Here is a 72,089-nt window from a genome sequence, read left to right as displayed (position 1 = left end):
TGAAGACAAGACAGCCTTGTGGGTAGTGTTTAATCAGGGAAATTTTAGACTAAAAGGAGAATATGAAAACTTATTATCATTTTAATATCATCTTTGGAATATGAGCTCTCATTCCAAGGATGAGTTTTTATTTCAAGTCGTGAAGTGTTGTAATTTTGTTCTTTCGAACTGTCAAGGGTGACCACATCTGAAGAGATAGTTTTCATTTGCCTGTTGAACCTGTGGTAGGGTCTGAGCAACAGCAAACTGTTCACTTAAAAAGGAAAAAAAATTCCACAGTCAAGTCCTTCCATTTGTTGAAACAGTTAGAAATTGAAGAGCAAGTTCCAGTTAAAAGAGCCTGAGAATCGAATATGTTTTTCTGCTTTAGATGGTGAAGGGGGCCAGAAACCACAAGATTGCACATCAAATGAGCAAACAAAACAAATCAGGGAAGTCTTGGACAGCAGGAGTAGCTCTTCCACAAGAATTCTTTGGAAATGGTGTCTGTTGTCAGTATCAATTAGAGTGACCGAGATGAGCTCTGCTTTTTTTTTTTTCCATTCCTTAGCCATCTACAAACTGGATTACCAAGCAGTTTTTAAAATCTACTTCTGCCCATATTCTGAAATGCTGGAAGAATATAATTTTTTTTTAAATATCATTTTGAAAACAGTGTAAAAGTGAGTTTTCTCACTTGATGGTAAAGCTGGAAATTATAACACCTTACCTAAGACATAACCTAAGGCCAAATATCAAGTCAGATATTAGTAATATAAAATAGTGAGATTCCCTGATAGCTAAACTGGATAATACTGATTTATAAAGGGAAGGCAACTCCAAAAATTACAAAAAAAAAAAATCTCTACTATTTTTAACATTTACAAGCTATGTGGGAATTACTTTGATTCACCTAAATTCCATGAGAACCAGCTTACCTTCCTGTGTTGACATTTTGGATGTGAACTTCTTCCTTCTGACTTTGAGAAATATCATGGCCCCATTATACAAATGACAAGATCATTCCTCAATTGATTCTGTGTCTACTATGCCCAGGAGAATTTGCCTGGCTGGCGTTTTAACTTCAATTGCTTAAAAAAATTAAACCAGGATCCCTTTTTGTATTTCACTTTTTATGTTGAAAAAAAAAACAAAACACCATATTTTCAACTCCTAAACTGTGGAAGAATTGACACCTCAGTAGAGGGGGAATTTATCAGGACTATGAAACACCAGTCTGAGTCATTGTTTCTTTTCTTTTCTTTTTTAATTTCATTTTATTGTGGTAAGAACAATGAATGAGATCTACTCTCCTAACAAAATGTTAAGTATACAATACTGTACTATAACTATAGGCGCAATGTTACACAGCAGATCTCTAGAACTTATTCACCTTGCAGTAAGGAAACTTTATGCCCATTAAACGAGCATGATTTCTTACACCAGCATTGTCAATGAAGTCAGTGAAACTGCTAGAAGCTCAAGTCACACAGCCCCCTGTGATTGAAGCCTGGCTCCACTGGCTGTGTGACTTGTGGGCAAGTTACTTAACCTCTCTGTGCCTCATTTACCTCTTCTATAAAAAGAATTACATAAGTCATATATTTTGTATGTTTGTGCATGTATATGTGTGTATATATGTGTGTATATATGTATTTTATATATGCATGTGTGCTTACATATATATATGGCAAATAGAACCAATGCCAAGGAGATAAATGATATAAAAGTATTTGCTATCATTATTGCTGACTAACAGCAAAGCTGAAGCAATGGCACTCTTGAAGAACATTAAAAAAGGAAAATGTGGAGTGCCTGGATGGCTCAGTTGGTTAAGCATCCAACTCTTGATTTCAGTTCTGGTCATGATCTCAAGGTCGTAAGATTGAGCCTCAGGTCCAGCTACATGGAGCTTGCTTGAATAAAGATACAAGAGGGCTGAGATTCTTACAACTTGAGATTCTCTAACTTTCTCTCTCTCTCTTTCTCTCTGCCTAAGAGAAATAAAAATAGAAAAAAGAAAGGAAAATGTATATACAATTCTATTTGTCAATTATTCCTCAATAAGCTAGGAGACAAAAAGAAAAGAAAATGCAACACCTCATCTTTGTTTCCCAGCTCTTCACCTAAACCCTGTCACAGAGTCCAAGGCCAGATGGCATTGTCCAATCTCTTATGATTTAGATATATATAATATGAAGAAAATAAAATTCACCCATCCTTAATCTCCACAAACTTTATTCTGAAGAATCTAGAACTCTAAATAACACATTAGGTAAAATAATACCTAATAAAATACCCAACACATATACGTATACTCTCCTGTATAACACACACTTACACACACACACACACACACATACACACACACACACACACGGATTCTTTATACTGAGATTACTATTTTTGGTTACTTTACTCTTTAACTTCAGGTTTATTTATTTGCAAATAAATTCTGCCTTATATTTGTGACCAGAAATAAGTTTCGTGGTTTTTAAAATAAGGATAAGTTTAGTACTTTTCTTATAACTGAACATTACCGAGCCCCCTTTGAGTGGGGAAGGCAGTATTAACCAACAATGTAAAATACTGTCCAGAAAAATGATAGTCTGGGATGAACCAAATCTGAAAAAGACTAGTTATGGGGAATAAAACATTTGAGCAAGCAATCTTGCTCTTTCAACCCAGAGGGGAGATACTCAACTCAAACCTGCAGAGGGACGGCTTTGAAAGGCTTAGGGACTGGAGACACTTATTGAGTGCTGATGACAGATGACGCCACAAGCATTGTATCTCCCTTAATCTCACCTCCACCTTGCAGGTAGCTGCAAGATTAGACCACCATCTTCCAAATAAAGAAACCAGGGTTCAAGGTCACACGGCCAGTCAGCAGCTGTGGTAGAAGGCCAACCACATTTCCTGGTTCTAAGTTAAATATTCTTTCACCATGCCACAGAAGCCCTCCCCTGTCTCTTGCCTTTCCTCAGCCCTCTTGTATTTTTATTCATTGCCTCTCCCAGGCACCCCCTGCCAGCCCCCCCTTGCATGCTTTTTGGATGATGCCCCGTTTGCAATGAAAAGTAAGTGGGGGTACAAAAGCCTCATATAGCTCCCACACAGAAGGCCTGACGAAGGTAGGGCCAGCGATGCCCGAACACGCCAGTATTGTCACAGACACGCAGCTGCAGACATGCACACCGCCTCTGCAGGGCTCATAAAGCAGCTCTCAGTGCCACTCAGCACCCTGTGTCGGCGGGCACCTGCGGTCAGCCACCGCACAGGAAGTCATTCTCTGCGGAGGCCAGGCAGGCCTGCCATGTGAGTGGAGAAGTGGCCACAGGAGCCCAGAGGAGGACGTCTGTCCTCTGTGGCTCTGGAGGGCATATTGTCATGTCCTGAAAGACAGGAAGGGAAGAAAGAGCTGCAGAAGTGGCTAAGGAAGAACCTCCAAGCCTGACTGGGTCCAGTCACCCAACCTAGGCCCTCCGTGTCTACTCCCGCACACGAATACAGAACGAACGCACGATTCACAAGGCCTTTTGTGGCTTTAATTGGCCTCCACATTTTTCTCTTTAAACGCTTCAGCCCTTTCTTTTCTTTTTTTTTTTTTTTTTTCATGTAACGTCTTCTGCTAACTATTTAAACAAGGATATAAGTGCAGTGCTCCCAGTCAATACTGTACAGCCTGGTACGTGCACATCCCATTCATAAAAGACATTTCCTAGTCCTGTGCAAATACTAATCAGCTCTTCCGTTTGGCGAGGCAAGTAGCTACGGAGCCCTAGTTCACTGTTGCTTAAATAGAGATTAAGACGAGAGCAGTTGAGTTGTGGAGCCTTCCCTAGACTGAAAGCTCCCAGGTTCCAGAGAATGGGGGAGCCCATATTCTCTGAGGGATAAATAAATAAATCCTATCACAGGGATAAAGACAGTCCAGTGCATCGCAGGAGCCAATCAATAACAAAACACCTCAGCCAATCACCGCCTATTCTTAAAACATCCTTCTAGCCATTGTCAGATTCTGATTAGCTTAAGAAAGGCCCCCTCCTCCTTTTTCTCCTTGATTTTCAGGAGGTTCCTGCATTCACTCTCTCCAGAGCACTGCAATCAGCATGCAGTGCTCCCGCCTGGTAAAGGAAGTTAGATTTTCATCTTTGCACAAAGCCTGGAAGCAATACCCTTTAAGTGGACCGGCAGTCTGATCTTGACTTCATCCCGTAGGCGCTCTGGAGTGTGCTCGCAGCTTCTCCCTATGGCATCCACTGCCTTATTCTGGGTATATCTGGAGCTACTCAATTGCAAGTTTTCTGCTCCCAAAATTCATTGCTTTAACCCACATTTGACTTCTGCTCATGGTAAAGAGTGCCCCTCAGTCACTCAATGGATTAATTCCTTGAAGCTACTATTTGGGAAATCTGCTCATTCCACTTTAGCCAACAGCGAGATTTTGAATGGGTCAAAAGTGTTTCCTTAATTTCTGATTTAACAAAACGGGTGCACTTTATATATATTTTTTTTTCTCATTACCTCTACTACTTTAAGTATTATAGCACAGTACAAAAATCGTATAAATTAAAATTAATTTATCTTACAGAAACAAATTTTCTGGAAGTATTTATTTTTGGGAATGTTAGGAGAGGCAATCTCACTGTCAGGATTGGATCCCCCTACCTCCCTCCCATAATTTTCAGCATCTTACAGAGATTATTTCTCAATGAGTTTCTGCATACAAGTCTTAGAGCCCTAACCCTTCACAAGGACAATCTCACTCCTCACACAGGAATTTTCTCTAGGTTCTTTCCTCTCAGATGGCTTTCTAATTTTCGATAAGTGCAGGGGGCGGGGTGGGCAGGAAGCTTAGCTTTAACCCACAACGTTGTTCGGTGAAACAATGAGCAATTTTTATTCTGAAAAAAATTATACAGAATATAGGAATACAGTAGAAATATACAACAAAAATTAATGTACGTCTAACATATACGGAACCCTATGAAATGATGTCCTTTTCCACAGTCACTACTTAACATCTCTCAACATTAGGTGCTTTCATCCTGAGTTGGTAATAAAAACGGCTAGACATACTGAGCACTTTCTTAGAGGACAAATCCGTGCACGAGTATCTCCTGTAATCCACACAACGACTGCATATGATCGAACTATTATCCCCTTTGTACACATCATGGTAAGTAGCTATGTTGTATCTATTGGGTGCCTAACTATGTGCCAGACATCTTATTCCAGATGTCTTCATTTAATCCGTACAGTAGCCTTATGAAGTCGGTTCTCTAGTTACTCCGATTATACCAATGAAGAAACTGAGCCCACAGCGGGTAAGTAACTTACCGAAGAGGAACACCAATAAATGTCAGAACCGCGACCCAGACTGGCCTGATTCTACACTTCGTAGCCACTTGGCTCTACTGTCTCAAAAAAACAAAACAAAACAAAACAAACAAACAAACAAACAAACAAAAACCCTAAGTACGAAAATCAATGAGTGGGGCTGAAAATGATCTCCCAGAGTAACTGGACAAATAATTTCTACTTCTTTCTTAGTTTCCCCAACTCAAGCTTTCTATCACTTTCATAGAGGCTCCTGAATTCAAACAAACCATGATTACCAACCCGCTCCCCCGCCCTCCACACACACATCACGTAATTGTAAGAATAGATTACATCAAACTAATGCTCATCTGGCTGCTGAACAGAATCATATCAAAACTCCATTCATTTTGCCTTACCACCAGCCTGCATATATAATAGGACCGGAGCATATCTTGCGCCTGGTATATCATACAGGGTATGGGGTGACAGCTGTTAGTAAGTAAATATCTTCCACTGTTAGAGGTACTGCTCACTATAAATATCCTCTCATTTAAACTTCCTAAGAACGTTCCAGAAAGACTTCTTATGTACAGCTTTTAGAGACATGAAAACAGAGACTCAGAAAAAATTAATAGTCAAGTAAATATTTAAAATTAGCTCTTCCTCCAAAGCCTTTAATTTTTCCACTGACAAACTGCACTGATGATGCTCTCCATTTGCGAACCTCCAACAAAAGAACAGCCAGGGTAAAGTAGGAATACCACAAAAAGAGAACCGTGCCCCTCACTGTAGGGAAACGCATAAATTAATGCCAGATTGCATCCACGTTTGCAGGTACAGCTGTCATCCACAGCCCGGGCTTCATCCCTTCAAAGGCTATGACCCAAGCTGAAATGCGATGACAGAATCATTGTTGTCACACGTCCTAATTGTGGATAGAATAATATTCAGAAATAACACTGCAAAATAACCCCAAATATTAGATCTCTTTTTCATTCCGGTGAAATATGGCAAAGCAACTTTGGGCACTATCTTCATAGCCCTGATAAATACACACACTTTTTTCCTGAATAAAAATAAATAACTTTATTATTAAAATCTATTTCTATAAATTTAAAAATAATTGATACCATATAGCAAACTTTATGACTATTGCACAGGGAGAATTTAACCTCTTATTCCAGAAGAAAATGGAAATCGTCCAGTGCTAACGTGCTGCACTCATCACTATAGACGTCCATGAGGACTGGGGCTTTGAACCAAAAGAAGGGAACAACCATCAATTTGTTCCGAGAAGTGGAGACGTGGTAGAATTTTCTAAACTGTTTAAATTAGGGCTGAATGGTACAGTCAAACTATTGTTTTCCTTTCTTTGACCACTAAATATAGAGGCCAGTCTTCTCTGGGGTAGGTGGCATCCTGTAATGAGCCACGTGAAGCCTCGGGCTTGTCATTCAGAGCACTGCTTGCTCTGTTCTAGAATCCTGGAATACTCCATGACTGCCACAGCAGCCTCCGGACCGTCTCCAAACAAATGGGAAGCTCATTTGCATAAACCTCATTTCCATTTTATTCATCCTCTGCCCAAATCTAGATCAGGATATTTAATATCATCGCGCCGTGGGAGGTCACAGGAATTTAAAGGGCATCGTGGCCAACGATTAGAAAGCATACATTCCAGAGTCGAGTGTCTATCTGAAATCCAAAGCTGAAACAAGAAGAAGCCTGATGCCAGACACAGAGTAAGAAAAAAGGACCAACTAAAACATCAACAGGGAAGAAACTAGAACCATCTCTGTGTTCTTCTCTCTCTACAGATGAGCTAGAAAGCCACCGCTGAGGAAGTAGCTATGAGGCACACCAACCGCTTCACTTGCATTTCCATATTTAGTCTTTTTCTACTCCCTGATACCTAAGTAAAGTCCCAGAGGAAAAGAAAGTGAAAAGGCAGGTGGTGTTTTCAATGTTAAACATCCTCTAAAGAGCAGAAGATTGGAACACAGTAGTCCCTGGCTTGTGACTCCATTCCCTCCCCCCAGGGGATCTCCCTTCCGCTGACCTGTTGTTTTCTGACATTGTTCTTCATACAACAGGAATGTGTCCTAGGACGTGTAAACCAAAACCTCAGCGATTTACTCAGCGTTTGCGTGTTTTCTTCTCCTTGACCACTAAAAAGACCGAGACAAACGGTTACCTTCAACTCAACTCTCCTGAGGTTTATGAGCCAGATTTTGAGGTCTGTGTGTCAAGGTTATTTTCCAAGAATGAGTCGGCTCGATGTCACGGTAAACGTATGCGCACACACCACACGCGCACAAGGGCGCGTACGTGAACCCGAATTTCTTCAGCACGCGTGATCGCATTAGGAGGAGAAAACAAAATGACTTCTGGAAACTCTGCAGAAATCCTGCAACACCAACAGCACCTTCTCTGGCTCATTAATTCTGGCCTAAATGTGCTACTGTCAGGCAAATCAGGCACGCTGACCGGCAGACACCCACCTGCTATTAAGCTGAATGTGCCTGGCATCTTGACATTCTATTGACTCCATTCCAAGGCTTATGTAAAAAAGGCAGCTCAGAGTCCAAAAGGAATTTTAGCCACAAATACTTTGGGAGAAATCCAAACAACTAAAAACAGAAAGAAAGACAAGATGCACATCTGAGTGACACAATTGAGACAACCAAAGCAGACTACTGAGTGTTCAAGGACAAATCTACAAATGACCCAAGCACCCCCTTTTGAGAACTACTCATGTTAAGAAATTCCAATAGCCTAGGCATCGAATGACCACCCCCCCTCATCTGGATTATTGGCATATATCCTCCCAAGAGTATTCGTTATTATTCCAAAGGTGTTGCTTTTAAGGAGACCCTGTCAGTTCTTGCCCTCTAGATCTCTATACAGATTCAGTAAAAACTCGTTGCACTGTAAACATGGTCCTGATAATGACAAGGGATTCAGGTTCTTAAGTAGTTATGATAAACCAGAAACTATCCAAAGGGCTTTAAAAGACTGTGTCCTTTAATCTTCCAAACAGCCCTATGAGCCAAGAGTTTGATTTCCATTTTACAGATACGGAATATTGAGGTTCTGAGAGGTAAAGTAGTTTTCTCCAGGTAGCTGGAAAATGAGATACTAGGGAAGAGAGAGCATCAGAACGCAGTTATAAATTTCCTGAAACGTCCCAACCCTTAGCCACCCCCTACCCCCAATAATTCAAGCATAAATAAAATGAGTATACACCCAATTTCCTAATCCTGGCACTGATGGCTTTGGTGGCAGCTGCTTGTCACCATCAACTATGCATAAACAGGATGGCCCTGGGGGTGTTCTTTAAAACCAGACCAACTCTCTCTTACTTTCGTCCAGAGAAGGCAAACATTTCAAAATCAAACTCATATATACATTAGAAAAGAGAGAGGGAAGGAGAAACCTGTAAGCCCACCAGGCAGCATGAATTTCAGCTGGCTCCCACTCCTCCCCTCTGGCTTCTCACTCCCACCAACCACTGCACTTCAAAGAAGGCTCTGAGAGGAAGGGGGACATGAGACCCATTGGGGCCATCTGGAAGAAGGCTCTTCTGCTAAGGGGAGACTAGAATATGAGTGGAGATTCACTGCAGATGCCAGTCAACTCAAATAAAGAATTCAAAATGCTTTCCAAAAGCTGATTCCTATCAGAGCTGCTGGGAGGACCAGAAGATGGAAGGTTTTTCAACCGGAAGCGATGTGTTTCTGCTGCACAGATATTTCCCAGGTTTATAAGATGGTTCCAGGTTTTGAAGTGCCCGTGTGGGTTGAAGGAGCATAGACAGCCATCTAGATTTCAGTTAGACTCAGCTTACCCCTTTTACCACCTGACAGGGGTGTTTCACCCTCCAACAGAGCTATCTGTGACTTTGTATGAGTCTACAATTGGAAGGAATACTCTTCTTATAAAAGTGCTCCTACATTGAGCTACATAAAGCCAATACATGAAATAACCAAAAACCAAGGTTTGTTAGCATTCCCCACCCTCAACTTCTCTACTCTGCTGTGGCCTCTATTTTCTTGGCCAGCGTCAGCCCTACGTAGGAGGCCAATGCATCCTTCCCACCACTTGGCCTCTGATTTGCAAGGTGACTTCTTAGAGACAGCCACTTGGCCATGGATTCTTGGTTTATCATCCATCAGTTAGCATTGCTACTGCTGCCATTATTATTCAAAATGGTTATATAAAGATGTTCTCATCTGATAATGATGTTTGCAATATGCTTTGACACCACCTAGTCAACAAAGTGCCCCTGTGATTTTTGTGTTGGCACGAGTCAGCAAAAGGGCCGCCCTGGAATGTTTAGCAACTTTCTTAATGGTTATACGTAGAAATAGAGAAAAAAAGGGGGGGTCTATGTATTAAAAACAACAACAGACTGGATGTCCTTTTGTGCATGGTTGACAATAAAAAGGGCAGCACCCAGGCAATATTAAAAATATCTGGCTCTTTCCTCCTCAACTCAGAGCTTGACAAACTCTGTAAAGGCAGTGATTGTTGTTTGCTGAATAAAGTCCCAAGTCTGTCCTTGACCTTCTGGCTCAAGTCCTATCGACAGTAGAGGAAGCAGAACACACATATCGAAGGCAGGGCATGGTCCTCGGAGGCTAAGAAGATGACTAACAATGAGCATAGTGCCTAGAAAGCAGAATATCCAAGGGGGTCACGGATGCAGGGAATTAATAAAAATCCATGCACCTCCTTTTAATGATAGCAGCACTAGACTAGTTAGTTAGTAGAATTCTCCTCCTCATGATGCACTCAACTCTCCTTAATGTCAACAGGAGTTCTGTAACAACACTGAAGGAGAAAATGGATTCATACGTCATTTAAAATGAATCATTTCCCTTCCTATCCTCCATTTTTATACATACTGACAAAATACAAAAATAAATTTTAAAAAATCGATTCAGCTTTGTAGTTTTCTAGTCCAACAGCAAACGCAAGCATCAGAATGATACGATTTGAAAGCCTTTGAATAATTATTTAAATGGGGTCACCCACAATGGAATCCCACGAGCCTCAGATTTGCCAACCCAAAATGAAAAATACAAGTGGCAATCCATTACAAGGTGAGTCAATTTGGAGGCTCCCATCTTCTCTTCCTTGTTTATTGTGAGATTTGAATTTCCATTTTGTTTTTAACAAGGGTGGCAGAGTTCGCTGACCAATGGCCGGAGCTATAGTTAGAGGAGTAATCATATTTAAGATCATGGGCAGAACTGGCTTTTCACTTTTTCTAAACAGAAATACAAACCATGTGCTCATCATGACTTTCATGTCAAGGACTTGGGCTGGCCATCAGAATGTTTGCTCCCTTCTTAGCACAGTAGATGAATGCTCTTGGGGATCTGGAATGCCTCCAAGGTGTATCTATAATGCCCTTTCTCCAATGTAATGGAATATATCTACCATCAAGCAAGTAATTGGTTTTAATATGAAGAGCTGTAAATCTGAATGAGTTTGTTAACAAAAAAAGACAACGTATTGTCAAGTTACCCCCAAAAGGTACAAGCGGTTTGTACTGCCATTGCTATAAAAATTATATGCTCAAAAATCAGAAAACACAATCTTTGGCTTTCCTCGAAAGAATGCTAGAGGCAATATGTTGATTATTTTTCAAAGGAGGGAAAGAAGGTGTTGAAAGCTCTTCCCAACATGTAAAGTTCTGAGTTTGCAAGCACCAAACACAAAATAATGATAATGTTTTAGCACTTTATAAATTTAAGTTACTCTGTCTACTCTTTGGAGACAGTAAATACTTTTAGACAAAGTACAACGTCCCTGCCTCTATGCCCAAATAGAGGAAAACAGGCAAATACTTTAAAGCATCAGAAGATAACCATGGTGATGAAAATACGTAGCTCTTGTCCTGAAAGGAAAATAGGAAAACACATGTAATTAAAAAAAACAGCAGTGAATCTGAAGGAAACCCAAATAACTGCGGGTTTGGTCATGAGTTTCTGAGACTGCTTCTGATGACCTGAATTTCAAATACGACACAAATTGTGAGGAGAGAAAGATCATTTTATCTCCGTTGGTCACTGGTGAACTCAATAGTAGGTTATTAATCAGAGAGAGTGCAGACAATAAATAAGCAAGGTTGTGAATAATCTCTTAAAGAGTTAACGCAATAAGTATCCTAGAATATACCCTCCCAAATGGAGTTTTACAGGCAGGAGGGAATTAAGGTTTACTGAACTCCTTAAAAGCCGTGTCTCTCCCAGACATTGTGCTAAGCACTTAACATATATTACTTGCTTTAATCTTCTGGATAGCCCAGCCAAGAAGGTAGTATTATCACTTCTTTACAGATCAACAATTTGACACTCAGAAGCCAGGGCACTGAATGGGGGATCTACGACTGGAAGGGGGCTGAGGTAGAACAAAGGCAGGCCCCCATTCTGTCTCCCCTCGTGCACACACTCACTGTCTGCACCTCCCAGAGGGGCTGGACATTGCTGCCTGTGGCCTCTTCGTTAATGCTTTGCCCCACAGGGAGAAGGACAGTCGGAGGCATGGTTTTCAACACTTGCTGTAAGCAATGTTGGTTGGGGGACTTGGGAATCCAAACTGCTCCTCTCTCGTTACTACCGTTAGCTGCCCTTTGCATGAGAGTGCCACTGGGGAGGCTGATGTGCCTGTCCCAAAGCAGAGAACTATCTCATTTCTCTAGTTCCAACCTAACTTAAAAAAAAAAAAAAGTGAGTCAATTTGGAGGCATTCATCTTCTCTTCCTTGAGCTGCAGGACCCCTTAATCCATTCTAAAACAATGTTTTGAGGGGGAGAGAGGGGCACTGATAGGTATTTTTTGAGTTTGAAGAAATATTTATGTAAGACCTAATCAAATTATCAACAGCCCCAGAAAATGAGAAATAGGGTTGCAGGTCACAAAGTCCCGTGCCCCACCCACCTACACTCCATTCAAAGGCATCCGGAAGTATCAGATATACACATTCAACATTTACCTGCAATATAACATCAGGCCCTTTTCACACACAAGGACTTGGTGGGGGTGGTGATTTGGGTTCAGGTTTCGAGATCTCAGTGACATGGGAAAAGCTCAGGAGCAACGCTTGGGAATAAACAACCTTCAGGGTGATAATAGGTTGGGTCCGAGCAGCTGAACCATTTCCTTGGTAATGACAACCACCTAGTACAGACTCTGTGCGAGTATCTGTCATCTTCACAAGACAAGTGTGTCCATTAAGTGCATGGAAAACCACGCCCGATAATTTATTAAATAAAAACCAAAATGAAAATATTTGCTTACCCAATGACTACAGGCCTTTCCCGCTGAGTCAGTCTATAATAAGGGTGGGCGGTACCCAGAGATCAATTTCAACCTAAATGAATCCTAGTGGTGTTGGCAACAACCCGGTCTCCTCTCGAATGATGGCCGATGCCTTTGTTGCCTATCGTAAACAGCATGTCCTGGGTAAATTTTTTTCCAAAAGAGACTAAAGAGATGCAACTCAGTGACAGAGGAAAATATTCCATTTGGAAGAATAACTATTTGGGAAGACAACAAATTAGTCAACAGGGAACTCTTAGGTTCCTCATAAGCCTCACATCAAAATAGAGCTCCGTGATTTAGGGAGAAGGTGGTTGGTACCCACATGAGAAGCACTGGAACAAATTTCCACATGAAGTGATGGCTTAATAGGAGCCATGTGGCTAAATTCCCCTGCACTCTAAAAAAAAAAACCCTCCAATTTATTTAAGAAATAAAAGTGAATTCAACAATGGCAAAATGCAGCATAAAGGCAAAGAAAGGAATAAAAGATAAAAAAGGCATCTTCAAATTTCTTTCTAATATAATGGTCTCAAAAGGATCAAGATACAAGTTAACAGACAATACCAAAGTCTCCACATAGCCTTTTTGTGTCAGGATCCTTTCTGACTTCCTAGTATTAACACTGTGAAACACCCAAGTGTTAGGTTTCTGTCACATGAAAGGCTGCCAGGTAAAATAAAATAAGATACAAACAGAGCATAGGACACATGTATGCAATTATATATATGCATATATTTATACATATACCTTCACTGTTTATCAAAACTTTGAATTTAATTGGGCAGGCTGTATTTTTATGTATCGAATCTATTAGGCTTATGATCAGTCATGAGCTAATTTTGAATGAACTATTTTTGAACCGGTGAATGGTGCAAATCATTACCATGCTTTGTGATTTCCTAAGAAGGCCTTCGAAAATGCTGACTCCTGAGACTCCCTTACAGATTATTTCCCCTATGGGACAAACAGCACTGTGTTTACCTGCTTGTGGGAGAGTCTGGATACACACATATTTGAGAAAGACTGTTTTAACCCAGACTAATAAAAGGAAATGAGGAAGACACAATAAGTTTGATTTCTCTGATGGCTCAAATCACTCCATTAAGCCATTAGAGGGGGGTCAGATGTCTGAAATCTTAAGTGTTAATGTGAGAATGTCCAAAGGAGATCATGTATACCCAAATACTAGTTAATGAAATATTATCATGGACCACTTCTTCACTACTCAGAGGAAGATGCTGAGGGAAAAATCAGTCACTCAAAATTCGCAATCCAGAATCACGACCGAGAATAGCATCTCTGACACCTAATGCCAGAACTCACCCCATGCTGTCATTTCTAAACAATTCTTCCTTACATCCTGGCTTGAACAGCTGAAGGAGTTGGCACACCCAACAGAAGGAGCTGAGACATTTTTCTATCCTTAGCTAATGTGTAAACTCCTTAGCTACAAAGTAAGTGTCCAATCACAATATAGCATAAAGAAATCCACATTTGAATCAGGAATTATCTCAACAGATGTAAGCTGTTTCTTCATTGTATCGGTAAATGTTAACATAGCATTAAAAGTGAGTAAAGAAAAATCTAATTGCACTTTACTGAATATAAAACTCAATTACTTTTTGCTTCCAAGGATATGGGGTGTGTGTGTGTGCGTGCATGCATGCGTGCATGCGTGTATATTGCATCTGTGGTAGAAATGATGGAGGAGAAAGTGTTTCCTTCTCTTGCTATCAGCAGACTTTCTTCTCTGTGATATTCTAACCATTTAATATAACTCCTCCATTTACAATTTAGCCCTCCATTTAAAATCGATGAGAATTTGCCTCCCATGGACTATATCTGACAATTCTAGGTTGCTAACTATGAACTTCAAATATCCAAAGGCACGGCTCAGCCATGAAAAGATTTTAACATAGAAAGTATGTCTAATCAGTTGTAAGAGTGGCCAAGAACTGGAGAGTTAAAACTGAAGCATGGTCTATAGTTAATAGAACTTCAGTAGAGTGGAAAGTAGCGATAAAGACTCTCTTGAGAGTTGCTTAGACCTCTTTTTAAATCCAAGTTCTACCTTGACTGTCCATGAGATCTGGGGCAGGTTATTCAAACACTCTGAGCCCCTTAGTCATTGGCAAAATGTAAATACCAGCATGTAATTACAAAAACTACCATGAGGATGAAATAAATCAGTATGTGTGAAGTACCTACCACATGGAAGGCCACACGGCTCACTAAACGGTAAGAATGAGAAGCAAGAGAGTGTGTTCCTCTGGACCCATTGGGTTGCCATGTATTTGCTAGTACAGTAAAAGCTTTGCAAGCATAATTCATTCTGGAAACACACTTGTAATCCAAAGCACTTGTATATCAAAGCGAATTTCCCCAAAAGAAATAATGGAAACTCAGATGATTCGTTCCACAACCCAAAAATATTCATATAAAAATAATTACAATACTGCAGTATAGTACAAAATAATAAAGAAAATACAAAATATAAAGAAAAATCAACAAATTAATCTGCATTTATCTTTGAAAGCCTTCATGGCTGGTGTGAGGGTGACAAGAGAGGAGTGTTATTGTGTAGGACGACTTTCACTATCACTAGTGGAATCATTGCTATCTATTGGCTCAATGGAATCTTTTTCTGCATGGGGGTCATTTTATACACTGGCATGGATGTTGACTACAGTACAGTATTAATAAACTTGTCAAGTACTGTATTTAATGTAACTGGCAATAAGGCAGCAGAGGAGAGGGTCTATATCTGCAGGTAGCCTGACCTAGAATGAAGCTAAGCATTCCTAAGCTTACTCTTGAATGGAAAAGCAAAGGACTGTCCATAGGTACTTTGAAGTGACATAAAGTACACTAGTGCCAGTTGGGGGCACCTTCCCATGTTCTGAAAAGTCACTGGTTTCTGCCAAACACTGTGGCCTGAGACCGAGCATCCAAGTATGGGAGACAATCAACCACAATCCCGCAGTGAGAGAGAGAGGAAAAACATTGGCTCAGTTGTGATCATGTGATGTTCGGCATCATGTACTACTCATATTGCAAGACATTGCTCATTTATCAAGTTAAAATTTATTAGAAATGTTTGCTCGCCTTGCAGAATATTCCCAGAACAAGTTACTCACAATCCAAGGTTTTACTGTTCTTAGTTTTGAACTAACTCTGTACCTAGCTAAGTGGAGGACAAATGAGCAGGAAAAGAATATCAAGGCCTACTTACTGTCTGCATAAAATTGTCTTATAATCAATTAGCCAATAAATGCTTGATAACCCCTGCCATGAATATTGGACCTGATTAATTAATGATAATACAAAAAATTCTAAGACATATTGCCCTGCTCTTGATGTCTTGGTTAAGGAGATAACTGTACCTGCTTGAGAAGTTAATGAAAATAACAGCAAAATAACTACGACAAAAGAACAACATAAAAGTAAAAATGGCAGTTGATGGATAGCTGATGAATTATGACAGAAGTTGTATAACTGATAACACCGATGAGCTCCAAGGAAAAGGGAACCACCATGAGTTGAAGAAACTCCAGGAATTCATCATGAAGATAAGCCACTTGAGATTCACTCTGAAGCGACGTGGGACTTAGATAAGCAGAGAAGAGAAAATCCTAGGTTTCTGATACAAGTAAAGCTGCAAAAATGAGAAAACACAGGGCCCAGTGATGACTTCTAGAAAGACAGTACATTACCCATGTCATTATAGCACTGAATGCTTGGCACAAAAGACGAACCATTGCTATTGCTATTTATTTTTGAAAGAGACACAGTGCAAGCAGGGGAGGGGCAGGGAGAGGGAGAGAGAGAATCCCAAGCAGACCCCACACTGTCAGTGCAAAGCTCCATGCTGGGCTCGAATTCAAGAACCATTAGATCATGACCTGAGCCAAAACCAAGGTCAGCCGCTTAATCGACTGAGCCACCCAGGCACCCTATGACCATGGTTATTTAGGCCCATGGTTCTCAAGATTTTATTGTTTGGCTCACTACCATACCACTGTCAGATAATAACAGAGATCATTTTCAAGATGCCACCCAAAAATGTCTGGGGTTGCTTAGACAAGATTGATTGTAGAGTATATATAATCTTAGTAAGTTGGCACTAATGCCTCCCTCCCCAACACACACACACACACACACACACACACACACACACACACATTTTCATTTCACTGACTATAAAACAAGGGTGTCTCTTGAGAAATGGTTTATACCATGGGAAACAGGGGCCATTAACAGCTTTGGCAAGCCCAATCAAGACACATTTGATAAAGAAAGAAGGTGCTAACTGTATTCTTCAGACGTGAAATGCAGAGTCAGAGAAGGAGAGTCCCACTATAGTTCTGTCTCAGTGGACTTGCCTCAGCCCACCTTGCTACTCCACTATCTTATTACTCATGTCCCATTCCACCATGGTAAGAAAGTTACGGAAGTACCAGACAAATAATGGTTATCTTTGATTCCCTTCTTTGGAATCAATCTTTAGACAGGCTTTGGACATGTCAGTGGAAGGGAAGAGCTCAGAGTTTAGACAAACTATTTTCCTTTGTTATACTCGCATTAACCAGCCCACCCATTGGATTATACTCTTAAACTGCCAGTTAGGCACCATTAAATGAAAATGTCACAATATGCACTCTCTGCTCACCTAATAATGTAATATTCTCCCTATCCCATAACATTCTTTATGTTTCTAGTTTGCTAACGTTTCTGAAACTGATACACAAGAGTGTGATAATTTCCATTTAAAGAGATTTTAGAATATTAAAAAATATTACAGCAGATCCAAATATAAAAACGTTATGGCCAACCCTAAGCCAACACCATGGTAGACTCTTAAAATGATGTACTCTTTTGGAGAAAAACATTAGCAGATAGCGTCCCATACTGAAATAAAGTATATCCTTTTAAACCACTCAAGCTTGAGCAAAACAGATGAAGAAAATCTCTGGGTTCCAAATCCTTAGGAATGTCACCAGGCCCCATTACTGCCTCACAACCACACAAAGACAATACCACTGAGAAACCTAAACGGACACTTTCTCTAGAGACAGGCCTTACACACTTGAGGAAACAATGCTTTAAAATCTAAACTCTTAATTCAATATAGAGTGTACTGAAGAAAAAAAAGTAAAACGGGATATATTAAGTTACCAGAGTTGTTCTCAAAGAAATAACGAGAATTTAAGGGAAAACACAAACAGAAAGAATTCATTAAAACCATACACTCCACTCTTTGGTCCTTCATTAAGTGTACAAGTTAAGGCCCATCTATGCAGTGTTTTAAAAAATAATTGACCTCTAAATGTGAATTCATTTAGCTGCCTCCAATACTGTGGTCAGGTTGAGGTAAGAAAGTACAACTGTGAATCCTAATGCCTAAAACAAAAAAAAGGAGTTGAATTATTGTATGTTCAATGTTCATATCTACTGAGTTATTTAGAATATCCTCACATAGATTCTAATCTAGAGTTGAAACTTGAAACCCATGAAAACCAAGGGCTTTCACCTTTAATGGTCAATGCAAACTTGGCAAAAGAACATCTTTAAAGGAGCCAAGGTCTAATTTACGTGTCCAAGTGGCAACTTCCCCCTCTTGGGTGATGGCTGTCAATACCAGAAGCCAGAGAAGGGGGATGGTAGAGACAAAGAGTGCTATTTTGTGTAAAGGCAGCTTGTCAGTTTCTGTTCTTGGATGTTTTTCTTACGTTGAAATATGATAAGCCCATTCGGAGAAAGCCTGTTTAGAGAATACTGTGGCAGATGAAATGGACATACCAACATCTTATAAAAGCCGCTAAGATTCACTGTCACATTTAATGAGCATGATCCCAAAATTGAACCGACCAAAACTTTTAGGAGAAAACATCTTGGTAATGGCAGCATTTGTGATCATTTTTATTGCTAATGTAAAATCCCTCCAAAAGCACCGAAAGAGAATGCTTTAATACCATTACTTCAGGATTGGTATTCTGCCATTGGCTCATCAGTGTTTAGCAAGCTAAATGTATTTTTCAGTAGCTCTGATAAAAAAACAAAACAAGCCATGGTAACCAGAGGGCTTGGGGACAAAATAAGCCTCGTCTGAAATCCTTAAAATACATTTCTTACTGTGAGTGTCTGCAGACTTTTATTAGAACTCTAAAGGACTCACAGGGTCCTGGCTCCCAATGTTCCCTTGTCTCTAATGTTCATCCCTACGGGCCAAGTTGACTGCATCCCAGTGTGGTGTTTGGTGCAAGAAATGATCTCTTGCCCAAACCGTCCTTGCCCTGCCCTGGTTCCATGGTCCCAGCCCAGAGAACTCCACACTGGGTTCCACACTCCCACTTGGAGAAAGTATCCTGCTATCATGTTCTGGTCAGCCCAGGGAACCAGAGGAGCTCAACTTTCCCCTTTATTCCATCCCAGACTGGAAGAAGGAAACCTGTATCGACACTGGTAGCCTTAACAATACATGGTCAGCTGCCAAGAATCTGTGGCAATGACAGAGCTGCTTTGAGCAGACAGGGTTCTTTTCTTTCTAGAAATCCTAAGAAAGTGCTCAAAAGCAAAATGGTAATCACCAGTAGAGGCTAAAGTGCCCTCTTTTTGCCCCAAAGAGTCTTCGCTACTTTGCTACAGTGCCCCAAAAGTCCATCATCATGCAGTCCTTCTTTTTCAGGGAAGGAGTGTAGTTGCCAGGAAATTACTGTTAAAATGTTAACTATTGGGGCGCCTGGGTGGCTCAGTCAATTAAGTGTCCGATTTCAGCTCGGGTCATGATCTCTCGCTTTCCATGTGTTCAAGCCCCGCATCAGGCTCTGTGCTGACAGCTCGTAGCCTGGAACCTGCTTCAGATTCTGTGTCTCCCTCTCTCTCTGGCCCTCCCTTTCTCACACTCTGTCTCTCTCTCTCTCAAAAATGAATAAATGCTAAAAAATATTTAAATGTTAACTATTTATCATGAAAGGGTTAACTGATCAGTTAGTATGATAGTTGGAATTTCTGAGATAAAAGATAGACTGACCTACAAATCTTTTTTTTTTTAATTTTTTTTTAACGTTTATTTATTTTTGAGACAGAGAGAGAGACAGAGCATGAACGGGGGAGGAGCAGAGAGAGAGAGAGACACAGAATCGGAAGCAGGCTCCAGGCTCTGAGCCATCAGCGCAGAGCCAGACGCGGGGCTCGAACTCACGGACCGCGAGATCGTGCCCTGAGCTGAAGTCGGACGCTTAACCGACTGAGCCACCCAGGCGCCCCCAAATCTTTAAGAGAATGAGAGGCAGAGAGAAGTGGTTAATATATGCCAGGCATATACATACCATGTCCATTAACCTCCGAAGTCAGTAAAGCCTGCACCATTTTACAGATCAGGAAACTGAGTTTCAAAAGATTCGTTAACTGACAAGAGAAAGGTAAAGATCGCAAGAAAAGGAGGAGAGAGTAGGCAAGGTGGGGTTCCACAGTGAGGTGTCCTCATTATGGCGAGGTGCGGGAGGCAGGATTGGGACACCTGGTTCCCAGATGAGGTTCATGGAAATAAAGAAAAGACAAAAACCAAAACAAAACAAAAAAACCCAAAAAACAAACAAGAACAAAACAAAACAAAACAAAATCAACAGCTGGTTAACCGACTGTGATGCTCAATCACCATTTTTGTACCCCTCTGGTTCAGACATGCTCCAAGCTTCCCAAATATGAGCACATTTCTTAAGGAAAATCCCCCTTTACATTATATAACACAAAGTTAAATTCGTTTGGAGATATACCTAGCAATGACCATTATCTTGGTGTATTAGTGCCTCACACATGGTCATTAAGGTTTTCCAATCATCTTTTAATTTCAGTGTCCATTCTTACAATAATTCTTTTGATTGCCCAAGCAGGGCAGAGACACTCCTACTGAGTGAGAAACTGAGTGACTGGCCTACGACAGAACTAGAACAAAGCCACATGTCTTACTTCAAAGGTCCGTGTTCTTACCCTGGCACTTCCTTCCCCCAACTCATCATGGTTCTGCTTTTACTATCTCCTCTTCATTTGTCCCATTATGAAACAAGAAAGAGGCCAAATTCTCAAGAGATCAACCACAAGGAGAACAGGGGTAATTTCTAAATAAGTCGTAAGACTCCTCACTTAGTGGCTCTGTACAAGCCTTCTGTGACTCACCTGCTGGGAGAAGGGTAACCCATGCTCTTCATAGAAGTTAAGCAAGATAAACATTCCTCTGATCTCTACAGGAAAGTAAAATTCACTTATCAAGTTATTTACTCTGTTCTAGGCTCCATTCTAGGCCCTGTGCAGATATTAACTCATTCAATCCTTACAACCTCACAACAGGAGTACATATGTAATTATGTGCGTTGTACCCGAGAGACTGAGGCAGAGTGGTAAAGGAACTTGTCCAGTCTCCTACATAAGAAAATGGCAGAGTTGAGGTCTGAGTCCAGACTATCTGGCTCCAGAATTCACGCTCTTAATCCATACAATATAGCAATAGGGCAAGCACACACAATGTATAAAGACAGTCCCCATTTTCCTAGAAAGCACCATTTGGACTAATGGGAAAAGTCTGGAAGGAAGCTTAGAGGTTCTAAATACTTTTGGAGTTTCTATTATGTGCAGACACCAAGCTAGTATTGGGAATACTGTGTTCACAACAGTGCCCGGGTGCCTACAGAGTTCTGCGTGGACATGTCAATGTGGCAGCTGAACCGGATGGTTATAACCACTTCTGTAAAGCTCAAATCCACAGTCCTGCTCCCAATTTAGGGCTGTGTTAGCACACACACCTTTCCTGGCCCAGCTGCCTTGGGGGAAGAAAGAAAAAAGACTCCTGAGCACAGGTCTCCTCACATTTTTCATTTAAATATGTTCCAATCGATGTATCCTTCCTCCAACTCTCAATGACACTGGTTGAATCACAAGAAATTCTGTGTAACCAGAGGAAACTATTTTCATTACTTTTTAGTCACAACACAAATATTATACTGTTTGAAAGTTTTCCACTTATTACCCTTCATCTGGCAGAAACAGACTGTTTTCTTCATCATGACTAATTCACAAATGACCAAACTGAAAAGTAGTTATGCTGGCTTCATTCCTTAGAAGCTGATACCAGGGAGGAATATGTTTCTTTTTATTCATGCCAAATATTTGATAGGACCCAACACTGAGATTATTTTTCAGCCACCAGATGACATTTTCTTTCCCTTCAACTAGGCCAGGAATATAAATCCTGTGTATTCTACCAAAAGTATTTGGATCAACTACTGAGTAATACCAAACACTGCATTTTCCAAAATGCTGTCACCTAAATAGAAGCCGAGATTCCCATCCTTCTTAAGCACGTGCACACACTCACACACACACACACACACATACTCTTTGAATGGTAAGAATGGCTCCTTTAGGATTAGCCTTGAAAATTTACCAAGTGTTATCTTACAGGTTGAAAAAATCAAGATGATCCCCTGGATTCCTTGACAAAGCCATCTTATTCTTAGAGGGCAAAGTCTGATTCCAGTCTTGAATGCAATAATAATCTGTTACTTTGATCTCTCAATGAAAGTTTCCCTTGTAAATTTCTACAATTAGACCCAGCCATCATCCAGTGAATACCATCTGCCCTGACCCATGAACGCGTGGCTCACCATGGTACTTCAGTCCACAACACTGACCTTTCCCCCACGTTAACACATCTAGAAACTATTGTTGGCTCATGTGCTCTCTTTAAGGCCTTCAACCAGAAAGAATTAGGCAAGTGCCAATATGAAAGAGAATCTATCCAGTTAGACCATACCTTGTCCTCCAGTCCCCATTGTATGAATAATCAGGATAATTCATCAGAAAACTACTGGCATAGTAGCATTTGTAAATGTCTCTCCTTTTGTGGTTTTCCTACACTAGGTCACCTGTCAGCGTGGCCTAGATTTGCCAGAGGGCCAAGACCCATTTTTCTTATTCTAATGGTTGGAGGTTGGGGACAATCTTATAAAAATTGGTGCATTTTGCTTATTCTCATCCTCTATTAAAAGCACTCCACAAGCAGTGACTTTTTCCCCCCTAAGATCTGGCCTGTTGCTTGACATTTTGTAATAAATTCCATTACAGGTTCTAAACCTTCCCAAGGACCCATGAATTCAATAGGTACGCATACATCAGTGTGATGTCAAGCACATTTTCCCTCATGACTTGCAACAGTTCTTTCAATGCAGGAGTCTTTTTTATGCCATTTCCAAGGGTCTTTTAAGCATGACAACCTAAAATAGCAACTCTTTTTAAAAGCTAACAACCTGTATTTTGAAACCAAAAACCTGACCACAGGAACTCTCAAGCATATACCTCTTAATAAATCCCCATGGATTTGGTTCCTCAAATATTTGAACATTTAGAAAAATAAATAAACTTGGTCATTAGTCATGCAGGTACTGGAGAGCTGGTAATATTCCTACTAATAAGATTAAGAAACTAGTGGGGTTCCAGATGCTACAAAATACTCTGGATATCTTCATAAACGTCATCATTTTTACACCCAGCCCATTAAAACAACTACAGTATCTAGTTGTTTCATATCCACATCGTAACTTAAAATGAATGTGACAGATTTCTTATGAGAAAAGTAACAGCACACAAGAGATATCATGACAAAAGCTATTTTTATGACTCCATACATACCGAAGATATTAATATCACTCTTTCTATGCAAAAACAATATATGACACCCCAGACTGCATGTCATTTGGACAAGGAAGATTGTCATTATCCTTATCCTGCCTACCCCCCCAAAAAATAAAACCCAGAAACAAACCAAAAAGGAAATTCTTAATGTAAGATATTTAATTCACATTTTCCTAAGATCCTTTAAAGGAATAGAAATGACAGACACGTAAGACTCATTTAAAATAAAACTCTAAGCCTGCTTTGGATTCTGTGTCTCCCTCTCTCTCTCTGCCCCTCCCCCACTCACATTCTCTCTCTCTCTCTCTCTCTCTCTCTCTCTCTCTCTCTCAAAAAAAAATAAACATAAACAAATTAAAAAAAAACAATAAAATTCTAAAGTGACACCTGTCTGGCTCAGTCAGTAGATCGTGCAATTTTTTATCGGGATAGTGAGTTTGAGCCCCATGTTGGGGGTAGAGTTTTTAAAAACAAACAAACAAACAAACAAACAAAAAACTCTAGGATTTCTATGGCTTTGTACCTTGACTTTTGTATATAGTATCCTATCAATTCTGTTTCTACAATCGGTATAGTTCGTAACTCTACTACTCTTTTCTTGCTGTCATAGAAACAGGAGGGCAGACACAAGATAAAACCAGTGATCGCATGATGAATTTCCTATCTCTTTCTTACTATGAAATGACCAGTACAGATTCAACAGCTTTCCTTTTAATATTATATAAATTAGGTGGAACTCCATCAATTCAGGAGTTTGAAAATTCTCCTTAATATTGAGGAAGCAATACTTGAAAATCTTCAAGGCTTGATTGAATTATAAAATTAATTGTTTGCTTTTTGGCAAGGCCAGGATTACATATGCGAAATAACTCACAGTTATACAGGAAATATGAGACAGTAAATTAGTGAACCAAAGGAAATAGGTTTAAATCGGGTATTACTATACAAACCTCTTATGACAAGACAGGCCACATGAAACATGGCTTAATGCATGAACTATCCAGTAGAATCAGAATAATAATCACCACTAGGACTCGCACATGAATAGTACTCTTCAACTTACAAATCACTTTTAGATACAGTCTCACATCTGATCACTACAAAAAAACAAGTCCTTTGAAATCAGCACTATTATAATCCTCACCATACAGATGAAGAAGCGGGTCTGCAGGATGATGCAGAGCTGAAGGGTTTAAGAGCCATTATATTAAATTACATATCTTTTGTTTCAATCATGATAGGTAGAGTCATATTTTTCTGTAATAATGTTACCTATGTCTACAAAAGACATAGAAAATGGTTTTCTACGGTCTACAAAATACATACAAAAGTGACAGAACCTTACTTCCAAATACTTTATTTCTGTATTATCTGTGAGTCCAATGGCACACTCAGAAAATCAGCTCTTTTTGCCAAAGACAAAATATCTTCACATAGATCCTCCATGAATGCATTCGGAGTGGTCTTGGTTGACCCAGTGGAGATGTGACGATTTAGGCTTTTCATTACCTAAATATGTTTATAGTTCAGGTTGTTAGTGATGGATATTGTTGGTTCCATTTTTGATTATCTTCTTTTTTTCTAAGATAACCCATTTGTATTAAATGAGGGAAACCAGTGTTACTTTTAACATTTCCAAATTGCTACTCACTATAAGACTGTAAAAAATTCAATGAAGTTTCTAAACCTATCCATCCAACTCAAGTTATGCATAGTCATTGGCCAAATCTATTCAATGAGTGAGACATGGGGGAAAAAATGCCAGTTGGCTACAATATTCTCCATGTATGGGCAGAGAAGAGTAGGTGTAGCCATGTGTCACTTTGGTTTTCTGCCATGTAAATATTGAAAACAGATCCACTGAACAGCAGACCCTCCCGCCAATCCTTTACTTGCTTTGATAAAGATCCTCTTCTGGAAGAAGCCCTGACTTCTGGATGTCTATTCAAGTACCACGTGTTGCACTACTTTGTTTTGAGGGCTGTTTTATGCTAAGATTCTTACATGTGTCAACCCATCTCCTTTTCAACTCCAGTATCTTCACTGAGATTTAGAGTCAAGAGTCATCTAGTAAGTAAGTTACTTACAAATACCAGACACATCCATACTCTCCACCTAGGATGTTTGACATTTCATGTTGTTTTGCAAGAGAAGTCCTGTTTTTGTGTTTCTTTTCTAAAGTCATGTTAAGTACTGAGGTCTGGATATTACAGAAGATCTGAACCAAGTCAGTCACAAAAGGCGGGAGCTGGAGGGTGGGGGTCATTCAGTGTATTTGTTTAAATACCATACACTTTGGAGTCAGATGAAACTGGAGCCATCCCAGTGTCATCACTTCCTGGTTGTGTGGCCCTGGTGACAGAAGTAACTGCTGGGATGTTATTTGGGCATAACCATGACAATTCATCTTTATCAGACTTCTGTAATGATTGAATTCCATAGGCAGCACAGAGTCTACAAAACTGTAATTCGCAAAAAATGACGTGTCTCTTTCCTTTTAAGGAGTGCATGTGCTTTAGATGCTTCTGCGCGTCTGATTTTATGTAAGAAAATATAGATTTAAAGTATATTGATTTATGATGTATCTTTATATTGAACAGTGTTATAACAGTCTTGGAAAAGTAAAACAAGAGTCCCAGGCTCTAGGCTTTTCAATTGCCTCTAGGTCTCCGGGATTCAAGAGCTTTGTCTCCTCACTCAGGGTTCTGTTACAACCCATTGATTTTTCCTCACAGTATAAAATTTCCTTTGTTTAATTTCATTGGGTTGTTTCCCCTGGGTCATTCTGACCAATTATGTTCCTTGTTGTTTATACCGTTCAACCATCAATAGACTTCATTTTGAAGAATATGATGCAATCATGTGATGGCATTTTCTCCTGTTAGTGAACTGCTGTTGCCTGAAGAATGTTCTAAAGAACAGGAAAATAACCGATGCCCACTGAGCATCATCGTCTTCATGACATGAAACAAATTAGAGATCATGTATCTAGATTAAAAAAGAAAAGACTAGAGCAGTGGGTCAAGCTGGAACCAGCTATAGGTACCTGTGTTTCACGCCTGTCTACTCTCCCCCTCTCTCCGCTACATTATACCATCTCACGTAATCTTCAGAACAAGTCTATGAGTGGCTGTTATGAACCTCAGTTAACAGAGCTGGGGACTGCACTTCTAGAAAATCAAACAACCTGCGTTAGGTCCTCAAACCCAAGGGGTGATAGAGACTGCACTCAAACTTGGTCTTCTCAGTACACGCTGCCAGACATCCTCCCTGCCAAATACAGGAATCATGAAAAAACTTAACTTTTTTTTTAATATAACATTCCAATTACTTTGGGTTTGAATTTGAGAAGTGTCTAAGTCTATGTGACACAAAATATTCTTTTGAAAGCCTGAGTGAGTCAGATGGGTTATTCAGAAGCCAACCAGGTGTATAGTGAACTTCCAGAAGAAAATGGCATCCTTCCTCCCATGAACACTCTTCCCCATTAGTTGTCCCAGGGCTGCCAAACATTCCATTTTAGAAACTGCTTGCATTTAGCCCAAGGCTTTACTCACAGTTTGAAAATGCAGCAACTTCTTACTAGACATGTCTCCGGAGGCAAGGGAAACAAAAGCAAAAATGTAAATACTTTCAAAAAAGTAACCTTTAGCACTGATGGCAGTTATATTCACTGTGGTCAGAATGAGTTTCCAGCTCATCTTGAGACTAGTTTTATTGGTAGGAGCTTGAGGACAGAAAAAAAAAAAATATGGTGAGTAAAATGTCCCATAGAAGTCAGGATGGGGAGCTCTGGAAGTTTCTGGGCACTAAAAGAGGACAACAAGAAAATGCAAAGGCAATCATAATAATGACCAAACTGATTTCTTAATTTTACCAAAGGCCTGGACTGTCTAAAGAACTAATGATTCTCAGGGCTACATTATCCCACATCTTAAAATAAGGGAGATTTACCGTTCCCCTTGGAAAGGCTTCTGGTATGATTCTATTTTGTCTCACCCTTACATTTTCATTATAAACCAAACAGTCATTCTGCGACTTGATCGGACATCAGCAATATCATCTGCTGTAATAATGGAGGGAGGATTTGCACGTGGGCAAGACTCATGCCTTAGGATGCCTTGATGTCTACCTGCCAGGGTTCTGGGAGCGTTTTAGTAGAATCCCAGCACTCACGCTGCACAGTTCACAATCGAACAGATGGCACCATCAAGCAAGTGTCCCTGGTTGTCAGTGTCTTTGAAAATGAGGGCAAAGAAATGCAGACTATTTTAAGTTGGCTGGAAGAACGCATGTCCTTATTCCTTACCGTATGTTGGCGATGGCTGACAAATTTCTAGCAGATATAATCTCACAGAACATTCAGGGTAGCGTTTTATAGCAACATAAACTGAGACTGTAAGATACCTTGATAAATAGCTCCTTCCCCTCCCCCCCCCCCCCCCCCCCCCCCCCCCCGGCCAGGCTGGGATCTCCCTTCTCCAGATACGTGCCCAGCTCTCTGTCACCATCAAGCAGCCAGGGGACAATGACAGACTGCTCCGCAGATAGTTTTGGAAGCTGCGAGGAGGTGTTTAAAAGTTGTGTTCGTATCATGGGGTGGTGGAACACAAACATGTTCTATAGCATGCAACGTCATTTTCAGAGGCAAAAAAGAGAGACAGAGAGAGAAAGAGAGAGAGAAGAAAATAGATACCCTGCTGCTGAAAGGTAATGGGAACATTTTTAGTGCTCCGCGCACTGACAGTGAGCCGTTAACAAGGTAAAATTAACAAATATTGGTGCAATTTGGAGCCTGCATTTTCTGTTTGGGGAATTATGATAATGTGACAAGGTTATCGTTATAATTAGGAGAGTAATTAAAGTAACGGAGTAATTGCTCTTCTGCATTTTTTTCTTAGTCAAAAAGATCTTAATTGTAGGGAAAAAAGAAAAGAATACTCTTCATTTTTTTTTTTTTAAGAAAGGCAGACTGCCACATGCAGCGCCACATTTGGATGTGTCTGGAGTCTTGGAAGCTTGACTACCCTACGTTCTCCTACAAACGGACCTTGAGAGCTTGTTTGGAGGTTCTAGCAGGGGAGCGCAGCTACTCGTATACCCTTGACCGAAGAATGGTCCTCCTCTATCGGGGAAGGTCGTCCTCTTCCACCGAGTGCGCAGCTTCGGGAGGGACGCACATGGAGCGGTGAGGGAGGAAGGGGACACCCGCCTAGCCAGCCAGATCAGCCGAATCATCCCTGGCGATCAATGGGTGACAGATGTCGCAGCCAGATCGCCCTCACATCCTCTTCATTTTTTTTCTTTTATTTCTCACAAGCATCGCAGAATTCAAAATCAAGCAGCCTAGTCACATTGGTACATATAGCATCTTTCAACTTTCTGCTTATGAGCAACACTTTCTTTTTTAGCCGTTACAAATTCCTTGTTGCGTAGAATGGATGCTACCTGGGAAGACTGTCTTTAGGAGGAGGCGGTCCTTTGCTGTATGACATCACTTCTAATTTTTATAGGTTAAGGGGTTTTTCTGCTCATTACTTCCTGATTCTGGACCCAGTTTCAATTAGTTATATGGTCACACTGTCGCCCCTGTACAAATGAGGAAAATCAAAACTGCTCCTCCCAGGTGGGTATACGCCTCCCAGGTAGTAAATAAGTAATAATTTATAAACAAACAAACAAACAAGCCAACAAACAAACAAACCTACCCACCCCTGAAGAGTCAGAGGTAGAACAGGCAAGGTCTGTCTGGCAGAAATACTTCGAAGTACGGAAATGAGCCTACAGCAGTAAGAGATTTGTTTGAGTTCCTGGCAGGAGAAGGGAAGCCGACCTGGCAGAACTGTGACAAAGTCAACATTTTTGCTCAAATCCTATGGGCTTCCTGAAAGAGATAAAAAGTCTTGCCAATTTCACATGAAGTCATAGTGACCAAGCAGGTGCACTGACTACCACTAACCACTTGTGCATCATCAGTGACTAATGATTAAGGAAAGCCACCGACTAAATGCTGTTGACGTGGGGGATCCTGGGTACTGGAACCCTGGAATCGAACCCAGAACCCACCACCCACCCTCAGGATGGGAAGGGCAGTGCAGACTCGGTTCCAGGGGTGAGTCCAGGAACGTCGCCGGAGGGAAACCGAACCATGTGACCTTTTGCAAGGGACACCATTTCTGGAAAGCCTCCCTTTCCTTACCTGAAAAAATAATGATCCTAGTCATCTATCTTGCTGAACTGCTACAAGTTAAAAATGAAATAAATTATAAACGAGCTTTATAAAGGGCCTTATGTATCCTATATACACGTATATATACACATATCGCCTATCACATACAGTCCTTACTACAAGCAACTGTGGTTTGGCTCCGTGACTCCCTTCCCTCTGGACAGTGAGAACAATGCATTCAGAGAACATCTAAACTATTTGGTAACAAAAGAATTCATACTCATTTTGATGTCCATTTAGCCCCAAATTGATCACCTACTGCTCCTGATAGACCTTTCACTGCTTATCTGCTCAGCTAATTCCTTCCTCAAAGACCAGCGCAAAGGTCACTTCCTTCTGGAGCCTTCTCAGGATCCCACAGGGGAAATGAGGCTCATTTTTACTTGGCTGTCAAGCCGCTGCATACACCCTGCTAACCACCACAATGATATTTCCTCACGTATCTTTCCACCCCCAGGCCACGAGGAATTTGAGAGACAGAGGCTCAGTCTTCTGCCCCTCGGCACCCCTAAGCTGAGCATGTGTTCAAAGAGTATGTATCGACTAGGCTGAGTAACAAATTCTTCAGCATGAGTAACGATGACAGTTATAAGTGTATGTATATACACATGCGTACATGTGTAGAGATATAGATCTATACGTATGTATATGCTTATATGTTCCATATCTAGATCTAGGACTGTATTTTAAATACAGGTTTCTTTGATTAGGATACTAAACACTTCGGAAGCCACTAGCCACCCACACTGCCAAACCTGGAGAAGACCATGGAGCTAGCCAGCTCCTTTATTTCGGGAAACGTTATTTCCTGGAAGTTATTATCTGCTCTGGCAATAGCAATATCATAGCAATTACTCTAAAGACACATTGTGTCCTACACGCATGATACAAAAGCATTCCCAAAACAAAATGTTGATCTCTGAAGGAATCACATAGGGGGAAGACCCCGGTGAATAAACATCTCGATGCTGATGTTACGGCTGCTGTTCGTCTGAGCAACTGTGTCTTCCCCTCTCCTCTGCGATGTGATTTTAAACTGAAAGCATTAGGTAGCGAGAAGCACTGTAATTAAAGCTTCAAACAGAAAATGATTGAAGAAACACTGAAAGAGACGTCTCTTTTGAAAGTGCATTTCAATTCTCCCCATGTCTCCAGAAGAAAAATGCTTCTGACAGTCTATATTTTACCACTGTTTCACTTAATAATGCATATCGACATTTATCTAGGAACATTGGCCATTGCTTTGCTTCTCATTAAAATCAGCTAAGCACCTCCCTGTGACTCTGATTCTCCCCCCACAACCTATCCACTTTGTTTTCTCGGTTTGTTTTCATTTACTTGTTTTTTTTTTAAATTAATGTTAAAGCAAGGATAAATGTTGCAGGGTGGAAATGCAAATCCCCTGGTAAAGCAGACCAAAACTCTGGGGGCAAATGAGAGCCCTCTGCCTCTGGTTTGTTTACCAAATGACAATTTCATAACCAGATGAAAACACATACGTGCGCAGGACGTAAGTATTCCAAGAGCAAACAGACCACACAGAGGGTTCCTTATTCTTATGACCTATGCTTAGAACATCATAAGAAACACTTTTTAGAGATGCCCGTTACCTGCTTTACATCCTAAAAAGGGTCGCAGATTAACTATCGGTGCAATCACCATTTTCTTTCTAATATGACATGATCCTTTACAAAAAGCAGTTGTGAGAAGGGTCTTTTTTTGTTTGCTTCTGTTTTTATAATCTCTGGGCCTGTGTGGGTACCTCACGTGGTCTGTCTCCTTTAGAAAAATCTGGGTATTCCATTCGCAAACTTTAATATTCACACTATAAATGTAGGGAAAAAGCAGTTCAAGCAGATTTGTTCATCACTTCATTCAACACTTGGTTAGGAGCCGTGGAGGTTTTACAAAACGAATATGATATGCACTCTGGTCTCAAGGTATCTGCAAACTAATAATGTAGCTATCTAATTTTTAAAAAAAGCTTTAAAAGAGAACACTATAAATTAGTCATGACTTTAGCTTCCAGTTGAGTAACGGGGCCTATGTTTTTTTAGGTTTATCACTCAGAAAGCAAGGAACGTTCACAAAGTCGTTTACTAGTTGATGACAAACGGCACAGAAATTGTGCTAGAAAAGCAGTCTTTATAGTTAATAGAAATAGCTAATACATGACGTGCACAGACTACCTGCCACGCTGGTTCTGAGCAGATTGCACCATCAACTCATTAAATCTTCTCAACAACTTTATAAGGTAGATATTATCTCTTGTGCTGTAGATAAGAAAACTCAGGTGCAGAGACACGATAACTTGTCTAGAGCAACTGAGCACCAAGGAAGAGATGGGATCTGAACCCAAGGAGTCTGGCTCTAGGACCAGCTTACCCATTTTCTACAACTCTTTCCAGGTACAGCTGTACCCCTGCAGGGAAAAGCGTGTGCAGAATCACTGGGTTGAAACTAGGTTCCTTCCAAGGAATGTGTGGTTCTCAGGCCAAGCTCAGGCTACAATTCCATTTTTCCAAGTTAAAACGTTTTCCCAAATGAATGTTATCACCTGTTTTTTGTTGTTGTTGTTGTTGTTTTGTTTTGTTTTGTGTTTTATGAATAAAGTTCCACTGGGTGTTGGGATGCAGGATAGAACTTGTCAAAAGGTAAGGTGAATATCTTAAATAAAGCTCCTACCAATGAGATGACGGTGCCCTGCACATACTCCCATGTGCTTAATTTTCAACAGCCCAGTGGGCATTCTCTCAAACTGGTAAATATTGCAGATAAAATTTATACAATTATCTCTAGAATACCAAACTTTCAAGACATTTTAAATGTCCAGACTGCACAGCCTGGTACTCATGCTTTGATTTAATTTTAAGAGAATCATCTGGATATTCCAGTTAAAACCATCTTAAGATCTTAAAAGTAAAAAATATCTACATTCATAAGACTGAATTTATCAACTTCACAGCAAATGTCTTACTTACATCCCTCCGACCCATACTGTATTACCATCTCACTGCTAGAAAATAGAAACATGTATACATTATAATGCTCATTTTCTTCCTCTAATCATTAAAAGTTATAACAGTTATTTGTTTTCTAGTTTTCACTATTTGGTTTTATTCCCATTTTCTTTTCTCATTGCCAGATTCATTTTAAGATTTTTACATAGAGGAGAAATACCTCCATGGCCGATCTGTGCATAATCTTACAGGAATCTGGGCATATTCTGACACAGTGACTAGTTCCTCTCTGAAGGCACAGCAAGATTATGAGGGCTTCCAGCCTCCTTCAGCCCCTCTTATATCAGGATCTGAATCGACTGTAAAATTTGATGTGAAAAGCCTTCAGTACCTTACCACCTGTAAATTTCCTATTTCTACCTTTCAATAAAGACAGCTTTTGCATGAAGAATGATATCAAATTTCTAAGTTGCAAGTGTCTAAGGACCAAAATTACATTACCAGAATGATACCTCTCTCCATTAGGCAGGCATTATTAGATGATGTCATAGGTCTTTAATTCATATCAGTGCCTTCTGCGGGGTGTGATGTATACCCAGGGGGTGAGGGCGTGTGAGGCTGGCTCATGACAGAGTGCCATCTCTGACTCTCATTCAGCAAGCCGCCTTTAGGGGAAAAGAACCTTAGAATCACCTTACCATCATCCTGTCGTGACACCATTCTGTTCTAACCAGGCCAAATTTACTGAAATTCACAGCAGCAGCTCTCTGTTTTTACATTCAGAAAGAAATGGCTACAAAAACATAACCCCAACACTCCGTAACACTACACTCCTATTGACAACGCTAACTACTTTGGTCAAAGTCAATGAATTAAATTTTACAAACAATGGATCAAGAAGAAATATCCCAATATAAAGAGGGAGGGATTCTCAGCTCTATTAAGTGAGTTGAAGTCATTATCAGCTTTAATTGGAATGTCAGCTTTCAGTTAAGGGTGGGGGATGGAGCATCAAAATAAGCATTCAAGAGGCAAAGATGTGGTCTGATAGGACCTAGAGTTATATGTATGCCACTGGGCAGCTTCGAAAAAAAAAAAAATGAACATGTTGTACATTCTGGACCGTATTTCTTTTTTTTTAATTGTTAAGTTTCTTTATTTTGAGAAAGAGAGAGAGAAAGAACACATGGGCGGGGGAGGGGCAGAGAGAGAGAGAGAGAGAGAGAGAGAGAATCCCAAGCGGCTGCATACTCACGACATGGGGCTTTAACCCACAAACCATGAGATCATGGCCTGAGCCTAAATCAAGAGTCGGACCTTTAACCGACTGAGCCACTCAGGTGCCTCCTGGACTGTATTTCTTTTCTTTTTTATACTTTTTTTTTTTAATGTTTATTTATTTTTGACAGAGAGAGAGAGACAGAGCATGAGCGGGGGAGGGGCAGAGAGAGAGGGAGACACAGAATCCTGGAACAGGCTCCAGGCTCCAGGCTCTGAGCTGTCAGCACAGAACCTGACACGGGGCTCGAACTCACAAGCTGCGAGATCATGACCTGAGCCGAAGTCAGACGCTCAACCGACTGAGCCACCCAGGCGCCCCACCTGGACTGTGTTTCTTAGCTCGACTAATATTTCAGGGAATGAAGCACATAATACTTCCATTCTGTAGAAAGAATATTTGCAGCCTGTGACCACTCACTGACAAATGCTTGTCTTCTGCAGTAATTTTTAAAAATTTTTTTTGTAAGATGACAGTTTACTAAATCCCTCAAGACCACTAAACTGGTACTTGGAACTTTCTGGTATTTGGGACTTTTATAAATAGTTGCTGATTGCTGGCCCAGTCATGCATCCTTTTTAAACTTACATATACGTAGTGTCTTGCAGAGCATAATGAAGTCCTTTAATAACTAAGTGCTTTGAAAAATAAAATAAAATGTGTTCCCCTTTCTTCTACCTGAGAATGGAAAGAGAAGTGAAGCTTGACTTTCTGCCCCAGATGAGATTTTCTTTCCAATTTAAACTTCAAACTCATGTTAAAAAGTATATGCCTTATCCTATAAGCTAATGAACATAAAGCTGAATCTATTGTCTGTACAGTAATTTGGATAACTGTGTCAAGCACACAGAGCTGAGTTTCACTGTACTCCAGAAGTCATTTGTTATGCTATTTCTTCAATAAGACAAAAAGGCTCTGTCATTTTCCAAAATCACAGTGCAGAAACACCACCACCACCAAAAGTATTTATGATCGCCTGTTGGAGGGAACTTGAAATCTTCCCCTTTTTCCCCCCTCTTTATCCTTCCTTCTCTCCTCCTCTGATTCCTTCTTTTCTTTCCACAAATATGTGTTGAATCGCTAACTTTTTTACCTGATCAGTGCTGGAACTGGGGATAAAATATGACGTAGACAGCTGTCGTTCCAAGGAGTTCAACAAAGAAAAAGAGCCCATACATGATCCCAGTGGTATCACCGAGAGAAGGAGAAAGAAAAAGAGGGGGGGAGCATGTGGAATATTGAGGCAAGCATTTAAAAGTTGGCCACTACTAAATACTCTGTTTGCATTCTAAGAAAATTTGATCATCACATTCTGTCCTGATCGCATGTTTCTTGGCCAATAAACTTTTATACCGCATTATCCATTGCATCCTTTTCCTCTGTCTGAAGGCTGCGAAGGAGAGCAGGTGTGCATTTCATAACAATGACTAAGGCAGACACTCGTACGACCTTACTTGAAGCAAAAGAAAAGAGCCAACAGGTGGAAGGTGGCTGCTCTCTAAGTATTCTCAGCCTTATTTGCGGTGTGTGTTGAGCCTGAAAGTCTTTAATTTGCAAAACTCCCATAGTTAAAAATAAACGTGAGAGTCACATCTTGAACCTGGCATCAAAAAATGCCATTACCTCTGCAGTCTTCTGAAACTAGATCCGGGAGGTGAGGCTGGTAAATTTCCAGAGACTTAATGCATGGCAGAAACGTCAGATACAAGAGAGACCTGACTTGTTAGTTACAGCAGTTTAGGCCTCTTTCTGGAAGGATTACTGGAATAGCTCCCTCACACCAAAGGTTCCATAATCAGCCTTCCAAATCCTGCCTTAAGCCAAAAGGTCCCCGTGTCTTACCTGTCTGCACCAGGAAACTCCATGCTCTGACAATCATCAGCATTAGCATTGTCAAACATTTACTGAGCTCCTAGAGGGGGCTAGAGGGACTCTATCTCTCTTTGAAGAAGCCTGTGAGATGTTCTTCTGTGATCATCTGCCCTTGGTAGCTTTGAAGGGCATGACCTAAGCTGCTGGGTGCGTAATGAGGGGACACATTAACATCTGCTGCTCTTTCAAAACATCAGAGAAACTTACCATATCATTTTTTTTAATAAGCCATGCTGGAAAACTTATTAATATTTATAGAGCACATAACTGCACCAGGTACTATGCTAAACACTCTCCACGTATGACCTCGTTTCATCCTAAGGCAACTCTTTAAGGAGGTTTTGATTTAAAGGCTCTTGCCACTGCACTGATGAGAAAAGTGAGGCTTATTTGGATTACGTACCTTGCCAAGGTGCCAAATCTGTGAAGTAGGGAAGGCAGCTACAAGCCCAAGCAGACAAAATCCAGAGCCAAGCTCCAAATCTCTAATGCTAGCTCCCCAGATTCCGATAATTACACAATTACTGGAACTTGCCAGTGGAGAACAGATGAAGAAACTGAGGTCCAAGAAGGTTGAGCAATCTGACAGACATCAAAGATTTTTTTAGGGGCAGAACTAAAACTCAGACCTTCTGCCCACCAACTGAACGATTTTCTGGGTATCTCACACTGCCCATCCAATTCAATCCACGGCATCAACTGTTGATAAGATGACTGTAAGTACACAAAACACAGGGACATGCCCTTCAGCATTTCATTTTTCTTCGGGATTCTCTGAGAAAGGGATAATTACATATGCCCTACCTACTGCAGGAGACCAGAAAGCAAAACCAAAATGGAAGCTTAATTTAAGGAATAAAAGAAACTTGAGTTAAAAAATGAAAAGATTATGAAGAATGAGTCCCGTATTCAAGTTTCTCACTTCATACCATAATTTCCCTCCAGCAACAATTAAATTAAATCTTCAGGTATACCAGTAAGGCCCACCGCGATCTTAACTAAAATGAATCTTTTAGACATTTCAGGGAAGAACCTCTCTACATATTCATCCATCCCATGCATCTATCCATCCATCTTAGGATACAGTGGTGATTAGCCCAACACATAAAACTAACAGCAATATACTAAGATCCCATTATGTATAATACTTTTCATCTCTTACATCATTTAATAATAACTCTAAAAAAATATTAATGTGTGCAGTTTACAGAAGAGACTTGGATAAAATGTATACTTTGCCCCAAAGGTCACAGTTAGTTAATAGTAGAGCTGGGATTCAAACTCAGGCCCACCTAATTCCAACAATGAATGACCACACTGTACCTGAGGTTCCCTCTATGTGGGGTCATTCTTGGATATGCCCGTGACCACAGGGAACTGCCCCTCCCATCCATTCCCATTAAACAAGACCAGTGGAGGTGACACCGGAACCACTGCTGCCGTCACTTGGGCTCTACAGAGTTAAATGATGGAACAACATGAAAAAAACAAACATTTCACATTTTTATCCACTCCCAACAACCATCCCTTGGGGAAGGGTAAGAGCTACTGCACACAGAAAAAGAAATTCTTGGAGGTTATCCCTACCAGTGACTTGCTGGGGTGTTTCTTAAGCTTCTCTCTCTCTCTGACCCCATTTCCTAACTTTTCCAAATAATCCTATTCTTTTTTTTTAATTTTCTGTTAGTTTTTTTAATGTTTGTTTATTGATTAATTGATTGATTGATTGATTGATTTAGAGTGCAGCTGTGCATGTGAGTGGGGAGGGGCAGAAAGAGGGAGAGAGAGAGAGAATCCCAAGCAAGCTCCACACAGTCAGTGCAGAGCCCCACGGGGGGCTAGATCCCCCTACCATGAGATCATGACCTGAGCTGAAATCAAGAGTCGGACGCTTAACATACTGAGCTGCCCAGGCGCCCCACCCCATCCTATTCTTTATATCACTTCAACTGCGGTCTGAGGGTCATATTCACACATTTCACAGATACCAACTCCCACTTCTCCATCTGCAACGTGCTTTTAATTTTTGTTTTCATTTTAAAGTTGTACTTAAATTTTAGCGAGTTAACCTACAGGTCAATATGAGTTTCAGGAGTAGAATTCAGTGATTCATCACTTATATCCATACAGCACCCAGTGCTCATCACAACAAGTGCCCTCCTTCGTACCCAGCACCCATCCAGCCCATCCCCTACTCCCCCTCATTCCGTCAACCCTGTTTGTTCTCTATCATTAACAGTTTCTTATGGTTTGTGTCCATCTCTTCTGTTCCCTCCCTGCCCCCTCCCCCTATGTTCATCTGTTTTGTTCTTAAATTCTACATATGAGTGAAATCATATGGTATTTGTCTTTCTCTGGTTGACTTATTTCACTTAGCACAATACGTTCTAGCCCCATCCACGTCATTGCAAATGGCAAGATTCCATTCTTCCTGAATGCCGAGTAACATGCTCTTAATTTTGAAGAGAGAAGTTCTGGGAAAAGGGTGGAGTCAGATTCAAACTCAAACTACCAATTAAATGAAATTAGAGATTTCCTCTGGATCTCATTATTTACTAATCTCTCCACCACTTAAAGAAAAAGAATTATCTGAATACTTGTTTTGTTTTTTTCAGGAATATATTTGCTATCCATTTTCATAGAAATTATGTGAATGACTGAGAAATACAGAAACACGGAACAGGAGGGGCAATGGCAATTCAGCTTCTTTCCATGCTTATCATGAAAAGACCAAACTTAAGCTAAAACCATCAAGATAATTATTCTTGTTGGGGCGCCTGGGTGGCGCAGTCGGTTAAGCGTCCGACTTCAGCCAGGTCACGATCTCGCGGTCCGTGAGCTCGAGCCCCGCGTCGGGCTCTGGGCCGATGGCTCAGAGCCTGGAGCCTGTTTCCGATTCTGTGTCTCCCTCTCTCTCTGCCCCTCCCCCGTTCATGCTCTGTCTCTCTCTGTCCCAAAAATAAATAAACGTTGAAAAAAAAAATTTAAAAAAGATAATTATTCTTGTTATTTTCATCACTAACAAAGGGAATGCTATAGATAGTTTTCCCATAAACCCCTTCCAGATTTACAGAGTATTTTACATAAGGAGATCAATATCGCCATACAAAGAAAAGCATAATCAAGGGTAAGTTCCAGTATCTGTTTGTTAAAAGTAAAAACAAACAAACAAACAAAAAAACAAAAACCAAAACAAAAACATTCATGATGTATAGTGTAGATCTTTCTTTATCTTCTAACACTGTGTTTCCAGACTATGGATAAGCCTTTGAACTGAAATCTAAGTAAAGGCTAACATGACCCTGATTTTTCCCCAAAAAGGAGTCAATAAATATAATTTTGCATAGCTGTGATGTGTTCATATGAAAAGCACCTTCATAATGGCAGTGTGACACTAATATTATGCAGAGAAAGAAAAAAAATATTCATTATTCAGTTACAATTACATTGGTCATTCAGGCTAAATGAACTGTGTCTCTATCACATCGTATTTTCCACAGTGTGGTCTGCAATGAAATTATTTACTTAATTTGCCTTGTTTGCTTCTCTCTTTGTCATGGCTTCCATTTTGTTGTTTACCTGTTTCCTAATAGACATTCCCTAGGGTTCTCGAATGGTTCATGTTCATTCTTAGAAGCTCTTACTTGAGAATTTCACCTAGTGGTGAACATTCACAGCACTGTCCCCAAAGAATATATTATGACTGTTGCTATTTTCATGTTTGTAGTGACAAGCTGAAATTTAATAGAAAAATTCCTTTTTTGCCTGTTGATAAGCCAGACTCCTCTGCAGGCAGTTGTTTTTAAGAGCACTTTCTTTGGATAATTCCTTTCTAATAATCCAGGGTACCCACTGCTTTTGAGGCGATGAGACTGCTGGAAAGATTTTTTCCCATAAAAATAAGTGATTTTAAGGGTTTTTCAGCAGTGAGTATCCTAACTGAGACAGAGTAATGGCTATTTCTGGGGTATCATATCCTCTTCTGGACCCTAGAAATAAATAGTGATATGGAGAAACTGAGTAGGAGGAACTGTGTCCCTACAGAGATCCTTTGGGGAAAAGTGACACAGGATTGAAGAATTGTCTTGTCCATGTAGGACAAAAAATTGCCATTTATAAGCCACAGAATTCATATTATTTCAAGTCAGAGGGCAAAGGGGAAGAGCGCTAATGCTGACTAGTACTTGATATGTATCAAGCATCACGAATCGATTTGCCATGGTGATCCTATGAGATGCATATTATTTTTCCTCTATTTAAACACTGAGAAAGTAGACCCAAAAGATGAAAGAAAGAAAGAAAGAAAGAAAGAAAGAAAGAAAGAAAGAAAGAAAGAAAGAAAGAAAGAAAGAAAGAAAGAAAGAAGAAAGGAAGGAAGAAAGGAAGGAAGGAAGAACGGAAGGAAGGAAGGAAGGAAGGAAGGAAGGAAGGAAGGAAGGAAGGAAAAGAAAGAACGTACAAGCTCTAGTTACCCTAGTTGGCTGAGGCAGGACCAGGATTCAAATCTGAATCCAAATGTCATGGCCTTGCATTACCCCCAACCCTATGTCTTTATGCAGCTCCCTTGTAAAAAGAACACAATTATAGAGATAATAAAAAGCATGTGATTGCTGTATTTTTTCAAAACATCCAGATGCCGTCAAAGGTTCCAGCAAGCTGAAGTCTATGGTTTTGCAATAACGCAAACATCTCTTTCAGTATAAACTACCACACCACTAATTTTGGCTATCAAGCCTCAGTTATAAGAATCCAATTCAACATAATCAAGTTCTAATGCCTCTGATTATGTCTATTTGCTCTTGCCTCAAGGCCTGGAAAGACTACAGGTTTCGCAAATATAAACAGAGGGTTCATGATGTTGTTGGAATGTTCTACCTTCCTGTTTTCAAAGCAAGAGTACACTGCTTTGACAAAAAATTCCACTAAGGGAACAAAGGGAGCTTATTCCATTATATAACTTTAAAACTCAAAAATGTAAGAGTTATCTGTGCAAACTTTGTCACTATTAATTTTTTCCATATTTAAAATCTGATGGGAAGCAGTATAGAGGGAGACACGGACTTGTGCCGTGTGCAAATTTCACAGCGGTGGTTGGGGTCAGTTACCCGAGTTCAGTTTAGCTCCTCAAACATTTATTGGGCATGATCTTTGCACTAGATGAGCTCACAGATAGTGGAGACAAAGCACTTGGTAAAATGTACACCACAGTAAGACTACCATAAAGATAAAAGTAAGGCCATACTCTAAATTTAGTTCAGAAGAGAAGATAAACTTTCCTTGGGAAGATTAGGGAGAGCTACAGAAGGAACAGCCTTGAGTATCAAGCTAAGAAGTTTAGGCTTGACCTTGTAAATAATGAAAAGTAATGTCGTCAGCCCTGGAATGAGGAAGACTAAGGTAACTATGGTGGGAAGGTCAGGGTAGGAAAGACATACGGGGGCCACAAGGGAACCAAAGTGAAAGGGGAAGATGGACAGCATTTTTAAAAGATGCATAAAACTAGAGATAGAAGAGTTGAAAATGAAATAAAAGGAGTAATCAAATATGGCTCAAAATCATGGCTCTAGACAGCATAACTTGCTTAACAAAGAAATATGAATTAAGTTCTCTGTTGGGACTCAGTTGCAAACAACGAGCTCATGCTGACACATACCCACCCTGAGGTCCAGGAGAAAACCAATCAGGTCAGCACTCAGAGTGGAGAGGGAAGAGTGACACGGGGTCACAGGCTGATCTGTTCCAGAAGCATACAGTCCAGACAAACCAGGCAGTCACTACTGGCAGGGGCAACACTAGTATGTTTAGGTTTCTTTCACGTGACCTGATCATCTCTCGGTGGCAAAGTGTAGATAGCAAATATTTTGGCTCCACCCAATTCAGCCAAATTCAGACTGTTGCAGAAAGAAACACCACAGAATTCCCCGAAGGGCCAAACAGAACTGGTGTTTTCATGTGGTATGGAGCTTGGCTGGCCATGGGGCCATTCACTAAACTGCTCCCGTGCCTGGGCAGATCCTGCTTTCATAACTCCAACAATGAGCTCATCTAGATTAACTCAGGTCACTGACAACACGGCCTTGCTAATACTCAGTGTGATTCAAGAATACTGACTCAAGTATGCCACTCATCCAGAGCTGCCTCATGACAGATAGTAGGCATACGGTGACAGAAGAACCCAGAAACACCAGTAGACAGGGTCTAGCTGTCTAAAGGGGAACGAAGGAATTAAGGAGTGGAAATTAAAGAATTAAGGCAGCATGGATAATACTTACATGGACCTGGGAAGGACAGTAATTTGGAAGGTCTTCACTACGATCCCTGAATTCAGAAAACACAATTTTGCTATAGGCAGAGGTAAGTGCATCAGTACAAAATGCACAAAGGGAGAGATGGCCAAATGTCATTCAACAGGGTGAAGACTTTCAAGTGCATCCTGTGCTTATTTTCAAATCATCAGTGTAGAGCAGCCTTTTCCAGCCCATCTCTGTCTCGTTTTTTCACCCAATATAGTCTACGGGCTGAGCAATTACATAGATCTAGAAAAGGAGAGAATCTGACCTATTTATAACACAGTCAATTCTCCACTATTTCCAGGCTGTCTCAGGGGCCACTGACTTTACGCTATTATCTGCCCTCTGGTCATTCTAGTGTCCATTATCACCTCCACAGGGAAAAGGAGGTGACTCTCAAATCAATTCATTTAACTATTTATTATTAGTGCTGGCAAAGAAAAGAATGGAAAGTGTTCTCTGTAAAACATGTACCCCACAATCAGGCATTTATCTATAGACTTTCATTAATACAGAAAATGGGATGAGAGTTGCCATACTTTATTTTCAAACTAGTGAGTCTTCTCTCTTCCCATTTTACAGAAATACCTTGAGAAACTCAACAACCATTTTCACTCAAAAAACAGGCAAAGAGCAAAGAATGATTTCTTAAATAGTTACCCATTAAAAAAAATCATATACAGAAAGTTACATCACAGATTCCCTACTGGACAATGAGCCATCACCTCTGAATTTGATTTTTAAGGCATGGAAAAAAACAAATTTAATGTTGATTTTGGAAATTACCCAGTGCTCACCTATCCTATAAAGATAATAGCTACGAAATAAGATAAACAACCTAAGGCAATTTTCTCTACTCTAGTTTCTCGTGGTGTCAAATTGGGTTATTAGCAGTATTACTCAACAGAATGTATTTATTGGGTTTCATGAAGATTTCAGTGTGATAATATACATGAACTTCATAAGCATACTCTAAATAAACCTCGTCTATGATCCATACTTTTATATATTGCTGTTGTTTATTATTATTATTATGGTGATGTCTAATCCCCTGATGACAATATGGCCTTGCTAATGCTAAGTGTGATTCAAGAATGAGAAGAGCATATTGTTTCTAAACAGTCCCATAAGTTAACATTATAAGATCTTCTAGGATGGTGTTCGAAGCCTCTAGTATTAAAGCATAGTGGCTTATCAAAAATCAACTCAGGTGTCATTCTGTGTATTTCCTATTGGCACTGAAAGCACTGCCAACATACAGACAGCCCCGAGGGAACCAAGGGTCAAGTTTAAGGTGGGAGCATATCAAACTATGCTCCACCATCTTCCACCTATTTAGGCATCAGAAATGTTGCTGAAACTTTGCACACACCGAGCCCACATGCATGAGAGTCACCTCTGTCCATCAGTTGATAATTCACCTTGAAAAGTAGCAAGGTATTGTTAGAATTATCTTTTGCCTAAGCAGAAGGACTGAGAGTCCAACGTCTGTCACCATTATGACCACATTAAACCTGGAAAGTTTAGAATTGATCGTAACCTTCAAATGTTCTTCATGTGCACGTCATGAACACTAAGGTGGATCCTGCTTTGTGGAGACAGAGTGATTAAGGAGTTATGATTTCAGGTCTTCTTTTCTCCTCTCTGGAGAGCCCTGGCTCCTCAGATATCTCCATCAGGAAATCATGTGCCTGAGATAAAATCAACAAAATAAAAGCAAAGGGCAAAAAAATGAGAGTACAAATGCACAAAATTTTCACAAGTTCTTTGCTTCGCTCTCTTTAATTAAGCCAAGAAAGATACACAAAGCTAATGGTATGAGTTAAGTTCTCATTCTATGGTTAACCACATCTGCGTGCACATCTACTTAACGGATGGTTTTACTCAGTGCCAAGAAAGATAGATCATCAAGTGGAATTATTTCTTCTTTAAACAGATCTTCGAGTGTGGCATCTGAATTGCCTCATGTGTGGTTTGGAGCGCTTGATGCTGATCAGGGTTGGGTTAACCAGCAGGCATTTGCCTGACAAACCTGCTTAGAGTGAGGTAGAAAGGTGGGCATTGTATTTTGTCCCCATTGGGCAACCAGTCTATGGGAATGAAAATGCACTTCTGAGGAAGCCATCCCTATCATTAGATTATGAATCTTCTTGTCTTCCAGGATTGGCCAGCACAATCATGCATTTATTCATTCAATTACATTTCTGCAGAACCTGGTGCTTTGGGCATGATTGTTAACACTAGGGAGACGGAATGAATGAGCCAAGGTTCTTGGAATCTAATGGGAAAGACTGACATTAGAACAGACACACTACAACACAACATGAACAGGGAAATAATAAAGGTACAAACAAAATGCTGTAGTAGCTCAGAGGAAGGAGTGAGTAATTTTGACTGGGAGGGAAGGTGACATTTGTGTGGGTCTTAAAGGAAATGAGTTTGCCAAATGGAGAGCGAGGAGGTAATATTCCACATAAAGGATAAACAGTTAAGGGAAAGGCTCAAGAGGCCATTCCTAATCATAAAGGTGGGTGCAGGAGATGGGCGCTTGAGAATGAGGCCTGAATGATGGTTTGAGACGCAGATTTCATGGATCTCACATGTTATAATAACAAGCTTAGATGGGCTTTATCCAGAGGGACAGGGAATCCAAGTGGTAGATGACCAAAGTAATGTCATTTGGTTTTTAGGAGGGTAATTGCAGGGATACCAAAAACAGCACAGTGTAATAGTTGAGGCAACATGGATGGAAGCTGGAGGCATCATATGGAGACTATGGCCACCAAGAGAGAAGCCAGTCCGGGCATCTGGCCCTCTGAAGGTTCTTTCCTAGAATAGTTGGGTTAAATCAAGCAGTATTTTCTTTGTGACAAAATACACAGAAAAATTACTGATAGAAATTCACAAATGACTATAAACCAGATGATTCTAAAACTACTGAATCTTGGGTCAGGAAAAAAATCCTAAAAAAAATTATGTATGTCAGTAAACTCCAATTCCATGAGTCTTTGGGCATCCATATCCCCAGGCTTCTCACAGGCTTAACAAATCAGAATCTCCAGGCCTAAGGCCCAGGAACCTGGATTTTCAACCAACTTCTCCAGTTAATTAAGACGGATGAGTCAAGTTTGGCAAAGGGCATCTCTAGGCCAACCCATCATATTTCTTGTTGAGCAAGGATGGAGTCTTCTTTGCAAGAATATCCCAAATGCCAAAACAGCATGGTGGTTGGCACACGGTAAGGATTCAACCTTTGTCAAATCCCCAGTTACAAGTCCGTGACTAGAACGGATGTCTGCCTTGCATTCCTTCGGGACTCAGAGATTATTAGACTTGAGTTTTAAATTCCACTGCTGTCAGCACTATTGGACTTGTTCCTTACCTATTTGAGTCAAAGAAAAATTTTAAACTATTTTCCAAAGAATGTTAATCTCTCTTACATGTTCTAAAGTAGCAAAACAAGGTCTTATTGTTTTACGCCGGGTAGAACGTTTGGTTCAGAAGCTACTTACCAAGATGTGGACACCTTACAAAATATGCTCTAGTGCCTGCTTCTCTCTTCTCCAATTTGATTAATTATATGTATATATACCACATTATATATTATGTGATCTTCCCAGGAAAAGCTTCTGCACTTCAGGACTTGGAGGTCTGGGACATGCTTAACAGCTTGTTAACTATAATTTCCTACAGCAATAAATTTATAGATTTATACTGGGGGGAAACACCTAAATTTTAATGGTTGAGTAGAAAGCAAAACTTATACTATACATACATTCAATTACGGTGACAAATGAAAAATAACCCCAGCATTGTGTATTTTGACCAGTGACCTTGAGCACTATATTTGTTCAGAATATCTCCCATAGAAGCAGTTAGAAGCCCCTTTGCTTAATTTCACTGGAAATTACTTTCTGGAAGAAATAGTTCCACATTAAACTGATAATCCACTAGCATCATTCGGATTCAGGCATCTGTCATTATACCAGCAAGGTGCAATCATTCTATAAGTACAAACTAAGCATTATATAAACCTAACAATAATTTGCGTGTTAATCTTCTACGATAAAATACTCTCAGGACTCTGCCAAGAGTCATGTGTGAGATGAATTGTGTGAAGCAAGCATTTAAAATTCATCCGGATAAAAATCTTTGTACATTGGCAAAGACCTACTAACCGTAGCTCACTAAGCCCAGTGTCACAGTCTGGACGCCGGACTTTGTTGCAAGCTGCAGGCATTGGCCACCCCGGAAGGGTGCATGGAGGTGAAGGGGACTGCATGGAGAAGCACTCTTCGAGTGCCAAAGCCTGTGCTTTGAATGAACAACAATAACAACAACAACATCCACAACCATAACAGCAAAACCACAAGTTCGACAAGCCCCCGTTGACACCACTTTCTGATTCCCCAGAACTCAGACGAAAGTGTCCTCGTTTCTGTTCCCCTCCCTTCTCCGACCCCTATGACACCAGCCGACTGTGAGATACACCACTAGCTATGAGCTCATTCTGCCACCGTGTGAAGTGCTTATTTCCTTTGCTGTCCTTTTCATGCTCTGTTACACGCATACTACTGAGATTTTATTTTGCAGAAGAAGCTGTATCTTGTTGGTGAATCGGTTCAAGGGGTCAAACGCCTTTTTTGGGATTCCAGAGAAATGGCAAAGATATTTGTAGAAGGGGAAAAGTAACATAGGGGAATCATCATCATTTTGGAGAGAAAAGGATCCGCAGTCAGCATCTATTAAGCCTCTACTGTGTGCCACACAAGGGGACATTTTATATAATTATCTCAACCCTCTCAGAAGAACAGCTCGGTGAGTAGAAAATGTTTTCTCCCATTTTATACTAGACATAAAGATTAAAAGACATTGAAGGGGCTCCTGGGTGGCTCAGTCGGTTAAGCATCTGACTTCAGCTCAGGTCATGATCTTGTGGCTCATGAGTTCAAGCCCCACGTTGGGGTCTGTGCTGACAGCCCAGAGCCTAGAGCCTGCTTCGGATTCTGTGTCTCCCTCTGTCTCTGCCGCTCTCCTGCTCACACTTTGTCTCTCTCTCTCTCTCTCAAAAACAAATAAACATTAAAAACAATTTAAAGATGTTGAAAAATCTGTCCATGGTTTTCATTAATACTGTGTATTCCTGGCACATTTCTTAGGGTTGACTAATCCTCGGCCATGGAGAAGTATAATGCAATTAGGTTTTGTGTCTCCCTCTCTCCTCCCCAGCCTAGGCAACCTCAAGGACAGGGATCCTCCTGCATCATTGTTGCCTCTCCAGTCCTACTCTATGGCTGGCATACAGTAAGTGCTAAAAGTCACCTCCTGGATGAATGGAAAAGCTTTATCATCTGGTGCATACCTTCTGTCTCTAAAAGAATCATATCTCCTTCATGAGTATCAAGCCATTCACACAAAAATATATCCCCTCATTGCATTTTGTGCTTCTCTTTATTTAGAGTTTCCTTAGGACCTATTTGGAAAAGAAAATGTCCAATTAAAAATAACTTGGGCTATCTCATTATTCCATTCTGTTGGGGACATATGGGCTAGATTAGCACCACCAAGCTTAAGAATGTAATAGTACACCCTCCCCGTGGTATCTAAGACTTAGATTTGTTTGTGCATTTCTAACTTCCCACACATATACCTCCAGATTCTTCTTGTTTTATTAGCAGAACTCTTCAGAGTAGTTGCAAACATTTTCCTTCTTCAAATGTTATTATTGTGTCACTCAGCACTGCCAGAACAGAAAGCACTCAGATTAATTTTGCCAAACTACAAAGGTAATTTGTCATGTAAAAATATAGTTATATGGCCAGGTACTTTACAACATACTGCTAAAATACTCATCAATTAAACAAAAAAAAAAAGAAAGAAAGAAAGAAAAAGAAAAAGGAAGGTAGTGTCAGAACTTTGGCAAACTGTAAGTCAGAAACTGAAAAGAACATTATTAAATACAGATTGTCATAAGTCCAAATGACTGATAAAAACATTCTTCTGATCAAGAATCACAACCTAACCATACATTTTATAAATACACTTCCCATATGCATGTGTTTTCTGCAAGCTTCAATTAAGCAACCATAAAATGATTACAAATTCACCTTTACAAGGTCCTACATGTATACAAATCAGGAAAGTAAAATAAACACGGTAACTCTTGAAACATTTAAAATTAAAATGTCTCAGATGTGACAGTTACAAAAACACAACTGAAAAACACTATGGAAAAATAAGTTGCAAAAAACTGCCCCACAAGGGTTTTGTGATACTAACAATGTCAAAATAAGGCCAACCTTTGGAGAGTAATTTGGTATCTTAATAAATCAAGTCTTTCCACTCATTGGTAATGAGCTCACTAGGTTTGCTCTACCAAAAAGGCAGGCTTTTCACCAGCCTGCCTCATGTTGCAAAACCAAAGTTTTAAACACCATCATATATATATATATATATATATATATATATACACACACACACATATATATACATATATATATACACATATATATACATATATATATTTTTTAATTTTTAAATGTTTACTCATTTTTGAGAGACAGAGAAAGACAGAGCGTGAGCAGGGGAAGGGCAGAGAGAGAGAGACAGACAGACAGAATCTGAAGCAGGCTCCAGGCTCTAAGCTGTCAGCACAGAGCCTGACACGGGGCTCGAACTCAAGAACCACAAGACCATGACCTGAGCCCAAAGTCAGGTACTTAACCAACTAAGGCGCCCAGGTGCCCCAACACCATCATATATTCTACTAATGACTTGTGTTTTGCAAAAGGTAACTTGGATGACTGAAGCATAAATGCACCCAAGAAGAGAAACAGCCTTACTGCAGGGAATGTTAATGGTTTCTTCCCAAAAGATCCTCAGTGGAATCCATTTGTGATAAATTCAGTTTCTAACATTAAGCCAACCTGTCAAGGATGGGAAGCTTGGCCCTTACACAGATCTCACCATAATTACCCTTGATTCTTGAAAAGAATACTTGCATCAAAACAGAGAAAACTCACAAAAGAAGAAAATGCACCATTAAATGAAAGGAAAAAATGATGTGGACACTTTACTGACACTTACTGCTTGGGTGATAGATATCTCATGGCATTCACAAAAAAACAAAGCTCCTGGAAGGCAGGACACTGTCTTAATATAAGACCTAGAACTATCCTGGCATATGACAGTCTTGCATAGGTAAATGTTATCAATTTGAATAATGCGCCTTTATGGAACTATAACACTGTATGATTATCATGGTATTTTCCCACACATTAATCTCATCTGACCCTGCACCAACCCTGTGGAACTCTGCAGAAAGGAAATTAAGTCTCCAGCAGATTAAGTAATTTGTCCAAAGTCATAATGTAGAAAGGAGTGTGCTGATATGAGAATACAGGTTTTCTTTATATAGACATATATTTTCTTTCCTCCACAACAATCTCCCTACCGCTCACTCCCCAACACAGTTAAGGTCCCAAATCACAAGGCCTACATCATAAAATTAAAGCCATCCATAACAGGAAAACTTGTATTTAATATAATGGTGGGGAGACAAGAAATGCTATTTTTTTACATCTAAATATTTATGTGATTGAAATAATTGTTAATATTTTTATAAAAAAATCCAACTCTAATCTTTTCGGTTAGGTTGGTAAAGGAAGAAACTTATAAACTGTATCTGGAGAATTCAACATCTATGGGATAAAATGTAACGTTCATCATTTTGTGCAAAGCCAAAGGATCTCAAGGGGAACCCTATGCAGACTTACATAGCCTTCTACTTGTTTCTGGTTCCCATCATCCAGTGAGACACTAGACTAATAGGGCTCTCTCAGACCAACTCACAGAGGCAGTTGTGAGCAATAAAATCCCACATGTGATAATTGGAAAAGGTACAAGAAGAGGGGGAAAGGCTAGGTATGAATCAATTTCATCCCTCGGAGCCTAGACAGAATTTTCTGGAACCTCTATGTCAAAAGCTTCTCCAACCTACTTCTGTAACATTCACCTCCCTCTATCTATGAGGAGTATTAGAATTCCCTGCATTATTTCCTTCTTCAAAATACTTGAGTCCAAGTTCTGGAGCAAAGTGGGAAAGGAAACTATCACAAAGGCTATTTTGACACTGGATTTTCATGAAAGTGACGCCCCTAGGCAGCTGGGGATAAGAGTGACACCAGCACATGGACCTATTTCGGGACTGATATGAGTCTAATGTTTTCCATTCAGCTCATGACCTCTGTTGACTTCAGTGGGCACTATATTTGTGAACAGACTTTAGGAGCCACTGTGCTTGTACTCTTTGTTGAAGGGGGTTTCGATATTCCAAGGGCCTAATAGCTTCTATGAACTTTGAGACCTGATATTTTTTGGTGGGTTTAGATCCAAAAGCCCTCAGGTTCTTAAAAGGTTCAGATAGAAGATTCTTTTATCTGTGTCTTGAAAGCTCTAATAAAGAGAACTGAAATATAACACATGACCTGTGAACTGAAGGGGACAGAGGAACTTTTGCCAAGTTTCCTGCACATTCCCTTAAAAGCAACCAGGGAAGAAAGTGAGAAAAACTGCTCAGCTCTAATGAGCACCTAACGGGTAGGAGGACCAGAGATTTACTCTGTGAATGCTTAAAAAAAAATGGCTGAGGTCTTTAACCACTAAACTGCCGGAAAACGTGTGGCCTTATTAAGCATCAACAGAATAACTGACCAGTGTTTGAGAATCGTGAATGTGGCCTTTCGCCTTCCCAAAGTATACAAGGATATTTTCTTTGACTTTCCCTTATTACAGATCCATAAAAACGACACTGCTTTGTTCAGGAGACTCTAGACACATGGTGCTGCATGCTTCTGCAGAAACACATCCCACATTAAATTAAGTTAGAGGTGGTATTTGAAAAATAAATAAATAACGGAGTTCCAATTCACTGCAAATGGTACAGGAGGCCAGTAAGTGGGAAGCCCACAAGAGAAGGACTTCTTTTAGAAAGATGTTTTACAGGACTTTTTCTGCATCATTAACTCTTCTGGAATCCTGAATATACCATGATGAATTTCCCTAAAAAAAAGTAGCTACTGTTTAATTTTGAATCACTTCAAAGAGCCTCAGTAGAAGGAATCAAAGAAAACCAAAAAAGACCAGTAGATGTGAAATTCGCCAAGAAAGAAAGAAAAAAAAAACCATGAAGGTTCTAACAGATTTTGACCATGTACTGAAAATACCACTGATTATTTTGCTAATACAGTGTTTTACTGTTCCATGCTACTGAAATAAGTCTCTGTATTCATCGGAACACAGGATATTTTTATTACAATATTTGTGTCATAGCTCTTTAAAAAGAAACATATTTAAAACCTTGAAAAGAATCTCTGTCTTAAAAGGGTTCTTGATGTGTAGGTGAGTGTGTGTGTGTGTGTGTGTGTTTTTACTATAAACAGATACTTAATTGGAGTTCACGTTGCTGAAAAGAGTAAAAAGACACTGGGAGTCATATTCCTATCCCCAACATGTAGTTCTAGAAAAAAAAATACGTAACTTTTAAAAAGCAAAGCATTTGGAAGGCAGGGAAAAGAAAGAAAGTTGGCTAGGGTATTATAATGGTTGAATAATAATAATAATAATAATAATGTCTTTAAAAATGTCTTTAACGTAAAACCTGCCCAAGGGAAAAGAAAGAAAACCTCCTAAAAATTCCATATCCCTGAATACCACTCCATCAAAAACCATCTGGAAAATGTCAGATAATGGTATCCACCCACCTAAGAAATTCAGTAAACTTTGTCTTCAATTACCATTTAGGATAATCAACTCAAATTGAAATTTCAATTTCAAAACCCTCAGAAGACAAAGCTGGGATTAGGAATCAGATTTTAAAAGTCTCCTTAAAAGACCATCTGTTTATAGACACCCTTCTCACATCCCACCTCGCCTGTCCTTGATCTGTCCCATAAGTTCACAGCAGAAGCACAGCTGAATTTAAAGACATACACACACTGCTACCACGAAGTCTAGTTATCACATATATGTTCTGAGCCTGTCTCAAGCTTCCCTTGTTATGTAAGCACTTAGGGGCAATAAAATTTCACTTACATCCAGCAGCATTGTGAGTCTCAAAACATTAGTCTACCTGACTGTACAATCTTTTCACTGGCAGTGGATAGCACTGGTATTTTATTTATATTGATCATACTGTCGATGCTATATGGAATAACCATTTAGTAGCCTATTAGCCTGTAACATTTTATTACTGTTGTTAAGTATCATTACCCATACTGAACTCCGTATTAGAAAAATCAGGCTCGGAAATCTAAATATTCCGAAAGAACTACAGAGCCTTTGGGTTTTTTCCCCCCTACATAATCTGCAGACTGATGAGAAGAAAGAAAAACAATGAGTATTCACTTCTCACAGATAGAGGTCACTAATGGACTGAATTTGAATCACCATGGCAGAAACCACAAAGTTATTAAAGTAATCTAGTGAAAAATGAACTTGAATTGAAATTAAAGTAAAAATACCAAAAGGTGATTATCCAGAAAGGTCTGACCTGAATAGAAATAAAACTGCATCACCTTGACCTTTTTTGAATCTTCTAAATAGTGAGCAAAACCGAGACCCCCTCCCCCCCCCCCACACACACCCTTTGCTATTTTTTAACTTCAGACATTGCTCATTGCAGAAGGGGGAATTCTTCCTTGTAGGCTACAAGACCAAAGAGTCAAACTAGATCAGATGTTCACACTGAGTCTCTACAGAATAAAGCTTCTGGACGTACATACTTGAGCCTTTCTTGAAACCACAGCTTCAAACTGGGAAGATATAAGGTTGCTTCAGGGAGATATGTCTAAATCCTAAATCAAACTCTCCAGCAGGCCAGAATATAAATGTAACAGGCATCAGAGGAGGTTCAAATTAGATCCAGCCGGTCAAAGTCAAACTCGGATAAGATCACATCATCTGAAACCTAGCATAGGGGGGAGAAAAACCATGACTGCCTAGGGAACCTCAAGGCAGCCCAGCATGGTGTCATTTGGGAATCTACTTTCTTCTGTTAAAGAAGAAATTCCCCCCGGAATTTCTAAAACTGCAATGAAACTACTGAAGTGTTCAGACATGGGCATTAAGACAAACAAACAAACAAACAAACAAAACCCAGCATTCTTTCCATGCTAGGTTTGTATTTGTAATAGGTTCTGCTACACAGCTAGCCCAATTCTTTTTACGATTTCTTGTACCTACTGGCAGAGACATTGAATAATGCTTGAAATTTCGTCTTCCAACCTCCTCCACTCACATACTGGCAATTCAACATGACAGTATGGTGTTGCACTGCCATAGATGATCATTAAAAAGTCTTAAGTGGTTTAACCCTATCCTGTTTGGGGCTTTTGAGGAGGAGAGGAAGAAAAGTTATATTTGGAAGAACAATAGCATCATGGGGAACGGGCAACTTTTCATGGCATGTGTATTCCCCAAAGATTTATTCTCTTCTAATATGGTGGCCTGTCGATCTTATGAATCTGCTGCATATTGCTTAGTGATAAAAAAGAAAAGAAGTCCAGTTCTCACACTTTAAATACTGACCTAAAATTTTACGTTTATACTGCAACAACTAAATACATCCCCGGACAAACGCCAACCTGCATTCTATTACCTCAAAATGGTTGGGGGATCCTTTCACTGGAGACTTAAGAAGGTCATATCACTTAAGTCCACAGACAATATGGGTTCCTATATGGAAGCTAGCCTACATACTAGCTTTTGGCTAGGAGAAGTTAGACATAATACATTTAGCAATCAGCCTGTGAGCAAGGGGACATGCCCCAAAGCTCCCTGAGATGCTGTGTGATTTAAGAGCCTCCCAGCTGAGTGGGAAGCAATAGCTCCCATTTAGATGGGGCTTTGCATAGCAAATGCAGCATGTGAAGAAACCTAATCAGCACCTTGCACTCCCGCGTGAGCATTTACACGGATTTGCGCCTTGCACTTGATTAGCTTACTGTAAGCTTTACAAGAGATTCCTTCCACTAAAATTAATCAAAAGGTCTTGGAGACTGATTTCCATTTACAAGAGGAGTCAAGATGAGCTTCCAGGTGAATAAATAATGATCCTAATAGTGATGGTGGCAGCAGCAAAGGAGGAGCTGCTTTGAAACTCAAAACTCAACAGGGGGGAAAGGGGAGGTTGGAGAGTTGGGGCTGTAATCTTTCTGTAGCTCTCTGAGGGAAAAGCAGGAGCTCTTTTCTTAGTTAGCTTAAGTAAGGCTGCTGTTCTGGGAAACGTGACCATATTCTCTCCGCTGCACACCCCCCACCCCCGCCCCAAGTGCACACACTCTAACACTCACCCCCACCATGGCGCATCAGGCCACCACGGAAAAACCGGCCTCTCCGCAACACCACTACCCCCCCAACACACACACACACACACACACACACACACACACACACACACACACTACAAACACTGCAAACTCACGTCGTCAATGGTTAATGCTTTTCTTATCAGCCTGCAATAAAAATGTGACTTCTAAAGTTTTTATTTTATGACGCCAGAAGGTGAATGGAAGGAGGGAGGAAGGGAAAGATCCAAGGATGTCAAAGGGGGGAAAGGTAAAATTTTTCCCTTTCCTTGAATTTCTCTCCTCCTCCCTCCCGCGCTCTCTCTCTCTCTCTCTTTCCCCCTCTCTCTGTCTCTCTGTCTCTGTCTCTGTCTCTGTCTCTCTCTCTCTCTCTCACACACACACACACACACACACACACACACACGCCCAGATTTGCTTTCCTGCACCAGCTAAACGGAGTGGGCGAATGGGAGTGGGCTCCTATCATCTTTAAAAGACGCTAAATAAGGCTGAGAGAGCGAGAGGGTGAAGGTGAGGGTGGGAATTAGTGCAATCCATGCATCATTCCCCCGGATTGAAGAATACTAAAAGCCCCCCAATCCACATTCTCAATTTCCAACGAGCTACGAAAAGAGGCCCCAGCTGGGGCCGAGGGTTCTCCTCCATCCCCAGGGGGAGCTTCGCCTCCCCGCACAGCTGCCCACCGGGGGCAGAGAAGCGCCGCGGGCCCCTCTAACCTGACTGTAGATCTCCCCGCGCTTGGTGCCCATCCCCGGGATCTCCAACTTCGCTTCCCTCTTACTTTCAGTCAGATCTGTCTGGCCAGCGTCAGCAAAGGCGCTGGGAAGGAGCAGAAGCCCAGCGGCCGGGCACGGAAGCAGAGGGTTGGGGGTGCGCATTACCTGCGAAGGTTCTCGAGGTCTCCTTCCAGCCCCGGTGGTAATCTCGCTCAGCGCCGCGTCCTCCCCCAGATCCAAACTTTTGCTCAGTCCTCCGGGCGGCGGAGGCGGCGACGGTGGCGGCTGCCGAAGCCCAGCCCTGTCGCCCGCAGCGTCGGGGCTCGGGGGTGCGGAGGCCGGAGCCTCAGAGCGGCGCGCGCCTCCCCGCAGCCGGCCGGAGCCCGGGCGCCCCGCTCGCCTCGATCGCCTCGCTCGCTCTCGCCTTTCTCCCCTACGGAGCCGCGGCATCGTCTTCCCCCTTCCTCCGCCACCTCCGCCTCCAGGGTTCGGGCATGCCACTTTCTCTCGGCTCCAGCCGCCGCGGCCCCCGCCTCCGGTCCTCCTCCGCCTCCCCCTCTCCGCCTCGACCGCGCCACGAGTCCCGAAAGAAGAGGGCGAGCGGGGAAGGCAGCGGAAAGAGGCCCCGCAGCGCCGGAGCTCCGCGGAAGCGGAGGACCTCGGGGGGCGGCCCGAGAGCCGGGCGTGCGCGCCCTGGGCGCCCCGGAGCTGACCGCTCAGAGCCCCGGACCCGGGCGCAGCGCGGGCTGCGCGGGGGCGGGCGCGGGGCTCGCTCCAAGTGCGGCGCCGGCCCCGGTGTGGGTCCCGAGGCTGCTCCGACCTCACTGCTGCCACGCTCGGACGCGGCCGGGCTAATGTAGACGCCGCGGCCCCCACCCCCACCCCACCTGACACCCCCGGGAGATGTTTACAGTAATGAATTCGCGGGATCGCCTCCGCCGCTCCCGCGCTCCTCCTCTCCCTCCGTCCCCCTCGCTCTGGCGCGCTCCCCTCCTCGAGTCCTCTTTCTCTGCCCCCCTCCTTTACTCCCTCCCTTTCGGAGTCCCTCCCACATTTCTGGTTTAAAGAATGCTTGGGAGGCGCGGCTGCAACCCTAAGCTTTCCAAGAGGCAAAGTCGCACTCGGCTTTTAACCCTCTCCTCCCTGAAGAGAGTTGCAGGGCGTCTGGGCCAACACCATGGATGCCACCCGGACCGAGCACGCCTTCTCCTCTCTCCCTAGCCTGCACCCCCTCCCACCCCCCAACTCTCAGGGATAATGCCAACGTCTGAGCGCTGAAAGTCGATTCCCACCCCCCCACACCCCGCCCGCCTGCGATGTACTTGCAAGGCAGAGGATCTATTACTTAGACTCGGAGAAATGATCGAAACGTGAGATTAGAGGGTAAAAATATAACAAGTCTCACAACCAAGATGGCGTTATTTCAAATGAAGGCAACCCTGGTGATTTGCGCCCCCACCCCCATCCCATCCCCCGTTAATTCCCAGATCCCGGACCTTATCAAATAACTTTAATTGGAAAAATAATCCGAAGTTTAACATGATCATTTTGAACACCTATTTTCTCCCTTCACTCTGGCTGCTGGGAAAAAGGGGTGTTCACTTTCCCCGTAGATTACCACGGACAACTAAATTCAGCGTCAAAGGTTCAGAAAAAAGACTTGACAGCAAAAAGAGCCTGATTTGTATACAGGCGACGTTTCCACTTAGCAATCTCTCTGCAAAGGTTAAAGAGTAATGTAAGAAAACCAGGTGCACGTCTCTTTCTTGGAAAACATATTTTAAAAGGTTCTGGTTTTCTGCTCTCGTTTCATCGTCGCTCCTCCTGGCTCCAGTAAGTTGCTGTCATGTTTTAACAAGTCTGTAGAGAGGCTGAATGCGAACAGAAGAGGGAGAGCGAGCTCGCGCCAAGCGTGGGGTTGCGCGGAGAGGCGCCGTCGGTGGGGCCACGCGAGAAGCAAACAGCAAGCTTGAAACTAGCGCAGGACCAACTCCCTAGGGATCCAAGGGCTGTCGCGGACCGCGAGTGGGGCAGGGGCGGTGGCCGCGACGGGCTCGGGAGGATTTCCCCGTCCTCAGTTCAAAGCCTGAGTCACTTGGCACCACTTTCCCAATTGTTTCCATTTCCTTCTCATCCCTGTTGTGTCTACCGCCTTCACGTATCTGAGTGCCTTAGCCGTGTTAAGACGACTTAGAGAAACGCCCCATTTGCCTCCTAAGCACAAGCCACGCACGGATCCACCCAGACGCACGCCCGAGACGCACGCTGGCACACGCGCTCACACGCGCGCACACACACACGCACACACGACCTGGGTTTGTGCCCGCGGGGCGCTGCTCCTGTTGCATTATGCAAAGTGGTCAGGAAAATACTTTGATTCACATCTACATAACCGCTCCTCTCCCCAGACTCAGTGTGTGACTAACAAATATCCACGGGAGGAGGGGGCACGGCTGGGGGAGTTAACTGGACTAGGACAGAGTGCCATCTTGCTGGGAGGTTCCAGGACCAAGGCGCCAGCGAGGACAGCCGTGGTGGCCTCCACCTCCACCAGCAGCTGCCGCTGGCTGGAGCCCCATGTGATCCAGGAGTTTCCCGGGCATCTAGTAGGAGTCCAGTCGGCCCCAATCACCCTGCTCCCCGATTCTTAATGTCCCCGGTTAATGCCCCGACCTCAACTGGCAACCTTGATCTTGGGCCTGATTAGAAATGAGAAGTGACCGCGCCGGCGCTGAAGGCACGGAGCCGAGCCCGACACTGGTCAGCGCGGCGGAGGGATCTTCCCAGGCTGCGCAGGACCCGCGCGGGGACACGGTGGCAGCTGGCGAGGCTCTGCTCCCGCCCTCTTCGCCGCCGCCTGGCCCCCGCGCTTAGCGCCAGGGGGTGCCGGGTGGCGTGTTCCGCCGGCTCTCCGCGTCCCACGCTCGCGGCTCAGAGAACGCAACCCGGGTTCAGCCTGGTGTGCTCCCTGAGCCTTCACCGCCCCCACTGGCGCGCCAGGAAGACGCGCTGGCCGAGCTCAGAGCTGGGCCACCGAAGAGCAGCAGAGCTAGAGAAAGACTTGGTTTTGGAAGAAAGTAACCTTTTCCCCAAGTCGAAGGGAAATGCACCTCGAAGGGAAAGTCACCTCCTCCGCGTCCGTTTAGCCAGGAATCAGTCCCGGGTTTCGGGCAGGAGGCGGGCTACCGGCTTTGGATGCAGCCGCTCGATAACAGCGGTGACATTATCAGCAGATGGAGCGGGCGCGGGGGTGGCAGAGTAGGGGGTGTTACTCCTAGAAGTTAGCGTATTCATTCGGGGGAAGTGAGAAGCTGGATTCCAGCAAGCTTAATGGCTGGAGAACCCCCAATTGAGGATGGATCCTCCTAGCAAACTAGCAAATTTGCGTTTGACCCAGAGCTCAGTTACAAAACTCTTTGAAGGAGGTGAATTCTACCTGCAAATAGACCTCCCTAAAGTCGGGGGAGAGTTAAGCAGCCTGTGCTCTCTCTGGAGGGAAAAAAAAAAAAAACACCCCAAACATCCCATCCCGATGACCACCCCTGCGTTGGTTCAAAAAATACACGTATCGCCCCCCCCACCCCCCCCACCCCCCCAGCCGCTTAGCAGCAGCCCTGGAAGTTGCTGGAAACTCCACCTGGCACCTCTGTCCCTTTACCTGGCCTCCGTGTCTCCTCGCAGAGGGCTCATCCGAATCCGACAGGGTCGGGGAGGTGGAAAGGGAAGAAGCTGGCGCGGCAGCAGCGGGGCTCCCGGGGCATGGTATTGTTTTAGGGGTCACCGCCAAGGTCCCTCCTGCCCATCGTTGAGAACGGCCAACCTGATCCCTGCTCGGGGTGGACACCGCGGCGGGCGCGGTGCGGCCGCCTCGCAGCTGCTTCGCACCCGGAACCGAGGGCTCGAGACGCACCCCGGGCGGAAGCAGCGCAGCGCCTTGGCGCGGGGATTGCGGCTGCCGCCGATACCTCCAGGCGCTGGTTCTTCTGCGGCGACAATGGAAGATGCCCAACTCACAAGTGACAGCGACAGGTTTCGTCCGTACAACTAAGTACAAGGTACCCAGCCTGAGACCGGAGGCTGCGTCCCCCCCTCCCCCTCCTCTCCCTCCTACTGGGGAGGGAACTAATTTAACCCTGTGTGCGCCCTGCACTCCCTGGAGAAGCTGGAATCGACTCGGAAACGCAGGCGGCGGCTCGCGGGGCCAGAGCTTTGTTCACGTGCGTTTCCAGCGGGCACTCGCGTGGCAAGACGCCAGTGGCAGGCTTCCAGCGCCCGGCCCCGGCATGGGAAGGAGCCCTAGCGTTTCATCCGGACCAGACCCAGCCCTCGGAATCTATTTTTTGCCTCCAGTTACCAGATGTATTGAAGTTGCCAGCAAAGTTGGGTTTTATTCCTCTGTTTCTTCCTCCCTCCCTCCCGCGCCCCCGCCCCCCGCCGCATTATTTCCTTTCCTAGCGGTGCTTTGAAGATGTGGAACTCGCCGCTCATTCTAATTCTAGCTTATAACTGTTCTTGCGTGTGCGAGACGAATGGTGGAGGGTCCCCACCCACCCACGCGAAATCCAAATGAAAACGCAGGGAGAGCTGTCTCCCACCCACTCACCCAGTGTCAGCCACAGCAGACGACCACATATTCAAATAACACCAAGACACGGGAGGATGGGGTAGGGGGCGGGTTTGAGGGAGTTTAAGATGTGAATGGGCTGATGGAAGGGAGAGCGCGCGCCTTAGGACGGAATAAACAAGGGAAACACAGACAAGAAAGATGATGCAGAAAATATATCTGCGTACCAACATTGAAAACAGTAGGTCAGCTTTAAGTGCCTAGATTTGGATTGACAATATTTCCCGGGCTCCTGTGGAAGCAGAATGAATGAATGAATGAATGAATGAATGAATGAATTCTTAAAAAATTAGGGGGAGAGAGAGAGAGAGAGAGAATACAGCAGGCTCAGCCTTGGCCACCCAGATGCGTTGCGTTTTGTAAGCATCTTTGTCTAAGTGTTCCGGACTCCCAAGAAGTTAACTGGAGTTGGAAGTAAGTCATCTCCTGGAGGGGGAATGGAAGTCTAGACAAGAGAAACTGACAGCCAGCCGCCTCCGCTGTCACCGTCACACCCAAATGAGCCAGAACGTCACCCACGGCGCAAACTCAGACAATTTTCAACAGATTCCCTTTTTCTGCATCTCCATTCTGGACGAAAGAAAGAAAGAAAGAAAGAAAGAAAGAAAGAAAGAAAGAAAAAGTTCTTTAAAAATCACTTAGAGGGTAACACGTGGGTCTTGCGAAAACGGAGTTATTTTTAAAAGAAAAAAAAAAGTGTCTCTCCACAGGATGGATGTTCTAAGTTCTCTCTGCACCCTCCCCAAGCCAATGGGAATCTGTAATAGCCATTGCAAACGCCTCCGGAGAGAGGCCGACCCAGGGAGGAAATGGGAACAGTTTCCAGCCGGCTTGGTGCAGAATTTCGCTGTAAATCCTCTCAGTTTGCCAAGGGGGCAGCAAAGCCTAGGGAGAGCTTGTCAAGCGGCAGAATCCACAGGGAAGACCACATTTTAGCACAAATAATTCATCTACCTGCTTTCAAATACTCATCTTGGTGTGCATAAGTGTACAGGAGTATCCACATAAGGTTCTGTCTTTGAAACATTAACCTGAGATAACAGTATAATTATTTCACCTTTAAGAATACATTTTGGTTTAAAGGAAGAGGGAACTCTGCACAGGTTTTACCTTGTCATTTGTGCTACTAGAAAATGAGGAAGACTGAAAATGTGAGACAAGGTAGCTGCAGATGTACAGAATTTGTATTATAGATTATTGCTGTTTATAAGTTATAAGGAAATAGGGATGCCTGGGTGGTTCAGTCAGTTAAGCACCCGACTCAAGGGTTTGAGAGGTCAAGCCCTGCACCCAGCTCTGTGCTGACAGCTGGGAGCCTGTAGCCTCTTTAGGATTCTGTGTCCCCCCCCCCTCTTTGCCCCTCACCCACTAGCAGTGTCTCTCTCTCTCTCATAAATAAACCCTAAAAAATAAAAACTAAATAAATGATAAGGAAACAATATCATCTGGATGTGCTCCTTACTAAAGACTATTGATGTGACGATTGTAATCGGGGCGAGGAAAATTAAGTACAAAAAAAAATCACATCTAATGTCTGAACAGAATAAGTGCAAAGAGTTTCTTAACCACGTGACCCCTACATCAGCTTTAGAAATATGTGCTGCTGGAGCCAGAGGAAGGAAAAAAGTAGTCAAAGTGGTTCGGGGGCTCCAGAGTGTAATAAGTTAGCAGCCTCGGAAAACCGGGATTTTGAGGTCACTTTATTTTTATTAAGAAACTATCACTAATATAAAAGGGCACAAGAGTAGAGAAAGAAAAAGCACATCTGTGAAAGTGAAAAAAAAATCAGCTCATTCCTTATTGTTTGGACTTTGATCCTCAGTGGGGTTTTTACCTCAATTGAAATTTGACTGCCATTTCAAATCTTTTAGGTCGCCCTCCATTTATTTGTACGCACCCCCATCTACACAGGCACATGTACTTTGGCCTGTGTTTCTAATACTTTGAGGAAGTAAAGCTAACACAGGATTTGGATTTATAAGATCATGGTTTAAGCCCAAGGCACTGAAAATTTTGATATCGGGTAAGCTCGGCTCTGAGCCACTGTTTACTCATTAATAAAATGGCCATAAAAATACCTGTTCTACCAGACTCGCTGTATGGTCACAGTATGAGTCGGTGCATGTGAAAATGCTTTAGAAAGTTCAGCTGTTATTCAGTTGTTGCCAACAATATTATCATTACATCACACAGTCCCAGCCTTCAAAACATTGGAAAGTTACATCAACCTGAACAGTTTCCTCTAATGTTATCATCTTACATTACCCTGGAACGGTTATCAAAACAAAGGAGGTAACAGATCCCATCTAGGATACCACATAGCCTTAGTCATCGTATCTCCTGTTCTGTGTGACAATTCCTCCATTTTTCCTTGTTTTTGATGACCCTGGGAGTTTTGAAGAATAATGGCAGGGTATTTTGTCTCTCAGTTCAGGTTTGTCTGATTTAACTCTAGTTCTGGGTTCAGGGAAAGAAAAATACCAGGGAGGTGGACTATTGTTCTCATCTCATCGTAGCAGGTGGTGCATGATATCAGCATGACGTCACTCATGATAACATCATCACTCTCTAATGTATTGTGTGCAAGGTTTCTCCACTATACAAACTATTTGTCCTTTTCTGTACTCTGTGCTTTGGAAGTGAGTCACAAGTCCTGCTGACCTTCATGAATTTAGAATTTTTAAAAGCACAAAATAAGCATTTAGTGCAATTCACAAACACCCGAGATATTGAGTTCACCCAGGAATAATCTCTCAGGAAATTCCTCCTGTATTATCTACATCCTCGGGAAAGTGTTCAACTATCTCTTCTTGGCTATGTATTTTAAACCCATCTTCAACTATTCCAGGGTTTATAGTCCCCAAACCCAGTCCCCAAATCCCGTTCTTTTCTGAAATGTCTCCTACCTTCTTGCTTCTCATTGCCACAGCTTGTTGGTGAATTCCAACTTTCCTACAAAATGATGGCATCCGTGACCTCTTATCCCTCCTTTCCATTCATGGTTTTCTGACAGTATGATGTTCATTTCATTGTCCCTCCAAGGGACAATAGCAAACAACAAGTTTGTCTATACATTAGTCTAAATGTCTAGTTTAATTAGTCTAATTACGCAAAGAATTTAGTTGCTGTTACATTTCTATTATTCTGGTAAACACCTGAAACATGCTTGCTGACATCATGAATAAGCTTCTGTAGCAGGTAGAGCAAAAGCCGATCTTTTTTTTCTAAGATGAGAGCCACTGTAAAGAAATCCATGGTTAACACACTGTGGATAGGTAACTTTTCATTTCTCTCACAGGTATAAAACACACGGAAGCATTTTTTGTGGGTTTGGCTTGATTCATGTGAATCTGTGACACTAAAACGCATACTCTTCTGGTTATGAAACAGCACAATACAGTTCACGGTTCACCCATTTATCCAACAAACATTTGTAGAAAACCCAAAACATGTAGCAAAACTTTGATGAATAGATTTAGTCTCTATTCTGTCAAAACTTCAGTGCATTGGAGATACACTGACAAATAATTACACACTCATTAGGTAAATAAAACAACTCAGGTATATGCAAAGTACTTCAGTGCACTGAAACAGAGTCTCTGTAGAGGGAAGGCCTTTTGATAATGTACTGATTTTATATGAACTTTGCATCATTATTTTCACTTCCAGCCTTCTGCATACCGCAACCCCAGGTACCAGCTGGAGTCTCCTGTCTCCTGGACATCCCTTTGGGCCAAGAACTAAAAAATCAGTGTAGAAGTAATTGCTTGAATATCCATTTCCCCTAAGCCTTGGTTTCTTTGCCTCTCCATGGAGGTTACAAGACGATTATGCATGAAAACAAACAGAAGGTACATACTGACAGGAAACAAAAGCACGTTAAACCATGGAGATTTCCTTGTACATAAACCTGCCATTTGTTAAGTGGTTGCTCCTCGAATCCGAAGGGAAGCTGGCAAAAACTCGAAGCAAACCTTCTCCAACAGCACTGGGGAAGAATAAGTGAGGGAAATGCCTTTTTAAAAAGGGTATACAGTTGGTATAAAGATGTAAGCCATTTCAAGAAGAGATGGAAAATCTACCCAGAGATTTATTCAAACCTGGACACTACAACTGTAGACAATGTTACCGAGCCTTCTGTATCTGACTACAGTTCTGATGAAGAAGAAAGCACCGTTTTATTTTTTTTAATTTTTTAACGTTTATTTATTATTGACAGAGACAGAACATGAGCAGGGGAGGGGCAGAGAGAGAGGGAGACACAGAATCCGAAGAAGGCTCCAGGCTCCAAGCTGTCATCACAGAGCCCGACACAGGGCTTGAATTCACAAACCTCAAGATCATGACCTGAGCTGAAGTTGGACGCTTCACCGACTGAGCTGCCCAGGCACCCCAGAAAGCACCATTTTAATCTGAGAAAACATACTTAAATCAATGAGTATAAAATATTCTGAATTAGAATATATATAATATATATAATAAATATATATAACTTCCCACTGTGTGCACAAGTATTCACACACACACACACACACACACACAAGTATTCACACACACACACACACACACACACACACTTCCCACTGTCTACTGGTATATTAGAAAACTAAAATTACATTCTTTAGAAGGTCAGAGATAGTTTTGAAGCCTGACTCTTATTGTTATAAGAGCAAACACTACATCAGTTAAGCTATGTGTAGTGGCGGGAGGTCTGAACTTGGACTTGGATGATGGTACTTCAAGTATCTACTGCTTTATCAGGGAAACCACTTAACTGCCCAAAGTCTCAGTTTCTCTTTTCTCCAATAAGGAAAAGCAAAACTGTCTTCTAGGGTCAATTAATAAACAGTAAGTGAAGTGGGTTACCTAGAAGCTGAAAATAAGAAGCTCAAAATAAACTGTTATTGGGGCACCTGGGTGGCTCAGTCGGCTAAGCATGCAACTCTTGGTTCGGCTCAGGTCACGATCACATGGTTTGTGACTTGGAGCCCCACGCTGTGGATGCTGCTTGGGATTCTCTCTCGCTCTCTCTTCCCCTCCCCCACTCATGCTGGCTCGAGCTCTCTCTCTCTCAAAATAAACTTAAAGAAATAAGCTATTATAATATATGTAATTACTTTGTTTTACATAACATTATTTAATGGGAGAACTATTTTACTTTGTATAATCTTAAGATATGGGTTTCACTTGTATTGCCATTTCTGGCTTTTCTGGTAACCTGTTTTACACAAAGTTTCAGAGCTTCAAAGATACAGAGTTGCTTGATCCCTGTAAATTTGCTCCAAACAATACTTTCAGGTACCAGTCCTTCAACCAACTTTTGAATGACCTAAACAATAAAGTCCCACAACATAGGGAACTCTTAGTTGTCTTCTCACTGTATCATTGAAAATTCCACAAAAATTGCTGTTGGCCAATTTCCTTTCGTGCTTCTCCCACTTAGCTGATAGAAATAACTACAGTTTTCCAAGTGACTCTTTATTTTTTTTTTATTTTATTGTTATGTTATTTTCATGCTTGATTTGGTCATCTCATTTGCTTCCTTAGTTGGCATAATTTGGATTTCATGTTTCCCCTTGAAACATTTTTGAAAAATTAACTTCTTACTAAAACTTGATAATAAAAATATTAAACAGGAAGTTGCTCACAGAGAGTGTCTCTTTCTCTGTCACTCTGCCTTGCCTTTGAAAGTTTCCATTTGTACCATATTTTGTTGACACACCTGAAAGTCATATACTATGAATACGAACTTATTAGCATTTGAATTTTACTCTTTCATCAAGGGCAGGAATTAAATTATTCTTCCTAAACACTGAGGGGCCATTGTGGATCAAAGTCTGGTTTATAGGTCGGTAAAGGCCATGATGTTCTTTTCCCTGAAGAAGGCATTAAAAACTTGATTTTGAAAGGCTTTCCCATTTTACTTGGTGTTCTGAAGAGATATCTAAGGAGTTTCAAACATAATATGAAACTGTGGAAATATCTGAATCATTCTGTTCTTGGGTTCTGTGTTTATTTTTATTTCTAGGAATTCTGCTGCATTTCCACATTTATATAGTATAGTTTCCTGTTCTTTTCACTTCAGTGCTTTGTAAATGGAATCATGTTCGATTATTAATGGCAGCAGATACAAGAATATGGGTTACAGATCAAAGTTAGTAGAGAAACAAGATGAACGTTATTTATCATTATCGTTTATTATATTTTTGTTTTATTTATTTTATTTTATTTTAGAGACAGAGGGAGAGAGAGAGAGAGAGAATGCACAGGTGGGGAGAGGAGCAGAGGGAGAGAGAGAGAAAGAGAGAATCTCAAGCAAGTTCCATGCGGGGCTCCATCCCACAACCCTGGGATCATGACCTGAGCCAAAATCAAGAGTCTGATGCTCAACCAACTAAGCCACCCAGGTGATCCAAGAAGGCATCCTTTAAAATACCTCCATTTGTAGAGCCTTTATCCCTTACAGCCTCCTCAAATGGATGACTGTGTCTGATATCTCCCTGCCCTCCACCCACATGTCAGAGGTCACAGAAGGAGTAAAGCAACAGGTAGGGGACAATAGATCTCCAGAAACCTGTCCATAGTTTAGCTACGTCTGCTGTACATTTAATTCTCTCATCAGCAGGCAATATTTTTTTTTATCATTTTGGATAAAACCAATGTTATTTAAATTTATTTCTAAACGTCTATAAATTAAAAGACAGTTTGCTTAAAAGACGCTGTGTATTTCTCCCATGTCTGTCCTAAGCAGGCAGACTTAAATATTATAGAAGCAAGGCTGTGAAAACTAAGGAAGCCTCAACATCATTAGGGAAACAAAATCACAGTGAGATATCATTTAACTCCTAGTAGAATGGTTATACTAGAAAAAAAAAAACAGAAAAAACCCAGTGTTGGTACGAAAGTAGAGAAATTGGAGTCCACATGCATTAATGATGAAATTATAAAATAGTACAGCCAGTTTGGTGTGAATGCTTCTTAAAAAGTTAAACATCAACTTATCACATAACCCAGAAATTCTATTCTTAGGTATACCTACCCAAGAAAATGAAAACATACATCCACACAAACACTTCTATATGAATGCTCTTAGCAGCATTATTCATCATAGCCCCGAACTGGAAACAATCTAAATGTCTACCAGCTGGTGAATGTATAGCAAAAATGTGGTATATCCATGTAACGGACTACTATTTGAACAAAGCAGGGATCCATGCTAAAGCATGGATGAACCTCAAAATAATTTTGATCTGTAAAAGAAGCTATGCTCAAGAGACTACATATTGTGTGACTTAATTTATAGAAATTATAGAAGTAGCAAAGTTTTTGAAGATTGCAAATTAGTAACTGCCAGGGGAAGAGGGAACAGAGATTTACAGTAAATGTGCATAAAAGCTCATAATGCAGTGATTAAAATGTTTTAAAATTGATTCATGGTGATGTATGCATAGCTTGGTAAATTTACTAAAAGTAAGAATTGAATTGTACACTCTAAAGGAGTGAATTATATGGTATGCAAAACGTCTAAATAAAATTATTTTTTAAAAGCTACAAGGATTGATGTCAACATCTATGAATATTTCATCTTGGTAATATTCTTCCTAGATCCCCTTACATCACCAATAAAAATGACTTGAAGTATCTTAGGAGTAATGAATAAGGAATATGCCCAGTAGCAGAAATAATAAACTAATATGTGAGTCTAAACATTCTTCTTATTACCTGCTTTTTCAAAAAAACAGGTCACTTGCAGTGTGATTAAATCCACTCAGGAGATCCGTAAAATTTAGAAACAAAATAAACAAAATACAGGTTGACATGGCATTTCCACTCCATTCTTTGGAGGAAAAAAGTAACATTTAAAAAATGTCTATGAATCAATAAGGGAAAACAAATTCTTTGCTTTTGTATTAAGTTCTCTGCTCACCAGACTCCTCTGCCAAATGATTCTTCTATTTTTATAACACATAGTACATTTGTTTACTATGACTCAAGGAAGGATAATGTTTTATTAATAAAAATCTATTTTTGATAATAGAATTATCAATAATTTTAACATAGCCTTTGAACAGCTTAGTTCTTTAGATATTCATCAATCAGGAATCTTTTTTCTTTATGTCCAGTTAGGGCAATATAAATATCATTTTGTGAGGATGTCACATTTTTCTTTCTTTCTGGCTAAATAAGAAAGCATAAGACAGAAGGGTGAAGAAGAAAGTCAGACACAGTATCAGTTACCAAAGGGAAAAAAAAATAATAATAAAGGCAACATCTTGTCCATCAAGGAGCTCAGATCAAGAGTTTTTTTTTTTTCTCAAATGATGACAGCCCGAGAGCTATGAGCAACCAGAAAATAAATAAAGCAAAACCACCAAAGGTGTTTCTCCATGGTTTCTACCACCATTCCTGGAGTGGATAAACATGTCATTTTACTAGGAGGATTACTTGAAAGAAAAAAAAATTAGCTAAAGCAGACAAGAAAAAGGAAGAAAATAGAATAAGGGCATGTCATGTCTATTTACCATGGGATGAACGGCATCATGCTTCTCTGGGTACTGCTGATGAAAATGTCTGTGGAGAATAATCTACATCTGCCTTCAACAGTGTCAAAGGATCCAGGCTACAGATTTATAATCCTCACATGAGGAGCTTCAGGACAAGTCACATAGTTGTGCTCGGTTGAAAGTCGGCCCTGGTTGGTATTCGGCACTCATTTTTTCTCGAACAGGAGTTTGCCCACTAGATGTGTGGTGAAATCGAGTTTATGCGCTCTTTAATAACCTTTCTACAGTCAGGAAGACCTTGTTTTTAAGGCCTCCGGAAATTGTTGCTAGAAGAAAGGAGGTCGGAAGCGGGGCTCTATCTACTGTGAGCCGTCCATCACTCATTCCCAGCAGTGTCCCAGATGGAAGAGGGATGAGCCTGAGAACATTTAATGAGGTGTGAACTCCAAATGGACAGGAAAACAAAATTTGGAAAGTTTTGAGAACAACGTCTTGAGCTGACACAATGAAAAATCTTGGATCATAGAGGGAAAATCACATTTTTTTTTTTTTTTGCATTTTTAACATGACTTTCAGGCTTTAGGGAAGAAGTAGAGACCAGGTTTGAAGATATTAAAAAAAATTGCTAATTAGCCAGGTTCTTTGCCAATTCCTTATAGGGTGTGTTTAAGTATAAGAGCACGTTGCTGTCTATTTGGAATAAAAGCAGGCCTAGTTGAAGATGTAGGGAAGCCACTCAATTTTCTTAGGCCCCAGATGTCTCATCTCAGAGGTGATAATAATTTCTGGCAAACTTGCTTTACATCTTTTTGTAAGCATAGGATAAAATGGTTAATGTAGAAATATCTAGGAGAAAAGCATTTCCCTAAGGAAAAGTGCCATTCTTATTAAAAAATGTGAATGTCTCCTATATTTAACCCCTTAGCTTACTTGAGGATGAAAACCAGGGTAACTCCTCTAGGCAATGATCGGGTTCTGTTTTACATTTCTTCTGTTATGAGGGTGATAAAGGGCTGATCTTCAGATATGACAAGTACAAAGTCCCGTGCTTGGGCGGGAGTTCGGAGAACCTCATTAATCACGTTCCATTGTGTTAGAGGTTCTGTAAACATTGCAAAAGCATAAAGTGCAGCCCTTCTATGAGTGACATCTTTCCAGCCTAACTCCAGGATGCCTTTGAGATTTTCTTAACTGACTGGATTTCATTTCAGTCATTAGTTAACCCTGCTTAGTGGGTGACTCTGGATCCCACCAGGCAGGAGTAAGGGGATATGTATTCAAACGGTACAAACATGGCTTGTCCCAGTCACATAACCATTAAGAACAGTAGGGGGGATTTCCTTTCTCAGGATAAGTCAAATCATTTATGTGAATCCCATAATATTCCACTTTTTTTTTTTTTTTTTTTTTTTTTTTTTTTGCCTTTGGAAACTAATGCCATGAAGTTGTAGTTAGAAAAAGATTGTTGACAATCCTTCCTATGGATACTTTGGGTGAGATGAAAAGGCAAGTGTTATTGCTTACAGATTTATATGTCCCATTGGCAAAGTCTTTTTTATGTATGAATGGGCCACTCGAGACAGCTAAGAAGCCAGGCCACCTTTGGGATATGGATCAGAGTACATTTGGTATTCACTAGAACTTTTGATATTTTGGTAACACGTCGCTTCCAAAGTCTGTAAAACCCTCTCATTTGTAAATATTTTATTATTTATTTGTTAATATTTCATTAATGCTTTCTTTCATGGAAATGTTTTAAAGCATATCTATCAGTTGGAACGTAGTTCTTTTTAGCAACAATAGCACAGATCCCAGCAGAATTAATGCAAACATGACCATTTAAATAGCTGTAGGGTGAAATTTGCACAGAAACATATAGATGTATATTTTGATATTATTAATGTTACAATTTAGTTGAAGGAGGTAACTTTAATTCCCAGTTTCAAAGGTTTTTTTTGGGGGGGGGCAGTTCTAGACACAGTAAATTGAGTAAAAACATTAATTTCTTGTCTGCTTTTTCCTTGCCTTTGCCCCCCTCCATTCATTTACACCTTAGGGAAAGCCATGACTCTGATGGCTAGACATTGGTCTAATAAAGGCAAATGTTGGTGTTTACATAAAAGCAAGCTATCTTCCTTCTGCATAGATAGAATGGAAAACTTTATGAGTCTCACAGCAGGATGACATTTATACACAGAGGAAGAGAATATGGATGGGTCAGAGATAATCCAAAACCGTCTGTAGATAAACAACCCAAACTATTGAACATACTTATGATGGATCATAATTAATATAATGTTTATGGGTAATAAAGCATTTCTTATACCTATAACCGTAATTTTCCTCAGATTCGTCATTGATCCTACTGTCTCTCCTTTTATCTTCTTAAGGTTTTCTCCCCTCACACTAATATTTTCCACATATTTCAAACTAGTAAGATTCAAACTAAGCAATTACCAAGAATAATAATAATCAAAATGCATATCTAAATAATTGCAGACGGTAAGTTCGAATCATTAATGACATGATAATATGGATATGATGATGATGTCAACATATTTATAATAATGGACAAAGCAGTGGAAAGTATAGCTATGGAAATGTTTCCTGGTCCCAGCATATCGTAGTCTAGTAAATATGTGTGGTTATTGCATCATGCTTTCTCATAGCTATACCATATAACCTTCTCAAATTTAGCTAATTTCCCAACAAATCCATATTCTTTCTACCACCTTGGGGTCTTGTCTACCTCTGTCTAAATTTGGTTGTTCTCTTTGTACTTTTACAAATTACACTTAGTACTTTTTTTCCCCTCACTATACAAATGGCATCTATGTGTTACTGTTTACATAATTAACTATTCATGAAACTCTATGATATATTACATATGTCAGACATTGTAATTGATGCTAGTAAATGTGTCAGCAAGAAGTAGATTATTGTAGAGGATTCAGCCAAGTGAGTGAAACTACAGTGTGATTGTAGCAAGTGCTAGGTTAGGAGACACAGAAAATTGTATTCAGAAGCATAGAAGAGGCCGTTAACTTTTGGAATCAAAAGTCCTTTCTGGTAGGGTACAGAATATTACAGAAACCTTTAAAGATGTCCGCCTTGCCTGGAGTATCTATTGTCGAGGAGGGGGGAAAGAGAAGGGACATAGGCAGTAATAGGGCTTGAAAGTTGTAGTTAGAAAGTTGAGCTTTATACGGAAAGAAAGGAGTCTTTGAAGGTTTTTTAAATGGGGGCATGGTTAACATCTAATTTGTGCTTTTGCTACTTTACTCTGCCATAGACAATACGTAAACCCATGAGTGTGGGTGTGTTCCAATAAAACTCTACTGAGAAAACAAGGCAACTGTCAGGAATTGACCCCCAGGCCACAGTTTTCAAAACTATAAAGTTGCTGATGAGGTAAAATTGCAAAGGTTTAGTCACTGCCTAGAAGGAAGGGAGAGGGAAGTTTCTGGCTCAATCAATGTGAGAGAGATAACTACAGTGGATGACCCTAAGCCTGGTCAAAGGTGTACGTATTTATGTATCATGCAGAACATTGTAGAAGAAGGCAATGACGCAGTAAGAGGAGAGATTATAACCTGGAGGATATCTTTAAATGGCCGTACAAACTCAAGTTAGATTAAGCAGCGTAGAATCAAGGTGAGCTAGTCGTTCTATCTTTATTACAAATTATGACACAGCTTTATACCTGTAAAATGAATAATCACTTTTTAAAACATAGTAATCAGGAAGACAGCATTTGTTTGAACACTGCAGAGTTCTAAGAATAAAAGGTGCTAGATACAGGCAATGTATTACGATGCAGTAACGTGTAATATTTTGAAATGCTTAACAAAGAGTCACACATAAGCTGCCGAGAGAGAGGGTAAATATGGAAGCATTTAAAGAAAGGATGTGACTCACAGGAAGAG

Source organism: Prionailurus bengalensis, chromosome B3 (genome assembly GCF_016509475.1).
Source record: "Prionailurus bengalensis isolate Pbe53 chromosome B3, Fcat_Pben_1.1_paternal_pri, whole genome shotgun sequence".
NCBI classification, from domain to species: domain Eukaryota; kingdom Metazoa; phylum Chordata; class Mammalia; order Carnivora; family Felidae; genus Prionailurus; species Prionailurus bengalensis.
Note: the sequence above shows the minus strand (reverse complement) of the source record.